We start from the raw sequence: 72,089 nt of genomic DNA on the forward strand, positions 1-72,089 counted from the left end.
AAATGACCCATTAACCAATTAATATTGTAGGCGGGAATCACAAGCAAGACTCTACCACCATCCCTGCTTATCACCATCCCTACCACGTGCACCTTAAGCGGGAATCACAGTTGGGACAACCACCATCCTTGCTTACCACCATTCCTACAGTTCCCACTACAGGTGGGAATCGCAGGTGAGACTACCACCATCCCTACTGCATGCATTGTAGGTGGGAATCACAGGCGGAACTCTACCACCATCCCTACAGTCTCTTTGTCCTCTCTCTCAATTATTACCAATCATTTATCACAAATCAACCCAAATTTTTTTCTCACATGAAAACCCAATTTTTTAGGTACAACGGATAAATATGCATGCCATAATGCAACAAAAATCATGATACCAAACACAACATAATACACACAAGCACAATTTATCTCATTAAACAAACTATCCTAAAATCCAACCCGACCCCCATACTCAGACTCCAAGTCTTGCATAACCAGCCAACTGCAAAAAAGTTAATAGTGTAACAATATAATTAAATCTCAATAAATTCTTTAAGAAATTACTTACAATGCTAAAATATAATTTTTGAAGGAGCACGAAGGTGCTGGAGGTGGCAGCACAGCAACGTAACAGCGCAAATTCAGACAAGTCTGTGGGTCTTAAAATACCTAATCTTGAACTGAGACAAACGAAGACTTGGAATGGCTAGGGAAGGGCTTAGAGGTGTTGTTGAAGCTAATGGTGGTGGTGGTGGTTGGTTGTGGGTGGTGGTTGAAAGACAAAACACCCAAATCAGAAATGGGAATGGAGGGGCTTCAAGGGTGGCGGATCAGGGCTGAGGTTGGGTAGTTTGGGTGGCTAGAGGGCCGACGACAGTGTGATAAAAAGTTGGTGGCCAATGGTGGCGTGACGTTAGAGCACGAGCTCAAGGGAGTAGCATCTTGGAGATGTTCATGGGGCATAATGGTGGTGAGGGAGGAGCTGAAAACGAGTGGGGAAGTTTGCCGGCCAGAGGGGAAGAGATTGGAATGGGTGGTGTTGCTCACAGACTGTGCACGGCTGGGCAATGGGCGGTCAAACAAATGGATGGGGAGAAGGAAGGGGAGTTTTCACGCGCTGGAGGAGAAAGAAGCAAAGGAAAAGAAGAAGAAAATATGAAAGAAAGAAACAGAGGAAAAAGAAGAAAGAAAAAGGGGAAAAAGAAAAGGTGAGGGAGAGAAATGAGGTTCAATCCTTACAACCTTGGTCACAAAATTGATCTAACGAAAAGAATTTCAAAACAATGACTTAAATTAAAAACATAGTAACTAAATAAAATGAAATAGTAAATCCAACAATAAAATAATTTAAAATGAAGAACATTTTAAATAATATAACAATAATTATTAACAAGGAAGACACATTGAAATAAATTTCACAAATTAAAATATCATAAAATAATATAACAAAACTCTTATAAATTTTAAAACAAGAGGACCAATAATAAAATAAATTAAATAATTATTTACTTAAAATACACGAAAACAACGGGGTATCACAACTTGACTTTAACAAACCTTTTGAGATTGAATGTGATGATTTAAGAATAGGGATTTGAGCCGTTTTGATGTAGGATAGGCAGCCCATTGCCTTCTTCAGCGAGAAGCTAAGTGGGGTGTTCCTAAAGTACCCTATTTATGACAAAGAGCTTTATGCTCTTGTTCGTGCTTTAGAGACTTGGCAACACTACCTATGGCCTAGGGAATTTGTGATTCACACCGATCATGAATCATTAAAGCATCTCAAAGGACAAGGTAAGTTGAAAAGGAGGCATACTTGATGGATGAAATACATTAAGACCTTTCAATATGTCATCCATTACAAGCAAGGTAAGGAAAATATTGTTGCTGATGCTTTATCATGGAGGTATGTCCTTCTTACTTCTATGAGTGCCAAAATGCTTGGATTCAAATATGTGAAAGACATGTATGTTGATGATGCTGATTTTTTTTATGTGTATATGGGATGTGATAAGATGAGATTTAATAAGTTTTACAAGTATGATGGTTATTTGTTTAAAGAAAGTAAATTGTGTGCATAGTTGTTTTATACGTGAGTTATTGGTACGTGAGGCACATGGTGGGAGATTAACGGGACACTTTAGTATCAAGAAAACATTAGATATTTTGCATGAACATTTGTTTTGGCCTAAAATGAGAAGAGACGTCAATCACATTTGTCGCAGGTGCATTACATGTAGAAAGGTCAAATTTATGTTTTTGCCACATGGGTTGACCCTTACCCGTTCCTAATGAGCCATGGATAGACATATCTATGGACTTTGTTTTGGAGCTGCTTAGGACAAAAAGGGATAGAGATTCTATTTTCGTGGTTGTAGATAGATTTAGCAACATAGCACATTTCATTCCATGTCATAAAACTGATGATGCCACAAACATTGCTGACTTGTTTTTCACGGAGATAGTGCGACTTAAGGGTGTCCCTAGGAGTATTGTTTACGATAGTGATTTTAAATTCCTTAACTACTTTAGGAAGTTTTTGTGGGGAAAATTGGGTACTAAGCTTTTATTTTTCACTACTTGTCATCCATAGATTGACGGCTAGACTGAAGTAGTTAATAGAACTTTAATTCAGCTTTTATGCACTATTGTTCAAAAGAATTTAAAAACTTGGGATGATTGTTTGCTATTTATGGAGATGAATATAATAGGACCATGCATACTACTTTTCATATTCTCCTTTTAAAATTGTTTATGGATTACCTAGGAGTATTGGGTGTGGGTTCACATGCACAAAGAAAGATTTTCAACCCATAAAAGAACTAAGTTGCATCCTCGAGAAGATGGACCATTCCAATTTCTTTAGAAAATTAATGATAATGCATATAAAGTGGATCTTCTAGGTGAGTATAATGTGTCTGCTACTTTCAATACTTTTGATGTAAGTGAAGATTTGAGGTCAAATCCTTTTAAGGAGAGGAGGAAAGATGGGCACCAAGGTGGACCTAGTCTTAAAGATACTTTATAAGTTCCATTAAGGCCAATTACAAGGTCAAGAGCCAAGAAGATTAAGGATTTGCACAATCCACTTGGAACGAAGCTAGCAAGACTCCAACATTCAAGATGGATTTAAAGGAAGAAGAACTGTTGTTGATTCATTTGATACAAGTTATGGAAGAGGGTAACAAAATAACTTAAAGGTTATGGGCACTTGAAGGCTTTGAACTTGTTTAACTCATTAAAAGGGCTTTTCATTAGTTATAGAAATTAGTTTAGAATAATTGGGATTGAGGATGCGTAGCTCACATATGTCTTATGTTTTATTAACTAAAGTTTCGAGAGAGCTTTTTATTGTATGCACTTAAGGGGGGTGCCAACCACATGGTTATTTTGGGAAGAATTAATTTTTCAGTTAGGGTTTCTATTGGGAAGGCCATGTAATATTCTACCAAGGGCTTTTTCGGAAGAAATACTTTGGGCACCTAGGGTTTCTTTTATTTTGGGCATATTTAAGCTTGCAGCCGTGCAACACTTTTTCTGGTTAGACAAATGATGATTATTTCATTATGAGTTGAGTTTATCTCATCTTCTTCTTAAATGAACTTTTGAATTTGTCAAAGGTAAATCACAATCTTTGTGGCATTACTCCTTGTAATCTGGTTCTTGAAACGAGTCTAGATTTTTATATAATTTAGGTTCTTGAAACGAGTTCCTTAATGGGTCTAAGTTTTTCCATTAACTTGATTTTGACTTTCTTGGGTGAATCTTCAAATTGATTGTGGGTTTAAGGGATTCCATTCATGCGGGATTTTGTTTTAATGTTTGTATGTCCCAAGTGATGATCTTTATGAGGATGTTGAGGACTTGGCCCAAAGAGACAAGGCAAAGACCTAGTGTCTTTTATGATTTTCCACTTAAGTTTTCAATACAGCTTGAGTTTTGTAGCATATGACTTTAAACTGTTGTGATTAATACTTTTGTTGTTCTCTCTACAAATTTCAACAAATTGCATTTTATTTATAGGGTTAAATATTAAAATAGTTCCTATGGTTTTAAGACAAATTAGTCCTCAAGTATTAACTTGAATTTGACTTCTTCTAGTTTCAAACTTTAATCAAATTAATCATTCCGTTACTATTCCGTTAGTCAAATATTAGAAGTGCCAGATCAACACCAAAAAATATTTGATAAATATCGATCATCGCATTAAAAAAAACACAAAAATAATATAAAAAAACATTTAAAATTAAGAAAAGATCTAAATAAATTTCAATTTTCAACTTTGATTAAGATCTGATGTATATGGGTCAAATATTTATTATTATTGACCTGGTACTTTTAGGCCGAATTAGTGACCAAAGTATTAATTTGATCAAAGTTTTTTTTTTTTTGATGGAAATATGCTTCATTGCATTCATTCATAAACGAAGTTACAACTGTGACTTATCAATATAGGAGAACCAGACTATAAGTCAACTAACGCAACTGCTCAGGAGCTTCCCCACCAACAAATTTCTTTGTGACGGACATTGTCTAAACTTCTACACCTTTTCTCCTAACAACAGTCAAAAGAGAAAGCGTTCTGTCAAAACCAGAGCTGAAACAACCTTCCTTCCGAAGAAGAGAGGTACACACACGCTCCATCCTCCCAAGGAGGAAGAGTACAACCACACTCTCTCCTCCCAATGAGGAAGAGTACTAACACCTACCTTCCTCCAAAAGAGGAGTAGGACAAACACCCACATTCCTCCAAAAGAGGAGTGGGACAGTAGCCTATTTTTATTATTTTTAAACAACTAAAACAGATTAACTACAAAATAAAAAAAGCCTGGAAAAACAAATGGGCCCAACCTGAACTAAAGGCCCTGCCCGAGCTAAAGGTCCAGCCCGTAGGAACATGGGGGCCCAACTCGATTAGGGTTTCATCTCAACACAAAGCCGCTGCCACCCATCTTCGTCCCTACAAGCCTCTGCATCCTTCCCCCGCCCGGCTCCTGATCAGCCCTTCATCCCTATAGGTTTCAACAGAAAGTTCTTTGGCCGCTCCGTGGAGGATGCGGCGTACTCCCTGCACAATGATTACATCCCCGTCTCCGTCACCAGCCCACAACCACCAAAACACTTCAGCTAGACTAAACGGACACAGAGACAAAACCAAAACCAAAATAGAGACGAAACCGAGGCTTATTCCAGACACCCAATCAAAAAAACCAGATCTAACCAGATCTAAACAACCAAAACGAAATTAAAGAAGAACTTAGAAAACCCTCTAACACTGCAACACCCAGTTTCCGCCACCAACCAAAGGAGTAACCACCATTAGTTGCATCCAGACTCCACCCCAACCCCTTTAAAACCTCCATGCAGCTCGGCTTACAACCCGAAAACAACCCTCTGTTTTCCATGGTAAAACAGAGATCCTTTACCCCGCGGGAAGCACTCCAAGCCAACATGCAAAAACATCATCTCCAGGAGCAAGTACCCAAATCAACTCACACCGTAACCCTCTGAGAAAAACCCCACAGAAGACTATACCAAAACAGTTAGGAATCTCGCCCAAAAACAAAACCAAGAACCTCCACCCCCAAAATGAAAACCTCTCCACCCAGCTGGGTGTAAAAAAAAAGTTAAGGTCTCGGGACACAGCCTCTCGTGGAGGCCTCCGGACATCGATCTTATTTTAAGAAGAAAAGCAATGAAAAGCAGAAAGAAGAAAGGGTTGGGGAAGGGAGGGAGGAGCTTCTTTAACCTAGAGAGAAGATAGAGATTCTCTCACTAGAATACCTCGTTGTATTAATTTGATCAAAGTTGAAAGTAGAGTAAAGACTTCAAAATTAAAATTTAGAGACTAATATGTATTAGAGCTAGGCAAACCACAAGGACTATTTTAGTATTTAGCCCTTATTTATATGATGTAATTTTTTAATAAAAAACTTTATGTGTAGTAACTTTTATGTACTTTTTTAGCACTCCACTAATGTGATTGGCTATGTCATTTTTTAATATAAATTAACTACTTTGGCTAATCATATTAGTGGAATACGCAATAAATAGGCAGCAAAAATAATTGTATGAAGTAGAATTTTTTTTTAATATCTTGCTCTTAAATAATGATTTTTAACCGTTATTAGTGGCATTTGATATCTCATATTTTCTAATCATTATTAATCCTAGAGGGACCACATGTTACATGTATATATACTAAAAATACAAATATATATATTAAAATTAAATTTTACTCCCTTTCATTATTTACTAAATTTGTAATTTTAATATAGTAAACATGAAGGGATGAGATAACATTGCAAAATTTAATTTTATTTAATAGTGTTGCCATTACCCCAGATCTTTTCGAAGATTATATTGCCTTACAAAATCGACCAAACATACAAAAATTGATAGTTTGTGTTTAGTCATGCTTCAAGTGGAGCACTATTCTCACAAGCCAAATTTTTACTCGTCTTATAGCCCACATTAAACTATTGAAAATGTACATGATTTACATCATTCAGGAGGTTACTAGCTTGTATACTAGAGTCTCTCAAATTGTTCTATACATTTAAATCAAGGTCTAAGATGGCTACTTTAGGAAATTGTAAATAGAGGAAATGCATTTTTATTTTCACCTCCACTTGAAAACTAAGGTAGCAAGACTGATCCTTTTATTAAGAGTCATTAGAGAGTTAATTAAATCATAGGAAGTTAATTATTATAACTTAAGACTGGTGTGGATCAGTTAGTTAATGATTTATTTAATTGAAGAGTAGTTACCAAGTTCTCTAGTACCGTTGATCTTAACCCATCGGTCATGTGCTTTAACCAATTTACCAATGACCTTTTTGCTCACTACAACAAATTTTACTTTTAGGGACGAAATTTGTTTGGGATGAAATTTAAATTTCATCTCAAAACATGGAAAACTTTATAAATCCGTTCGAACAGATACATATTCTTTCAAATTGGATATTTTGGGATGAATTAAATCGTCTCCAAAAGTCTAAATCGTTTGAATTGATCAAATTTTGTTTGAACATATCATTAAGCCTATTCGAATGCAATATAATATGTTTGGATGAAACATAAATGTTCAAACGGTGATTACCTTGTTCAAATGAGATTATTTAATTGTAATAATATATTATTAAACAAGTCCAAATATTAAAGTAATACATATTTTTTCTATTAATTTGTTATCATTTCCAAAATAAATAAAAATGTGTATATATTATATATTATGATTTACAATGAATTAAAATATTTACGAATTCATAAATTAATTTTATATAATTAATTTAAAAATATTTTATTTAAATAAATATTACTTTAAAGATTGTGTCATTTTTTTTATTATTGTGAACGTTAAGTATAATCAAAAGAGAACATAATTAACAATAAAGAGGCTAGCAAACCCTAAAAATAAAAACTACACATTAATTACATCCCAAAATGAGTTAGTTCTATACAAGATACAAAAAGTAAAATAATAACTAACAATATCTATTTGATAAGTAAATTAAAATCTTCCTGTAAGGTATATAGTGTCTATCCAAGTCTTTAAGCTTCTCCATGATGGGCCAATGAACTCCTGCTTCATAATTTGGCAGTGCTCCGCCAATAGAGCTCGTACCTCATCAAAAGTTTCCCCATTAGGTTGTCTCTCAATACCAGCAACAACAGTAGAAGTTGGATTAGCAGACAGATGCAAATCCTATACTGCAGGAGTCTTCGGCAAGGGACCCTTGCACTTGCTGAATATGATCTTGTTAACAGGCCCAATTTGTAGCGACATTCGCTCACTTGAAGTCACTATAACTGCCGATTGGAGTAGGATGTTAAATATCAGCAGTGCAAATGGTAGACTACCTCCACTTGAATAGCGTGACTCTGCTCAAATGCAGAGGAAGAAATACAATACTAGATCAATCAGCTCCCCTTGTGCTATCCGTAACAAAAATCTAGCTCGTTCGACCCCGAAATCAATCTTGTGTTTTTTCTGATCAATGTTATACCCGACAATCAGATTAAGCATTCTGAAAAATGCTATACAGTCGACCTATCGGATCACTTTGTTGCCATCATATGGAGGAGCCAAAGGGTCTCGCACTAGCTCACGAGCTTGATCTTCTATGAGACTATCATCAGGTACCTCATCGCCACCCTCACTATCATTTGAGTCAGCATCCAACTCGTTGGTCTCTACATCCAACATTGGTGATGATGATACAGCTAGTGTGTTCGCATTAGATGGTGCAATCGTTGCTATCAGTGTAGCTGCTACAAGATATGAGCCGGGCTCTCCCCGCAAATCAAGAAACTCAGCAATAACGCGGGGAGAGAAGATAATACTCACTCTCTAGACTAATAAGTTGTAGCACAGAGCCTCACCAAACTGCTCTCCCATGGCACAGTAAAACTCACCAACCATCTCAGGATATGCTGTGCCCTACTACCGATAGATTGGTGTCTATCCACAATCGGTGATGATGTTGTGTATGCTCCATCCCTCTCAAGTAAGATTGTGGAAGTCATCCAAAATGATCTCCTGCTTAACTAATATAGGCCACGCGGCCTGCTGAGTAGGAGTTGCTTCTCTACTTTGGCCTGTCTAGGGTCGGGAACGTTTTCTTCCGCTTCTGCTTGCCATTAGTATATTGTTGATCCACAAAATAATTATGTAATTATATTATTATTGAAATATACTATATTGAAATGAATTGAAATAATTCATCCGAACAGAACATATTCTGTTCGAACTAGTTATCCTGTTCATTCGAACAGGCAATAGCCACATTCGAAGACTTATTCGAATGAAATATATTCTATTCAAACAAAAATAATGTTGTTTGGCAACTGCTTATTTGAATGGATTGGAATCCGTTTGAATAAGCTCTGTAAGACAACATCATTCGTTCGAATGACCTTAAAATCAATCAAACGGATACTGATTTGTTCGAACCGAAATTGAACCAAACAGCCATGGCTGAGTCGACTCAGTCTTAAATTTAAAAACCAATGATTCATGATAATCATTGGTTTTAATTGGTAGAAATGATTTAGGAGTGAAGCCCCATCATTTCTACCGATTATTTTTGCATCATTTGGCCCCAAAACAGCAAAATTGGGTCAAATTGATTCAAAATCCGAACCCTCAAAACCTAACTTTATTTATAAAAAAAAAAAAAAAACTATAAAAGGGACAAGATGAGGACCATATCTCTTGTTCTTGGAGATTTGAGGACTTGGTCGGAGTTGGTGGTGGTGTTGGTGGCTGCGAACGGTGGAGGAGACTCGATATGTTCGAATGAGGAGCACGATGTGACTAAAGAAGAAACTGTATCGCGACTTACATAATGTCACTTCGTTCAAACTGAAAGGGCATTCGTTCGAACTAAATATATAATATTACTAATATATATAAGTACAACATGTAAAAAAATATGTTTTATATTACTAATACTAATATATAATATTAATATTAGTAGTAATAAAAAATTTCTTAACTAGTATATATAATATATATTAGATAACTATATATAGTATATAGTATAGAGTATAATATATATCCTATATATATTATAAGTAACTAGCATATATATAATATAGTCTATATATATTATACATTAGATGAGTATATATAGTATATAGTAAAATATACTTAACTAGTATATATAATATACTTATAAGTGTATTCTATAGTGATACTTGTCACACCCCGTTTTTATGTGTATTTTCACTGAATGAATATTTTAATTTAATTAATATAATATTTCTTTTATTTTAAATTATCGGATTTTAATTGGATTTTAATTGCTGTTTAATTTATTTTAGCTTGTCTTTGGATTTAAAATTAAATAGTTTGTTTTTACTAGTTAATTATTATATTTTAGCTTTACGTTGTGTTTAAAATATTTTCTTAGTTTTATTGCTTTTAAACTTATTTTCGTTGGATCAGTTGTTTATTTTCGTTGGATCAGTTGTTGGACTCCAGAGGTGAGGATTGAACCTCATTTCTTTTCTTTTCTTTTTCTTTTTCCCTTTTTCCTTTTCTTTTCTTCTTTTCTTTCTTTTCTTCTTTTTTTTCTTCTTCTTTTTCTTCCCGTTTTCCCCCTCTCCCCGTGCGCAGCTCCTCTCTTTTCTCCTTCCCGTCGCCTCCACTTTGACCGCCCATTTCTCCACCGTCCGGCTACCATTTAGTGCACCGCCACCACCATTCTCTTCCCTTTCCACCAGAGATCATCCCTACCAATTTTTAGAGCCATCGGACCAGCCGTTAGCCTTCGAGAGCCACCGGAAGTCGCTGCACCTACTCTGTTTTTGCCCCTATCGCTGGTTGCTTTCGCAGCCCAAAACTGCCGCTCGCCTGTGGCGTGGCCTACACCACCCACCCAGTTTTCTTCCCCTCTCACCGGTGAACATCCCCACCAAGTTTCACCTCCATCTGAGCCACCGTTAGCCGCCACGAGCTCCTCCAAGCCATACGGTTTTTCACCGTTTCCGGCGCCGTCGCACCACCTCCGGCCACTATCTTTTCACAGCTTCTTCCCCTACCTCTTGTCGACCTAAACCGCCCATTTCCGGCCTCGATCCGTTGCCAGAGTAGCTCCCACGAGCTCAACTCCGTTCAGCCCCTTTTTGGCCTTCGACCGCTATTTCCACCACCACCCACGGCCAAAACTCATTTTCCTTAGTTTCATAAATATCTCAAGGGAATGACATTCCCTATCAATCCCAAGCCTTGGTTTGTCCCCGTTCAAAAGTGGGTATTTTACAACCCACGGCCACAGTGAATTTTCACTATTACGTTGCTTTCCTTCCGCCGTTTGCAACGCCGAGTATTTTCTAAAAATACCATATAGTGCTGTAAGTATTTTCCAAACTCTACTTTTAGATTTAAATATATTTTTCTCATTTAATAAATATTTATCTGTTGGTTGGCTGATTCCGGACTAAGTCCAAGGAGTTCGGGGGTCGGATGGGTTGTGGACGGACTGCTTGGTTTTGTTGATTTATGGATGGTTGATTATTTTGTGCATTAATATCGCATTTACAGGGTGCATGCACATGCATTTTTATTTAATTGAGAAAAGCCTGTTTTATTGGCGTAAGTGGATTTTCGGGTGCGTGTGTATCACGACCCCAAGCCGGGATTGGGTATTATCTTGGTGGAGCTCCTCTGGTCACTCGGGAGCGGAATAAACTGAGTGACGTCCCCTGAGTTATCGCTGGGCGACGACGGGAGCGGGAGCTAGGGGATGCTTGGCTACGAACGCGCCGGGCGCGGAACCGGGCATCGCTCTACGCACCGACTCCGTGGCCCTTTGCTGGCGAGGGCTAGAGGATACTTGGCTATGAACGCGCGGGGTGCGGAACTGGGCATCGCTTGTTAGGTGTCACATGCGTGGTCGTAACCTGCGGTGTGGCACTGAAGCCAGGGTGTGCAGATAACCCCTAGGGGAGGTCATGGTGCATACAGATTAATTGGATAATGGTTTGAGATGGATATGGGCCAAATGTGACTTTTGGCGCGATATTTGGAAAGGATATGTTTTTGGGCCAAATGGGATTTTTGGCGTGCGTGGTAAAAATATGATTTTATGGTTTTGCACATTGGCATCACTTCATGCATATTGTTTGAGTTCTATATGTTTTTATCTAGTGGTGTTTGGATTTTACTTACCTGCGGCACCATTTTTGGTTCCGTAGATTTTGGTGCAGAGATCGAGGATCAGTAGAAGGAGGCTGAGCCCGAGGACGCGGCTCTGCCGAGGTGCTGAAGTTTATGCTTTGTATTTAGTTTAAAATTATGTTTGTGTCCTGTAATATTTATTTATGTATGTTTTGAATAGTTTTGTATTAAACAAGAAAAATTCTAGTACTTAGTTATTGACTTGCTTTTCGCTGCGTATTTCTCGTGCACATTCGTCGCTTTTTCACATACTTGGCACACGTCGATAGGATGATGACCCGTGATGTCATCATTCGGACGTCTCGATTTTTCCGTGATCGTGCGTGGGGATTTGGGGTCGTCACAGGTGGTATCAGAGCAGTTCGACTCTGGGTAAAACCATATGTCCCATAGGTGGAGTACTAGAAAGTTTTAAATGCTTGAGTTAAAATTATTTTATCTATTTAATTTGAATTGTTTTTCTTTAACTTGATTCGATTTTATTTGATTTGAATTTATTTTATTTAATTCCATTTGATTTGGTTTGGTTTGATTTGATGTTATTTGAATTGAAAGTATGTGTTTTAGTTATTCCAATATATGTTATTTTATTTATTTTGTTTTAAATTGTTTTGTTTTGTTTTGTCCGAAGTTAAAAAAGTGGGGTTGAGGATTATGCTATGGCAGGAGGACGATACTATCGAAAATGTCGTTGGTAGGAATAAATACTTAGTGTAGTAGGGTTGAATTTTATAGAGGTGGGTTACTTTTATAATATTGTGGCTAGAAGGGAATGACATGGGTTAGGCGATCTCTTGGGAGTAGGAATGTAAGTTGCAACTAAGGAGGGGAGTTAGATTTAAGTCACTTAAGATGGTTGAGGTCTTAGGTTTTGTAGAATTTATGTAATGAGGCTATAGAATAGGAGAGTGTAGGTTCAACGAACTTTAAGGATTGGTTTAAGATAATTTTATCTAAGGTTTGAGGCCTTATAGATTTTAGGAAATAAGATTTTGGTAATTAAGGTTTTAGGTTCGACAAGCTTTGGGGGAAATAATTAAATTTCAAGTTTTAAATTTCACTAATTCGGATGAACAATTTGGTGGCAATTGGGGTTTTAAAATTTACAAGTTTTAAGGTGAATGTTTTGGATTAAAGCCATCAATCTCGAGGATTTCAGAAAATGATTTATTATCCATTAATGTATTAGATTTTAAAAGCTTTGGGAGCCGATTGTTCTATTATGGGGTGTAAGCTCATTGATCTTAGAAATTCTAGAAATTATTCTTATTTGATTTAAGGATTTAGAATTGCAGAGTTGAAGGACCAATTTATAATAAGAGTTGAGTTCTTAGTTTTACAGACTTGGGGTGCTAGCTTGATCCACTCTGGAGAGTGATTAGTTTGCAACCATTAAAATGGGGTTGATCAGAGTTTTGTTAATAATATGAAATTTTTCTGGGGTACATTTATTTGAGAATGGAAGGTAATGATTTAGCTCATATACTTCTTTGAAGATTGTAGATATTGACTTAGTTCAGAAAATGACTATTGTTAACTCGAGGTTGTAGTAATCGATTTTAGGAAATGATTTTTGTCGGTTCGGAAGAAATAGATCCATTGAGGTTTTGGAAGCAATAGTTTAATTGTTGGTATTGAATTCGATTAAGTTGAGACCTTATGTTCTAGAGACTTTTGGGAACGGATTATTAGCAGGTTTAAGGTCATTTTCAGTACAAAGCTTTAAGCGATAACTATTTGCTGATATTAAGGGTATAAGTTAAGCAGATATAGGAATGATTCATGTTGATTTGTGGATATAAGTCCAGATGATGGAAATAGTAGTAATGGATTACTTGTACGTTGGAATGACTATTGGTTTCGGCTAAGGACATATGAGATTGACACGTGATAGTGGTGAATCGATTGGAGCGTTCAGTCGAAGCGTGTTACTCAATGGAATGTGGGTTGGCAATAATTGTTATAGCTCGAGGTTATAGTGACAAGTTTTAGGATTGATTCATACCGAGTTGAGGATAATAGATGATGCAGGTTTTGGGAAATAAAATTTTGTTTATTTTGAGGATAAGGTACGGATGTTGGAAATGGAAGTGATGGATCACTTATACGTTAGAATGATTATTGATCTTAGCTAAGGGTACATGAGATCCATTTATAGTGGTGGTGAGGGTGTATGGATTTCGGAGAATACAAATCCTAGTCTCTTTTTGGCTTGAGAGAAGTGGCTTTGGTGAGTACTGAAGTGGATTAGATGTGATAGTATTAAATTCAATAGATTTTAACTTCGAGTTCTTAGTGAGTTGATCGGAGTGTACAGTTGAAGTGGGTTACCAATTGGAATGATGGTTGGCATTTATTGTTGAGACTATCTTCAAGAATTAATTGTGACTTGAGGTCACACAGGAATTTAAATTTTGAGGCTATACTTTCCTTTGGAGTTTGAGTGTCCAGTTGGGAGAATTATATACATTTTATTTAACTTGAAGAGAGATTGTTGAGTCGCCATGTGTAGTGGATAATAAAATCTTGAAAGTGGAAGTTTGAGAATCAACGGTGATTAGCCTAAACAGGTACGTAAGGTAATAAGCAGTAGAAGTCAGGAGGGTAGTGTCATAGTTTTGATGGATTGGAGGTTTGAATAGCATGGCCTATCTTGAGATTTAATTTTGTATGCAATTGAAGGAAATAGTCGTGCTAATATTAGGGTTATGAGAATAGAAGTAGGTAAGTGAGTTTATAAGAAGGGTTTATTAAGGTTATCGTGAATTTAATCGTGGTTCGTAGTGAATTTAGTTATCTCTAAATTAGACGATATTCAGAATTTAGGTGATGATCTTGAAAGTGTAAGTTGTTAGGTAGGAGTTATAGGTGCTTTATTAGTTGGTCGGGATGGATTCGAGCCCTATGTTCTTTATCTTAGATGAGACTGGCGTATTTTGAGATAATGATACTTGTTTTTAATTTGGAAGGTTGCAACTAATTGATATCGTCTTCTTTGTTGATGATCATGGGTGTCGTTGCGGAATTTTGATTTAGTTAAGGTAGCTAGAGATAATTGAGGAAATAGGAGTGATAGTTCATGATTAGGTGTGCTGATTTTGAGTAATTAGTGATGACTTAAAATTTAGAGAAGGTGCTTGTAATTGGAGAGTAATATTTTGTTTGGGCGAATTATGTTTATTGATGGTTTATTTTGGAAGTGACTATTAGGTTACCAAGCTATAGTATACAATGAAAGTTTCGATGATATAGCATGAAGGTTGATTGATGTTAATACAATTCATTCTAAGAAGTAATAATTTTTAGAATTTTCTTGGGTGTGGTTTTGAAGTTCTTGACGATATGGCGATTCCGGTTTACGTGGCTGCTTTACGAGCTCTAGACGTGATGCGTCACTGGGAGACTAGTATGAATATGATGGAATTGCTTTAGGAGTATAATTGGAGAGATCTTTAATCATACTTGTGTGGAAATGGCTGATGGTATGATTTTCTCAAGTATACTCTGAGTTGCGTAGTGTATCCTACTTGGCGTTGATATTGATCTCACAAATTTCGAGGACGAAATTTATTTTAAGGGGGGGAGGATGTCACACCCCATTTTTATGTGTATTTTCACTGAAGGAATATTTTAATTTAATTAATATAATATTTCTTTTATTTTAAATTATCATATTTTAATTGGATTTTAATTACTGTTGAATTTAAATTGCTGTTTAATTTATTTTAGCTTGTCTTTGGATTTAAAATTAAATAGTTTGTTTTTACTAGTTAATTATTATATTTTAGCTTTACGTTGTATTTAAAATATTTTCTTAGTTTTATTACTTTTAAACTTATTTTCGTTGGATCAGTTGTTGGACTCTAGATGTGAGGATTGGATCTCATTTCTTTTCTTTTCTTTTTCTTTTTCCCTTTTTCCTTTTCTTTTCTTATTTCTTTCTTTTCTTCTTTTTTTTATTCTTCTTTTTCTTCCCGTTTTCCCCCTCTCCCCGTGCGCAGCTCCTCTCTTTTCTCCTTCCCATCGCCTCCACTTTGACCGCCCATTTCTCCGCCTTCCGGCCACTGTTTAGTACACCGCCACCACCATTTTCTTCCCCTTCCACCAGAGATCATCCCTACCAATTTTTAGAGCCATCGGACTAGCCGTTAGCCTTTGAGAGCCACCGGAAGTCGCTGCACCTGCTCTGTTTTTGCCCCTATAGCCGGTTGCTTTCGCAGCCCAGAACCGCCGCTCGCCGGTGGCGTGGCCTACACCACCCACCCAGTTTTCTTCCCCTCTCACCGGTGAACATCCCCACCAAGTTTCACCTCCATCCGAGCCACCGTTAGCCGCCACAGACGGTTTTTCACCGTTTCCGACGCCATCGACCACCTCTGGCCACCATCATTTCACAGCTTCTTCCCCTAACTCTTGCCGACCTAAACCACAAATTTCCGGCCTCGATCCGTTGCCGGAGCAGCTCCCACGAGCTCAACTCCGTTCAGCCCCTTTTTGGCCTTCGACTGCCATTTCCACCACCACCTACGGCCAAAACTCATTTCCCTTAGATTCATAAATATCTCAAGGCCATTCCCTATCAACTCCAAGCCTTGGTTTGTCCCCATTCAAAAGTGGGTATTTTACAACCCACAGCCACAGTGAATTTGCACTGTTACTTTGCTTTCCTTCCGCCGTTTGCAACGCCGAGTGTTTTCTAAAAGTACCATATAGCACTGTAAGTATTTTCCAAACTCTACTTTTAGATTTAAATATATTTTGCTCATTCAATAAATATTTATCTGTTGGTTGGCTGATTCCGGAATGAGTCCGAGGAGTTCAAGGGTCGGATGGGTTGTGGACGGACTGCTTGGTTTTGTTGATTTATGGATGGTTGATTATTTTGTGCATTAATATCGCATTTACATGGTGCATGCACATGTATTTTTATTTAATTGAGAAAAGCCTGTTTTATTGGAGTAAGTGGATTTTCGGGTGCGTGTGTACCACAACCCCAAGCCGGGATGGGGTATTATCTCGGTGGAGCTCCTCTGGTCACTCGAGAGCGGAATAAACTGAGTGACGTTCCCTGAGTTGTCGCTGGGCGACAACGGGAGCGGGGGCTAGGGGATGCTTGGTTACGAACGCGCCAGGCGCCGAACCGGGCATCGCTCTACGCACCGACTCCGTGGCCCTTCATTGGCGAGGGCTAGAGGATGCTTGGCTACGAACCCGCGGGGCGCGGAACTAGGCATCGCTCGTTAGGTGTCACATGCGTGGTCGTAATCTGTGGTGTGGCACTGGAGCCAGGGTGTGCGGATGACCCCTAGGGGAGGTCATGGTGCATACGGATTAATTGGATAATGGTTTGAGATGGATATGGGCCAAATGTGACTTTTGGCGTGATATTTGGAAAGGATATGTTTTTGGACCAAATGGGATTTTTGGCATGCGTGGTAAAAATATGATTTTATGGTTTTGCACATTGGCATCACTTCATGCATATTGTTTGAGTTCTATATGTTTTTATCTGGTGGTGTTTAGATTTTACTTACCTGCGACACCATTTTTGATTCCGTAGATTTTGGTGCAGAGATCGAGGATGAGGAGGAGGAGGCTGAGCCCGAGGACGCGGCTTTGCCGGGGTGCTGAAGTTTATGCTTTGTATTTAGTTTAAAATTATGTTTGTGTCCTGTAATATTTATTTATGTATGTTTTGAATAGTTTTGTATTAAACAAGAAAAATTCTGGTACTTAGTTATTGACTTGCTTTTCGCTGTGTATTTCTCGTGCACATTAGTCGCTTTTTCACACACTTGGCACACGTCGATAGGATGATGACCCGTGATGTCATCATCCGGACGTCTCGATTTTCCCGTGATCGTGCGTGGGGATTTGGGGGCATCACAATACTTATTATTATACTTATAAGGATACTAATAAGTATAACGCTATTACTGATACTAAAGAAAATATTATACTATTAGTGAGAATTAGTATTATAGATTTATAAGTAACTTAGTATTATATAGTGTATATAGTTTTAATATATACTAATAAAAATATTTTAAGTATTATATTCACTTATATAATGCTATAATTTCTCTGTTCGAACTAATTTCAAATCCGTTCGAATAGAGATAAAGTCTATTTGAATTGATTTTTATTTTTATTTTTGTTTGGAGGGAAACTTTGCACCAAATAATCAGAATATGATGGGGAATATTCTATTTTTTTGTTCGAACGCGAAATAACATCTGTTCAAGCAAAAAATATTTTGTGTCAAAATTTCATGATTTTTTGGTTTTCGCATTCGAACTACTAAAAATAGAGGATGATACTATTGATTTTTACGAAATTGTAGAAGATATCATAGTGTTAAAGTATGTGAGAGGATATATGGTCTGGTTGTTTAAATGTAATTGTGGGATATCTCAAATCCTAGGTTGCGAATGCTTAACGATGAATATTTTGTAAGTATTAATACATCTCGTAAATGGTATGAGGATGATCCTTTCATTCTTGCTTACTAAGCAAATCAAGGTTTTTATTTAGATGATCTGGAGTACAGAAATCCATGACAAGTAGTTGAAAATTTTGCACTAAGAAATGTATATGATTACATTCTAGAGGCTAACAAACCACATGAAGAAGTTGATAGTCCAGACCATGAAGAAGCATATGAAGAAAATGAATTAGGCATCAATCTATTTGTTGATCTAAGCCAATATGACATGGTGCCATTGCTCAAAGAAGATGTTCAATCCGAAGTAATTGAAGTTGAACTGTTGAAAGAATATGAATTAACTAAAGTGTCTACTAAGGATGAGAGCGACTGGTCCAGCAAAACTGATACTGAATGATTTTCCAACAGATATTTGTGTAGGTATAATTCTTATAAAAATTCATAATGTACCTTGTTTGAATAATAATTCATTATAATTTCAAACAGGTATGCCTCCTAAACGCAACAGAACACGTGAGTCATTCCTACCCCTTACTAACTCCCTGTGTGGTTCACCTGCCAACAATAGTGGGCCAACATCATTAGAACCAGAACAAGGTACTTTATCACTATATATCTATAAAATAAAATTATTAATTAGAATATATGCTTTAATTATTATATATATAGCTATTGTAAACCAGTGCTGAGTTAGAAGCATTACGAGGGGTGTCTACATAGAGAAAGTAGGGAAAGTGGATAAAATTAAAGTTGATATATCTGATGATCATACTAGTGGCTCTAGGGATTCGGCAGCTTGGCTTGCTTCTTATGTTGGTACCCTTACTCGCACGTATGCATCAATCGTTACATCCTCCTGGGCAAAAATTCCTCAAGATGTGAAATACTACATCTACAATCACTGCATGGTAATAAGCTACTTTGTATAACATGTTAATTTAAATAACTTTTGTATTTATACTAATTGTTTATAATTTTTTGAAGGACAAGTTTGAACTAAATTTGGCTGGCAAGAGGGTCGACTAACGGTTGAGGAACTGATTTCAAATGCATTCTGGAGGTACAAAAGTCAATGCCATGGACACTATCAGAAATTCAGTATTGCGATAGAGGCATGCCAAAGTCCATTCCAAGCAATGCCATCAAATGAACGGTAGAAAGTTTGTGATATGTTTGAAGATCCTGCTTATCAGGTAATTTTGCTACTATTTTTTTAATAATATATGATAGATGTATTAAACATATAGTTATAATATTTTTCTTTAGCAACGGAGTACAGTGAACAAAGCAAATAGATTAAATTTAACGATACACCATCATGCGGGTTTTCGATCTTTTCATCACTTGTCTAAACAAATGGTAAGTTATTCTAGTCCCCGTTAAATATTAACATATACACTTTTTTAATTTAAGTTTTGATATAGATTTTCATTTTACAGTAAGAAGAAAGTCCTACTGACAATGCTCTAATCCAATTGTATGCTAAACCACATAAAAATCGTGATGGTGTTTGGAGCAATCCTGAGGCAAAGGCAAATTATATAAGTTTAAGTTTCTTTAATTCCATTGTTTAAAAATATTTTTGTTTCCTATACTAACTTTAATGTTTTTTTTTTTTTTTTGTGTAGGACAAGATGATATCTCTTAAAGAAATTGCTGTGAATCCATCTGATGAATCATTTGTCAACGATACTCAAATCCTTTCTCAAGTTCTTGGATCACATTCTAGATATTTGAGGGGCTTAGGACATTGCATGAAGCCATCCTCAACATCATCTTCCTCTTTTGAAACCAGATTGAATGACGATAAGACTAAGAGATTAGAGGAAGCTACACTTGAGATATAACGATTGAGGTCAAAGGAAAAAGAGTTACTGACCCGATTAGATCAAGAAGTAGATTTAGAGGTGAGATTAGAAGAGAGGCTACAATTAAATAACCAAAAACTTTTTGAACAGTTCCAATCAATAATGTCCCAAAGCTCTATGCCACCACCACCACCACAATCATAATTCATTTATTTTTTTTTAATTGCCTTTAGTTATGATGTTCATAAACATTTGAACAATTGATGTATATGATTACAATTTGTGTAATATTAGTATGTTCTTTTTAATTAAATTTTGATATGTTTGGCCAATACCATTCGAAAGGTAAATAATCTCATTCAAATGGTGAACTACCATTTATGCATCCATTCGAGTAAAAGTAGACCCATTCGAACAAAAACAACCAATTCGAACGGTATCGGAGAAATACATTCCGTACGTCCGTTCAAACAATAAAATATTTTTTCAAACAACGTTTTTATACAAAACCCCATTCGAACATAAATTTTTCAAAAATAAAATGTCTGTTCGAATAGGAAGAATTTATGTTCGAATAAAAGTCACTTGGAAAAGGTGTTGGTTTGAACAAACAGGATCAAATATGGTTATTAGTTCGAATAAAACTTTCATATTGTTCGAACAAAAGTGTCGGTTCAAATAGAAATTTTTTCATTCAAGATTCTGAGATGACTTTTTTTTGTCTTTAAAAAAATTTGTTCGAACAGTTTCGACTGGTTCCGTCCAATTTTTTCCCTAAAACTATTTTTTGGAGACGTCTCCAAATATTTTCTAAGATGGTCTTTCGGAGACAAAATAGGGACAAAATTTTTTGGTCTCCAAAAATTTTTAGGGTCAAAATTTGGATTTTTTGGGACAAAATTTTGTCTCTAAAAACTAATTATCTTGTAGTGGCTCTCCAAGCCACATTTTTATGAATGTTTCTACTTGGGGATCGAAGATGACATTGTTTTGAGTCTGGTTTTGATTTAATGCATAGTGCTTCTACGGCTTTCGGGCGCAAGTTCCTATTTTATGTTCTTAAATCAATATCCCAGATGTGCTGCAATTGCGGGCCTTTTCTATGGCATAAGAAACTATTTATGAAGAGAAGTGCTACTGTTACAAAAGATCACACAAAAGTAAATATTAAATCATAAATTGACTTGACCTTATATGATATATTAGATTTACTTTACAGTAAAATTAACTTTACAATCTAATGTACCACATCAAATTATGTCAGATTATAGGTTTATTTTGTGGGATCTCTTCATGGCTAAAATATTTCACGTTTCTAAGTCTTGATGTGTTTTAGTTCATAAGAAAATTTTCTTCAGTAACATTGGGCGCATTTTGTTTGGGCTTCACAGCTAATGCCCACCCATGTGTACATTTTTTTAGAAAAATTGCTTCTTTTCCATTAGTGCTGGCCACCGTGTGCAATATCTACTCTTCCATCCTGGGAATTAAACTTATTAAATGTTCACTTCATTATTGCAAGTAAATGGTTAGGGTTCATGTCCAACTATCAGTTAAATTTCAAATTTTTATTTTGATGGAAAGTCGATTCATAAGGAAATCAATAGATACGGCGCCTACCTATATTTCACTTTTTAACGGTGGTCTACTATTTTTCAAAAGTAGTGTGTGAGGGCTACACACCTAAGATTACTTAAGACTGTATCCAGCATTACCATATTAAAATCATAAGATCTAAGTGCTTAGTTTCCTAGTTTTGATCGTTCCAGCTAGTTGTATAAGATTGATTAATTGTAGTGTTTTTTTTTTAATGAATTTTCTGTTTGAGTTGATAATCAAAGCTGTTGTTTCCGCATTTCTCCACCATAAGTGAATGTATTAATAAAATTGGAATGTTGTCCTCTTTTTTTAAAAGAAAAAAAAAATGTATTTTTGACATGTATGAAGATTTTAAAAAAAATGAAAAGAAGAAAGAAAAAGAAAATCAATCTATCATATACTTTTATATAGACAAAAATCTGTGTTCCTCAGCCTATTAGTAACGCCCTGGTCCCAAATGGGTCAAAGAGGTACAACCAGACAGTTGTAGACTCCAAATTTTCAACGACACATAGAAGTCACTATTTCAAATTAAGCATTCCAATATGATTAATCTAAACACCATAAAATCTAAAAATAAACATCAACCTTCCAAAATACCAAGTCGACTAAGCAAAACAAAACTCTTAAATAAAATTCTCCAATAACCAAAGTATCCTCTTTGTACTTAATCTACTATGATCACATAGCCTTATACATGCTTTCTACTCTTGATGATCCTCAGCTGAAACATCCAAAACATTGAAAATATTGTAGAGATAAGGAGTGAGTTGTCAACAACTCAGTCAGTAGAGAACATATACTAGTATGTAAACATGAGCCTTTTAAGAGAGTTTAGATTAATGTAGAAACAAATCCTTTCAGTTTCAATATGCAGATCCCAACCACATGTTATCAGAATATCGAAGCGACTTTTTAAACTACTCATATTGAACCAATTGTTCATATTCAAAGACCCTTTGGCATAACATGAGTGAACATCTTCATCTTATCAGATCATTTCATATTATATCGTATCATATCATATCATAACACCATATCATATCATATACCATGTTTAACCCCCGTGGTAGGGTTGTGCTACCCTTGGTAGCCAAACCAAACAATATCAAGATGTGAAACTTTCACTTATTCATTCTCGGAGCTTGGAGTGTGTGTATAGGAAAGAACGCATAGAAAAATCACTTTGTTTTCAAAGTGGGTGCACTCATATCAGAGATGTTGGTACCAACTATATAACAGAATCAGAGTCATCTTATCAGAACTAGAAATAGAATAAGATACATAATCAAAAAGTCATGCCAAAGATTTTTTAGATGCCATATCATATCAAATTGAGTACTAAACCTTTTCATATCATTTTCACATAATCAAAATGGATTCATACTTTCTTCGTATATGTATGGAATTCACAAATTTCATATTCGCTCTTTTGTGCATTTCGTAAACAATATGTCAAAATATTGCTCATGTCTATACTAGTCATGTCAGAAAATATTTTCTCTTTTATATAGGTTTCATGAGTAATGCGGAACACGTAACTGAGATTGTTTTCACATTTCCTTTCGAAACATATTGTGCACATTTTTCATAAAATCAACATCAGTTCATTTTCTTTTTATGAAAAATCTAGCATAAGAATCCCACTTACCTGAACTTTTTAACTTCTCTGAATTTTCTCACAACAGTGCCATAGAGTATCAAACATCACTTCTAGAATAGTCACGTAACTTTAGTAAATTTCCAATTGAACGTACAGGTACTTTGTAATCAAAATCTAGGATATTAAAAATCTATATTTTCCAAATGGCTAGAATCTTCAAAACCCTAAAATATCTTCACTCTAAAAATAATTGTGGGAAACCCTAAAATATCGTCACTCTATAAATAATTGATTCTCATGTACTTTCTCCAACCAATTACCGATTAAATCCTAATACCATATTAACCCCAAAATTTGACCTTCTAATATTTTCCATTCAAATCCATGTCCTTTGACCCTTGAAAAATATTCATACTTAAATATTCACCTGTGGCCTATAAACATGTGAAGCTCATAAAAACCAAAACGTGCAGTGGTCGTGAAACCAAAGGATGAATGTTTGACTCCTACCCGCTGTGTGTGGCCAGCCATAATCATCTAATATTTTGTGCTAGACCTGAAATCAAAAATAGAGAGACGACTGTGTGAGAGGAAGGTGAATTGCTGTGAGAGATAAAATAGGAAAGAGAGAGATAGAAAGAGTAACGTGAGAGAGAGAAAGAGTGAGTTGTGAGTTGCAACTGTGATTACCAAGAGGGTGATGGCCATGGCTTTGGGTGGAATACCAGCCGTGTTCTTCCAGCGAGAAAGCACTATGGGTGGGGAACCATGGAGTTGTGTATCATGGCTAGCGAGGCTTGGTGTCGGATGGAGGACCTTATGCCATGTGATCTCCAATGTGGTTGTGGTGTAACTGATGGCTAATGGCCTAGTGGGCGTCAGCAATTGTGAAATCTTGGCAATGTCGTGTGGCTATTTCCGGCGGTCGAGAAATGGAGGGTGGTAGTGGCTTTGTGGCTCATAGTGGGAACAAAAACTCTATTTTGGGTGTGTAAGAACATAGGTGTTAATTCATGGGTTTACAGTAGTGCAGTTGGCTACGATTTGGTGGTCATTGCTATGCAGGCAAAAGCCTGGCAGTTTCAGGCGAAGGAAGTGGCGGCAGTGGCGTTGTTCTTTTGCTCTTGGACCATGGGCTTTGGGGGCTGGGGGTGGTTGCATTAGATGGAGGTTGGTAGTTTGGGGAGGAAATAGTAGCAGTGTGGTGGCTGCAAAACAAATCAAAGAAGTCATACCAGTAATCACATCACTCCTGTCTTCCGCCTCTCCAGGCATCAATGCAAAGAATCAAGCAGGTGCAGTAGGACATTGATTACTACCTCGCAGTGTCCCTCCAAACCTAGGTGGTGGTGGTGGTAAAGGGGTTTTGTTGCTATCCAAATCTAACGGGCAGTCCTTAAGATAGTGGCCTGATTTGCCACAACGGAAACATAGGCTTGCCTCCTTCCTGCATCGTCCAGTGTGCACTCGGTCGCATGTTCTACAATGATATCGTTGTTGGTTACCCTAAATTGCTCTCTTACCTGAGCTACTACCTTCGTTCCTCATTTTACATGATCCCTGGTCCATGCTAGAATGATACCCAGATGGAGTAGTCCTCTTCCTTTGCTCATGTAGTGCAACGCTTTTTTGAAGGCTTCACTCAAACACTGTAGCTTTATTCACCATCTCTGAAAAATTTTGGATTTGGAAACCCACCACTCGCTCATAAATCTTTTCATTCAGTCCCTGCTCAAACTTACGACACTTCTTCTCCTCATACGAGATTATCCCCGGTGGCCAAACCAGGCAGTATCATATTGTGAAACTTTTCCTTTTTCAATCTTAGAGCCCCAAGTGTGCACACAGGAAAGAACACATAAAAGACCACTTTATTTCCAAAGTAGTTGCACACATATCATATCATGTTGGTACCAAACATATCATGTGAACTAGTATCATCATATCAGAACCATATTCAGAATTAGAATGATAACAGATAAGTATGCCAAAAGTTTTTCATATTCATATCATATTAAACCATGTGCTGAACACATTCATATCATTTTCTCTACTAGGGTTACGTTTGTTTTTCATTTTCATGGGGGCGTGGCCACGTCTCATGGTCTTGCTGTGTAACCCTCTGGTGGCTGCCGGAGGGGTGGGTGCACTAAGGGTTTGGGAGAGGGGGCACGGGATGGATCTGGTGATGTTGGAGTAGGAATAGGAGTGGTAGCTACAGGGGGTGGTGGATGCACTTTTGCTGAAGCACTTCAACGGCCTCTCCTGAATGCTAAATTTCGTCTGCCATTGAGAAAACCATAATTGATTGATGGGGCTTTGGGCTTCATTTTCTCAGACATGGAGATGGCTAGAGCAGCTGAAGAATTGAAGTTTGCTTTGGTGTTAAAGTTTGTGACTAAGAGACCTTCCATTGACATGTTGCGACTGTAGATTATCAAAACTTGGGGCTTTTCAGAAGTACCTATGATTAGCTTTATGGATGGGGACCATGTCCTATTACATTTGGCTAATGAGAAGGATTATCTTCATGCTTGGGTGAGAGAAGGAAGGATGGTTGCAGGCTATCAATTCTGGTTGTTCAATTGGCCAGTGGAATTTGATGTAAATAAGGAACCCTCCATTGCGCCACAATGGCTTTGTTTGCCTAGGTTGCCTCTTCATTTATATTGTCTGGATTGTTTTCAGATACTGGCTTCCCGGTTTGGTAGATTTCTTGGCTCTGATAATGCGACGTTATACTGAACTCGGGCTACTGATGCTAGAATTTGTGTGGAAGTGGACCTCCAAGATGAACCTGTGGAGGGTTTCCCATTGATTGTAGGGCAAAAACAAATTTGGAAGAAAGTTATATATGAGAAAAGGGGATTCTGTTGTGTGAAATGCTTTCAACAAGGACATACAACGGTAGTTTGTTGTTCCGGAGACAAAGCAGGGGTTAACCCAAAAAAGAAAAAAGAAGGAATGAGAGGAATAGGAAAGGATCGTGAGGAGCATGTTTGGAAAGAAGTGGGGCAGAAGATGAACGTGGTGGGTCCATCTGGTGTTACAAAACCAAGTTTTGAGGATGGGAGGATTAAGAATTTGATGTCAAATGAGGGGGAAGTGCATGTGGTGGAGGCAAAAAATGAGGTGGGGTAGCAGAATTTAGAGGAGGAAGAGAAGAAATATGGGGCTGGGAAAATAGAGAAGGAGGTGCGGAATGAGGGAGAGGTGAGCGATGGGGGTGTGAGTTGATAGTGAGCGAGGGGCTAGCATGTGCATAGAGGAGGGCGAGTTAGTGATGCTTGATAGTGAGTTGGTGGGGGACGCTCCTTGTGAGGAGAGGGTGATCGACTCCTAGGCCTCCCACGTTGATACCATTGAGGGGATCATTGCCGAAGAAGAGTTGGTTTGAACTAACGCTCATGAGGTTCAGAGGACAATCTCGTCACAACCTATAGATGCAATGGTAGCCGAAAGTGATGAAGAGGTTTGTGAGGTAGTTTGGCGTGATGCAGATCCGTGAAGCATCTGTGGAAAATCGTGGTTGTCTGGTGCAAAGCATGGGATAGAGGTTTCTAATCAGCTGAATGAGGGTCAACAAAGTCCTAAACAGGGGGTTGTGGCATCGGGTTATTCATCAGAGCAAGAGTATGATGCAGCCTCTTTGTTAAGGGGTAAAGAAAAAGTGTATGAATCGGACATGGAACAATAGTTGAAGTCTAAGAAGTTGATAGTAGAAAAGGCAATGCGGAAGTCCCAGAGGGTGCACACCCGGTCTTAGAGATTAGATTTATGAGTGACACAATTTTTTCTGGAATATAAGAGGGTTGGGCAGGTCATGCAGTAGACTAAAAAAATTAGTGCAAAAGTTCAGAGTTGGTTTATGTGCTATAGCAGAGCCATTCTTAGCAGAGGAGCGCATGTCTTCTTTGGGGAATTGTTTGGGATTTTTCCATTCGGTATCAAATGATGGTTAGGGGGGAAAGTGTGGGTTTTCTGGAAGGATGAGAATGCTTTTGAGGTGGTTTCAATTATGACTCAGATGATATCAGGTTGGTTTCATTCAGATGGCCAAAGAATTATGGTGACGTTTATTTATGTGAAGTGGTCCTATGTGGAGAGAAGAGAGTTGTGGAGCAGTCTGGAACATTGTCAAGGCTTAGATGGTTCATGGGTGGTGCTAGGGGATTTTAATATTATTTGAATGGATGAGGAAAGGATTGGTGGGAGCCAATGGCCTTTAGCATCTATGTAGGATTTTAATGAATGCATACATCAATGTGGGCTATTTGATTTATCGAGTATAGGACCACAACTGTCGTGGTACAATGGCCATGATGGGATATCACATAGCTGAACGAAGCTTGATAGAGTCCTTGTTAATATGGCAGTCTCTGATTGTTTTAACTCGGCCTATTTTCGATATCTGAGTCGGAAATCTTCTGATCATCGGCCAATGGTGGTTTATTTGCATAGACCATTGTCATTATATGGTCCACCCCTGTTTTGTTTCCAGAATATGTGGTGTTTGCATGACAATTTTTTGTCGTGTGTTAGAGAGGCTTGGTGTAGGAATGACTTGGCATTGGGACTTTGGAAGCTTGCCATTAGATTGAAGCGAACAAGGATTGCTCTTCGTGTGTGGAACCTAGATGTTTTTGGGAGAGTGGGTGCTAATCTGCATGCGCTTGAGGAGCGCCTGGAAATTCTAGAAAGCCAATTGCAATCAGGCTACACGGAGGAAATTGAAGACAATTTCTTGGCTACTAAACTGGAAATACAGGTATGGGAGTTGACCGGTGCAAAACTGCAAGTGCACAGTATCGTAGTTTTATAGTAAAGTAATAAGTAGAGTATCGTCCTCAGGGATTGGTACCTTACTCTTGCCAAATACCAAAATTTTACTAATCTCAATTTTATCTAGAGGAATCGCTAAGGTTTTTGTAGTTGCAAATAAACTTAGATCAACTCAAAGAGAAATAAGCAAAGAAAATAAAACTGACTTTCAAAGATCAAATTCAATGGGGAAGAAACCTTCTAGGAAATCGATTTCACCATAATTCTTCACTATGCTTTTCTCATCCAGCTAATTTAACTTAAACCTCTTTTGTCTATTGCACCTAGTGCCGCCCACTAACTGAGAGATTCCCTGTAATAACCAAGTCCTACTACATTGACTTTTATGTCATTTCATTAATTCTTTTAAGTAAAATATTCTGTTATGTATTTTAAAATAAACATTTTAATTATTTCATTTTAAGATGAATATGTTTTTATTTTAAATAACGGAAAGGTATAATTATATGATTTTACAACCTAACCCTTAGTTTCACTCTCTTATTTATTTCAAGTAGAAAGCCCCTTTAATCCTAGCCTTTGATGTGAGAGGTAAGGAAAATATCTCCCCACACTCAATTTCAACCGTTCTTTTTGGCTTGTGAAGAAAAAGTCACTTAAGTCTCTCATCTTCCCTCACTCCTGTAGGTTTCCAAAGCAAGAAGAGAAAACTTAATCTTCTCTCCAAGACGCCCTAGCCAATGCCCCACCTTCCTCTCTTCTTCTCCTCCCTTATCAACTTCAAGAAACTAAGTTCCTCTCATCTCCTTCAAGCTTTGTGACTCCATAGTAAGGGGAGAAGAAAAAACATTTTCCTTTCACCTTCTCCAAGCCACACGGGTTCAACATATTCCTACCCATTTCCGATTTTTGTTCAAAGCTTAAATCCAAAGCTTGTTTTCATCTTCCAAAGGGTGAAATATTGAAGGTAATAAGCTTTTTATTCCCTTCCTAGCATGATTTTCATCACTAGACTCACCTATTGATTTCTCGGTTTTAGGGGTAACATAGTGTTATCACTTTGTTCTTCATCTACACGGCTATACTACCAATTGGTCCTTCACTTTGCATCTTGAAAGGAGTTAAGGGCTTAAGGTAAAAACCCTAACTTGACTCCATTTGATTAGGATATTGTTTTGAGGCTAACCGAATCATGTAGAAATCTTGTGTTCTAGATTTTGTTCTTTATGACTTCATGTTGTAATTTTTCATATATATGCTCTGTTTTGGCTTAACCGTGTATATTTATGGGAGCTATTTTGTGTTATGCTTTATTATATCTCAAAATGAAGCGGGGCCTTTGCAAAATAGCTTCTTTTAAATCTTGGATGACTCTTGAAATGATTTGGGTACGCTAGAAATGCCGTGTATGAGGTATTGTTCTGTTTTGGGTATTCCAAGTAATAAGGTTCCTTCAAAAAGGAAACTTATAGTGGTGTCAATCGATTTATAATCACACTTTTAAAGGTGTTAAATGGTTAAACTATAAACCTTAGTGTTTAAAGCTTTTTAAGTTTACTTAATGGGTTATTCTTGCTATTCTCTATGTTATGCTTAATTAAATAGTGTATGTTGACTAGGCTCTTTATTATACTTATGTCACTAGATTTATAAATTGGGTTGGTATTAAGCGGTGGTGATTAAAGGTGCAAAAGGTACTATAGTATACAAGCTATCCAACAAGCATAAAATTTCATATGTCCCCTATGTTAGATGCCATAGGCAGTCTTTGGTTTTTGCCCTTTCTCAATTTATTTCCACCCAACCTAAAAGCCCATTTGTTTGCAAGTTAGCCTTTTTCTAATAAGGGACACAACTAGCATTTTAAAGGGGCATGTTCCTAAAATGAAAAAATCTAGTTGCAAGCACAACTGCGCACTAATATGTGCACTAATCTAATGTGATTGGTCAAAAAGTAGATTTTATTAAAAATAGTACTAATTTAAATTTTGAAAATGAAGGAATTAGTATTGGTATGCATATTAGTATGAGACTTTTCTTGTACGTAGCAAAACTCTCCTAAAATTATACAGCCTATCCGAGATGTCAAAATTGTCCCAAGCATCTTTGTGAGCAATTTCCAGATTTGAGCTTTTATTTCCATTAATTCCAAAGTAAACTTAAATCAAATAAACTTTATTAAACCTTTAAGTTCTCAACTACCTTTCCATGTAAAATACCCAACTGGCCCTTTCATGGATAGCTAGCATGCTTTAGTATTAATTATATTACTCATGTAAGCTAAGGTGAGAAGTAGTCATTGGGTTAAGGCTAACTATAAAAAGGGATGTTAAGTTATAATGTCATGGTTTTCTTGTTTAGAAGGGAAGGCTAAAGACTATTAAATGAGTATTAACACGCTTATACTATTTATTGGAATAGGACCTATTGTGAAGTTCGAAGTATTGAGGTGCATTGAGGTAAGTAGTTATGACCATGCTTCTTACACCAAGTTCTCTTTATAAAAGAATGTCTCTCTCTCTCTCTCTTTGTCAATATTCTTCTAAAAGAAAATAGTAAATGTATATATTATGTATAAGCCTTTCTTATTAGCCCCTGCTAGGCACCCTATTGATTATAATTGTGTGTAAGTGTATAATGTAATGCATGCAAGTTAAATTCTAGATCATGCGATTTTTATACATGCTTTCTTAAATAATTAACACCTTTCCTTATACGTAGTATGACATGAAATGCCTTTTAAAAGAAACACATATGCATTGGACTAAGAAAGGATAATGAAAACGTTTCTGATTGTAAAGAAAGGAAAGAGATGAAATGAATGTTTTAATGTATAAAAATACATAATGGCCACATGAATGAAAGGGTGCCAAATGAATGGGCAGATTGCAATGTCAGGTAAGTAGTACTGGTAGTGCATCTGGTGCTGTCTCCTGACTAGGGGATTCCCAACCCACAGCTATGGGCGGAATTAGGTCTAAAAGACCGCTAACCCCAACAAACGAGGCATAATAGTGTGTACCAGTCACAGGAAAGTGAAACATGAAAGCATAGTTATTTCTTAAGATGTTTACGCATGAAAGTATTACTTATTTCTTAAATGTTTACGCATAAAAGTATAGTTATTTCTTAAGATGTTTATGCATGAAGGTATAGCTTATTTCTTAAAATGTTTACGCATGAAAGCATAGTTATTTCTTAAAATGTTTATGCATGAAATAATGGCTTATTCTTTAAACTGTTTATGCATGAAAGCATTGTAAAAATTAGTAATGATTTTGTATGCATGTTTCAAAAAGAAAAAGAATAGATGATTATTACGTTAATGACATGGTGTACTGCTTACTGAGTATTCGACTTACTTTGTGTTTATGTTTTAAACGTCCAGGTAATGATGAAAAGGCTGGGGAGCAGGGCATTACAGCAGAGGGAGAGGCAGACACTTAGTGTCTTCCTTGTTAGTTCGACCTTACATGGATGATGGGTTATGCTTATGGATGAATGTTTAAATAGAATGTCTATCAGATGTTGCCCTTTATTAAATTAGAATTTTAGAGTACATGTGTGATATGTTCAGGCTTATCACATATTACTAGAAAAGAAAAGAAATAAGAGAGAGAGAGAGAGAGAGAGAGAGAGAGAGAGAATAGGTTAAGTAATGATTCCACCCTTCCTAGGGCGGGGCTGTTACACATGTTTAAGACTAAGAGGTTTCAGCCATGACCATGGATGAAGGGTTAGCATGTTGTGACTAAAGTCTTGAAGGTATGAAATTAATTTTCTTGCATGCTAGTGTTGATGTGATTCAGCCTTTACATGATGTATGTGTAGTTGTGGATGTTCACTTCTTGTTTAGTTAATCGAATGCCTTAGAATTTATGATTTAGAACATGGTTGCATGCTCTAATATTTTCAATCGTAGCACCAAATGTACATGGATGTGCATGATTATTTACTATGTGGTCATGATTAAGTTTCGACATTTGCATGTGTCCTATGAAAGCATAAAGTTTCATAGTCCATGTCACATGTATTAGATTTTCGGTGAAACTTTTCAAAACGAAAAGGTCTTTTAAAGTTTTATCATGACCTCAAAGGCTAGGACAGGGAAATGCCCTAGTGGAACTCTTCTGTCCACTTAGGAGTGCCTAAAATGGAGTCGTAGCCCCTGCGTCGACAAAGTATAGTCAGCAGACCTTGAATGGTTCCCAAAATAAGAGGATACCGGAGTGATGTTGCACCTAAAGCTAGTAGGTGACCTATGGTAGAGGTGAAAAGTAAACTGCCATAAGAAAAATGATTAAAAGTAAGACGTAGTCACCTTGGTCAAAGTGGGTCAATGATTGATTCGGTAACTAGCGAGAAACACACGATGCATAAGGGAGCCTTGAGGTATCCATTAATATGTTAAAGTAAATGACTAAGGCCTTGAGCTCCAAGTCATATTATGCTATGTTATATAAACAAGAACTCAAGCCCACATGTATGTTTCAATGAACAAGAACAAAATGATGAAAAGATGTTTTATGAAAAGAAAATGGTTATAAAGTTCTGATGCACGTGGTATCTTCAAAAGTCAAATGCATAAATTTCATGTCCATGCATTCATTTTGAGTTTGCTTACATATGCTTACGATACCTATTACATGTTATTTATTTACTTACTAAAATTTCTTGAAATCTCACTATGGTAGTTTCCACTACCATTCTCCCGACCCAGAATGGTAGAAGTTGTGACAAGAACCCTATAGGATAATCATGGGGAAAGGCAAGAGATCAGCTCTCCAGATGCCTAAGGAGACTCCAAAGAGACGCAAGGTCTCTCTGGAGCTATTTATTTATGAGAGTTTGGAAGCCATTGACCAATTCATCACTGAGGTGTTGTAGCTTTTTGAGCAATTATGGTGGTTTTTGAATCAAGACAAGGCCAAGTAGGATCGGCCACACTAAAGGACTTATGTTATGGGACCCTTTTGAGGATGGATAACTTGTTTTGATGAAACTTAATGTGATTGTCCCATGTTTTGTGAGTTTCTTTTAAAAAAAGTAAGTCTTTTGATGACTATTATGAAAAGAAAATTTTTATTTTGAAATTTATGTGCTTTGGTACCATAATATCTGTCTGTTTTAAATTGACCTAAATAGAATTTTCACTGCGATATATTTCATACTCTTAGATTAATAAGTGCATTACATCTTAACTGTCATGTACGATGGGTTATGTAGCCTTGTGTTAGATGTCCCAACTCTTTGGTCATTCAATCCCAAGCAAGGACTAGGGGCATCACACTCACCATTGTAGTCCCACTAAATGCTTTCGCTCTTCAAAACTATAGACTTCAATAAATTTTAGGGGTGGCAAATCGTGTTAATGAGCCGTGTTCACATCGTATCAAGTCATGTACTTATATGATATAGGTCAACCCGAATATGACCCATTAAGCTTAACGGGTTAGATTTCCAAATCTTAACAAGGCCAATTAAAATAATGGGTCAACACGAAAGGACCTGTTTTGACCAATTATGAATTAATTAAAAATATATCGACATGACACGACCCATTTTAATTCGTTTATGTAAATTGGTTGAATTAACCCAAATAATCTATTTGACCTGATTAATATAATTTTACGTAAAAGTTAAAATTATAATATCTCCCAAAAGTATAAACTAACAACATAAGTTCAAAATTACAATCCAAATAATAAAAATACCAAAATTACAATCTAGAGGAAGTGTGAGAGGCAGTCGATCGTGACTCGCGAGAACCAACTCAACTAAAAATTGAGAGAGTGAGGGCCTGAGAGAGAGTTAGGAAATATGTAATAGGGTTACTATATTTTTATTTTTAGGTTAAAAATGATATAATTGTAATTTTGAGTAAAACATTTAACAGGCCTAAAAGGGTCACTAACGAGTTAAGCGGGTTGATCCGTACTTAGTGACCTATTAATGAATCGTGTCTTAAAAGATCAATCCACTCTGACCTTAACCCATTAACATAAAACTTAAATCTACTAACCTCACATCGTATTCATGTTGGGTTAATAGGTTTTGTCACATGTTGACACCCTTCGACTTCATTGCAGACATAAGTGATAAGGGTGTGTATGAGTAGGACAACGCAACATAGCCCGTAGAGTGAGAAGGGGGTATGCTCCCATTTTGACCAATAGTTGTTTGTTTTCTTGTTTCCAGCCATTAGTTTATTTCCTCTTATTATGTATTGATTTCAACCCTACGGGGATGCAGTTCTTTGTAAATTGATTCAAAACTCTTGGTTTTCAATGATTTTAACAATTATGGAGTTGTGATACTGTGACTTATGGATGGCACTTGATGTTGAATATGGAGTTTCTAGATTTCCCATTGTCTGTCTTTTCTTTTTCCTCTAATCGCTTTATTCCACTCGTGCTTGATCGGTTAATTCTTTTCCATGCACCTCACTACACTTGTACGTCTCATCTCTTTCCTTTTTCCACGATACCACTTGTTGATGTCAAGTTTCGAGACCCGAGTAGTTCCACGGTGCCCTAAGCTTTCAGCACCTGCAAGTGTAGAGAGAAGAGTGGGCTCAAAAGGGGATCATGAATCCTCCGATGCTAAAATCAGTTAGGTGCTCTTTGGAAAAGACAAGTATGTATAAGTGAATTAGAAAATAGACCTTTTTCAAGGGAGATCATGGGGTGTCAGATCGTACCCATGTTACCATGGCAAAGTGTCAGGTCGAGATCGTGCCATCCCCTGAGTGCGTCATCGTGTGTCCGTGCCCCCAGACATGCATTAAATGTGGCGTGGGGCCCCCGTAACCGAGCACACCTAGCCACTTGGGCCCTACGCCAGTCACCTATCAATGCACTACTTTGGTAGGCTTCGGTTCTCTACTGAACCCTTAAGGATCCTGCTACTCGCTAGGGCCTTTTCAACCAACCTAGGCTTTAGCTTGAGTGCCCTTAAGAAGGGCGGGTGCGTTTCAAGGGTTGGCAAAAGTCCCTCCCACCTCGAGCCACCTTACCTTTTGTCTGGTGTTATAGGATGCCCTAGTGTGGGCCACTAGGCTCAAGCCCTTTTCCCCTTACATTACCCCTTGAATTTTCACCATAGCGTGTGATGGGAATTCAAAACTTCTCATTTCCTGTTCAAATGCTTAGACATGTGTTTCTCATGAACTGCTACTTTGGATTGAGGGGAAGGAGGCGGGTCCTTCTAACTCCCTACTCCTTGGCAATTGGGTCACCACACGGCTTCCTCCTATCTCCCTTACTACTGATTGCTCCATGATCTCATGTGTCTCCCTCTCCTGCCTCTTCCCCTTTCGAGCTAGCCCATCGACTGGGCTTACTGTGCCACTTGCTATTGGGGTCCTCGGTCAAGCCCTCACACACTAAGGGGTCTATCCTCTCCTTATTGCTCCTCGATTGACCAAATGGACTCCTTTACTTGGTCTTGATCACATGTAGCCCAATATGGCAGCTTGGGTGATTGGAGGGTAGTGTTTAGTGGTGGGAATAATGGTGGTGTATGGGCTATGGTGATCTCGAGTATGGTGGTAATGGGGCATGACAAGGTCTCTCTTGGGTGCTAGGTGCCACTTGAGTTGTTTAGGGTTGGAAGATGGGTGAATGAGGCTAGGGTTGGATGTATGTTTTGGCTAAGGGTAGTGATGGAATTCGGCTAGGGCTTAGGTGGATGGTGATCTCCTAAATTATTGGGATTGGAATTTGAATTTTGATTAGGAATAGGTTGCCCGAATATAGGGATAATGGATAAGGATTAGATTTGATTTGGTTAGGGATGAGATTTGATTGAGTCAATTAAGGGATAATGACCAATCAAATAATATATGGAAGGATATGGTAGGGTTAACATGTGAAGTAGGGTTCGATCAAGCCAAATAGGCTATGGCCGAATGGCTCTATATGGAAAGTAGGGTTTTGAGTGATGGGTCAGCTATGGAAAGTGGTGTGGGCGTGTAAGGTAAGTTGTGGGGCTAGGGTTGGCCAATTAGGGTGTTTGGTAAATGGGAATTTTCAACAAACTTCAAGGAAAAGTTATGAACTTGCAAGAAAATACATGAACACAAGAATAACTTGAAGAACTTAAGCACAAGGCCAAAAATCCCGATGAAGGTTTCGGCTCCACACAATGCCACTCCAATCAACAACACTCCACAACAATAACAAAGATAAACTCCAAAGAATAAAAGATATCCAATCAACTTTGATTCATGAATTGCACAAAGATTGAAAGGAAACCACAAATGATAAATAAAGATAAATAGAATCACACATATTCATGAATTACAAGGTGTGATCCTTCTCCTTGGGGATTCATGAATTGCACCCCAAGAAGCCTAAGTGCTAAGCACTAAATTGATAATCCTAGGCACAATGGCTAGCCACAAGGCAAATGTCAAATGTTCAAAAGATGCCAAATGAAATGTCTAAGGATCCTATTTATAGAGCTTACAAATTGGAAACTCCCAAAGGGTCCCTAACAAATTATTAAATTAAATAAATAAAGCAAATAAATAAAATAAACATAATGGATAAAAAGACCTTATGATGGTCGTGGCATGCAAGGCCCATGGTGGGCAAGGATGGTCCATGGGCCACAGCTAGGCTAGTCCTAGTCCGGTCTGATGGTTGGCTGCATGAGTTGGTCTGGTGGTGGGCACGATATGAGGCTGTGCTTGGCTTGTTGATGGTGGGCAGGGCATGGTGCCATGCCTAGGCCTGATGGTAGGCATAGGGTTTGATATGCTTAATTTCTATATAGGTTTTGTCATACTTTTATTCTTAATTTTATACTAGATTGTGTTTAATTTTCTTATTTATTAGAGTTTTTATTTATTTTTTTTATTTTTGTTTAGGAATAAATAAATTGAATAAGTCATGGAAATTGAATGAGTCATCAAGAGAATAGGAAACGTTCATTTCTCGAAATTCTAAAAATACTCTTCGGTATTTAGGGGATAAAATTTTCTAGACAACTTCAATAAGGGTAATTTTGGTGTCTATAGAAAGCCAAGAGAAAACTCTACAACTTTCATGTTTAAGCCAAAGCCAAAATGGAACATCTTCAGGGAGGAACAGTGCTTCAAGTAGGAGGTCAAAAATTTGTAGAATTAGAATTCATCAACGATAGAGATTCTCGATCTACATAAATTTTCCTTCTTAAATCTTTAATCTTCTCTTTGTATAATTCTCATTCTGAATTACAAAATTATTATGGTTTATTATGATTAGATTATGAACTAATTTCTATTGCTAAGGCTACAATGTAGCATCTCCATGACAATCCCAAATCTTATTTTGTTGTGATCATAATTTTATCATTCCTTTTAAGTATACATCATTGAGTTTAATGCCTTAAATTATTTGGCCGATAGTTGAATGCTTTGTTGTGCATGTTAATTAGAAATGATGCATGTAGTTTAGCTTCGTATGATGTATGCCATGAATTGAATGAAAGACAGGAATGTGCAAACGTGATTTGTGCGACTTTTATGTGAAATATTATTAATCTTAATGTGCTCAAATGTTTTTAAATTTGCATAAATATATAGCAAGTTATCGTATGTTGAGTAATTCTAATTCTACTCAAGAGAGGGTCTCAGATAAGTTAGAATATTTTGTCGTCAAATCAGAAGATATTTGATTAATGGTATGGTTCGGAATTGGGATTGGATTGGTTAGGTGAGCCAGATGCCTTAGTGTTTTTTTCTTGGGTAAAATCTTCTTCTTTTCAAGTGTTTGGTCAATTCTTCAGTTGTTGATTTAATTTAATTCGTTACTGATCGATTTTCTAATTCAAAATTCACTACTTTTCTTGATTTTCAAATAACTTAGAATTAGAACAATTTCAATAGTTAATAGGTAAATAGTCCTCGTGGGTTCGATATCTTTCTCATCATTATATTACTAGGTATAATTTCATGCACTTGCAAAATTTCACAACAGGATGATGTCGTGCTGCTGCTGTGTGGCCTAGTCAGGTGGCTTAGGCTCTAGTCCTGTATGGTCCCAGCTGGTGGCCTGGGTGATGGGCATGCATGGCCCAAGCTGATGGTCTGAGCATTAGGGCTGCAAGGCACAAGCAAGTGGCTTGGGCACTGGTCCTGTATGGTCCCGGCTGGTAGCCTGGGTGATGGGCATGCATGGCCCAAGTTGATGATCAAGGCACTGGGGCTGCAAGGAATGAGCTAGAGCCGTGCACTAGATGGCATGCCACTGGCCTTGCCTACAAGGCATGGGCTGGAGTTGTGCACTGGATGGTGTTCCTATAGAGGCATACCATTAACCTCTCTGAGTGGTGCTAGGGCGCGCTGGGCAAGGTGCGCATGTGTGCACGCACAAGGGAATACGCAGGCCTGCATGCAAGGCATGTGCCCTCCAGCCTGCGCGCATAGACTACGCACGGCTAGTAGCCTCCATGGGCGGCTGCTGCGTGTCCGAGCATTGTCCAAGGCATGCATGTAGGCTAGCCATGTGACTATGTTGGCCCTCCAACAGCTGTGTCTAGGTGTGGTCCCGAGCAATCCTTCTAGGGGTTATGACACCCATTAAGGGACATGCATCTCCTTGGTTCTTCCGTCTCCTCTGCCTACTGACAGATGGGTACAACCCGACCGTTCCTCTGCCTATATCCCTAAATGCACATTGGCCCATGTGTACCATGCACCTGACAGAGCTGCCGCCACTCGCGTTGGTTGGGATCCGTGAGCCATTTTGTATACGTCACCATCATCAGCATCGCTCCATTTCCCGTGCCCTTCTCATAGGTCCTCGGCTATATAGGCCTTCCTCTCATTTCTCCTTCCCCATTTTTGTAACTCCCTTTCTGCATTCCCTCCCCTATGCTTCCTCCTTCCTGCCATTTTTTCCTCAACTGTAATGCTTCATTCCTCCCCCTGCTCCCTTTCATTGCCTCCTTTCTCTGTTTCCTAGGTTGTGCCCTTCACCCCTTCCTTTCTGACACCTTCCCCTACTCCAATGGCCCCAAAAGCTTTCACTAAAACCCTTGCCTCTTATTTAGATGGCAAGCACTGGATCTCGTGGGTCACTAGCGAGGACCTTCAAGCCTTCTAAACCAGGTATAGTATTCCCCTAGGCTGTTCTGGAGGTTTCTTACTAGCGGCAAGCACTTGGTGACCCCTGACGGAACTGGGTCTTGCTACCCTCTAATGTTTGCTAACGGTGTTCACCTCCCATTTTGCTGCCCTATCTGCGAGGTTCCAGCTCAACTCAACCCCAACATCTGGCGACTTCTAGTGTCCATCTGCATCATTTCCCAAATGGCCTTCACTACAGTGGTTGAGGAATACCCTGACTTGACAATTCAAGAGTTTTTGTCAGTATATTGCCTCAATCATTGCCTGGGGAGCCTTTGTGGCTTCCAAGCCCAGGTCGCTAGCCAAAGGATTGCCACTCTTAAGTCGCATCATTCAATCGTCAAGGACTATACCTAGAAGTTCTTCTTCATATCGAGCTTAAGTTGGGAGTTCCCCGAGGAGGAGTTGGCTCAACAGGAGTTTCCCATCTAGGTCTTCTCAAATTGGGCACTGTCTCCTAAGGGGTGGAAGCAGACAGTGGATCCTTCTAGGGTGAAGGCAAGCAGGCAAAGGTGCATCACGACCCTCCCCGAGTGACCCCCATTAGTGCGGGCTCTTAGGACCAAGCCTTCCATGGGCACAAGCCACCAGAGCCTGTGCACACCAAAACTCCCACTCTCCCCACATGGGGAAGTACGACGTCATACATGAGCAAGTCTGGTTTAACTGCAAGGCCTTCCTCTTCAATGCACCCCCCAACATCCTCCGTGGAGCAGCTAGTCACCAAGCTTCCTCCTCGATAGGCCCCCACACTTTCTCCATCAAGCTGCCAATCAACGAGTCTTCCTCTTTGACAGGCCCCCATACTACTGTTGTCGAGTTGGCAGTCACCCTAGTGGAAGAAGAGGACAATACTGTCATTGAGGCTGCATCCTTTAGCTCCTTTGCATAACCTCCTCCTCCTTGCGGGGCTGGCAGGATGGAGACTTTCATGTCCATCAAGGACACTTAGAGGGTGGAAGTCGCTCGCAAAGGCATGGAGATGGATCGAGAGATGCAAGTATCTCCTAAGGCATCCTTGACTCCTACCGAATAAGAGGTAGAAGAAGAAAAAGAAGAAGAAGAAGAAGAGAAAGAGGAACAGGAACAGGAACAGGAATAGGGAGAAGGAGAAGAAGAAGAAGAAGGGGAAGACGAAGAAGAGATAGGTTCTTGGGGGTGTGAGGAATGCGAGGCCACCTTTGTTGATTCCTCCATTGCTCCCAGGGCAGATCACCAAGTGGAAGGGCAGGGAAGACTTCTCACACCTCTCGCTCTACCGACATGGGCTCGGACAGTGAAGATTCCCAAGGCACCCATCGGGTCGTGGTACTTAGTGACGACGACGATTCCCAGATGTCGAAGTCGGATGCTTGTCGTGTTCCCCATAGGGGATTGTTACCACAAAGTCCATCGCAGAGCCACCCAAGCCCTTTTGGAGGGGTATCTAATGAGGAAGAAGTTAGGGTGCCGAGACCTTTCCTGTCATTGGGCCCTGCTGGCCTTTCCTTATCAGCCAAGGTCAAGGGAGGCCAAGGCTCCAACTCAAACCTTAATAAGGCTCGCATTGTGGCTACAGAATAAACAATCTAGAGGCTGCGAGTCCTTTTTCTCTCGCTAGTCTTTGAATTCCATTGATTTTGGCAAGCTGCGGATCAATTGGTAGTGATGGTAGGTGAAGAGCTTGGGGAGCCATTTGAGGCTAACTGATCACCTGCAATATTGGTCTACTACGGGCATTAGAAGTTGAGGTAGGCGGTCTGGTGAATTGAGGAGCTCGATTCTGAACGCCAAGGGTTTATCGAGGAAGTGGAGGACATGTAGAGGCGCATCCAAAGCGAGGAACGAGCGCAAGAAAGAAGAGCTGAGGAGGCAACTCCTCTCGACTCAGGATGATGCTTACAAGTTGGCTTCTTATAGCAAGTAGCTCGAGCCAACACGGGCAGCTACCGAGTTGAGCTTGGTCAGTCAAGAAGCCGAGATGGCCCGGACCCAAGTGACGTTGAAGAAGCCAAGATGAGACCACATCAAGGCTTGTGGATAGTGCTCGAGGCTGTTGTCCATGAGTTTCAAAACCATCATAGAAGCGCAGCACCTACATGTGGGGGGGGGGGGGAGGGTTGGTGCTGCGGGCCCAGGAGCAAGTCAGTCGCCTAAAACTGGAGGTGTCCAAGAAGAATGAAAGTCTCTAGGCCCAGAACCTCACGATCACGGGACTGAGATTGAACCTTGATAGTGTCAATCAGAATACTGCTGGGATCAGGGCCAAGATAATGAATGCCAACTCCATTCGGAACACAACTTGGTCATGCGACTATCGAGAGGGCCTCAAAAGGCTACAAGAACACTTGTTGATGCACCCTGAGTTGGATCTGTGCACCCTAGACTTGTGTTCTCTTAAGCTAGATCCCTAGGCTTGGGTTTATTGTAAGAAGTTTAGGCAACCGGGGTACCCCCTTCCCAGTGGGCAGTTCTACCCTGCCTCCCTAATGATGGGCTCGAGGCCTTCCTACCCCTTCTCTTCCCTTTTGTGTTATTCCCTCCACCTATGCATTTTACTTCTCATTCTCTTTATTTCTTGTACTTTGGAAGCGGGATGGATCCCCTCGTCTATCCCGGATGAGTAGTAGGGAGGTTAGTAGGTCTCACACAAGTCTAGGGACTCATCACGGCCTTACCCCACACCGAGTCTAAGAACTTGTCTTTGTTGAACAGGGGGTCAGCAAGTCCAAGAGACTTGGCCTTACCCTATAGTAAGTCAAGGGACTCGAGTTTTATACGAGTCTCGGGACTCGAATTCGATGCTAGTCTAAGGAGTCAGCTTTTTTAGACAGGTGGTTGGCAAGTCCCAGAGACTTGGCCTGACCCCCAAAATGAGTCAAGGGACTCAACCTCGATTTGAATTTAGGGACTAGGCTTTGTTGGACAAGAGGTCGGCAAGTCCCAGAGACTTAGCCTTACCCCCACAATGAGTCAAGGGACTCGAATTTGATGTAAGTCTAGGAACTCAGTTTTGTTGGACGGGAGCTCAATAAGGCCTTACCCGGCAATGAGTCAAGGGATTCAACTTCAATGCTAGTTTAGGGACCTAGCTTTGTTAGGCTGGGGCTTGACAAGGCCTTACCCTTAGCGAGTCTAAGGACTCGGCTTTGTTGGATGGAGCGTCGGCAAGGTCTTACCCTGCAACAAGTCAAGGGACGCGACTTCAATGCGAGTATAGGAACTCGACTTTGTTGGATAGGGGGTCGGTAGAGCCTTACCCCTCAGCGAGTCAAGGGACTCGACTTTGATACGAGTCTAAGGACTTGGCTTTGTTGGATGAAGGATCGACAAGGCCTTACCCCATAGTAAGTCAAAGGACTCGACTTCGATGAGAGTCTATGGACTCGACTTTGTTGGATAAGGGGTCGGCAAGGTCTTACCCCACAGCTAGTGAAGGGGCTCAACTTCGATGCGAGTTTAGGAACTCGGCTTTGTTTCTAAGTTTGGGTGATAAAGGGTTTAAAGAAACGGTTCACACATTTTCATTCCTAAATTTGGATTTTCATACATGTGATTTCTCTCTGTCCTTACACAAAATATGTCTTTAAATGTTTGGCATTCCATGGGTGGGAGCTCAAGTCCTTCGCTGCTCTTAAGAGGATAGGAATGGGGCCAGTTACTAGCAGTTACCACATATGGGTCTTCCCATCATGGTTTGAGCTTTCCTTTTTCTAGGGTAGTGACCCTTGTTTGTTTCAGTACCAGGTCGCCTACTCTAAAGGACCATGGCCTGACTTGTTTGTTGAAATACTGTTCCACCTTTCTCTTACTGCTTACCATTCGTATGGCCTCCTTTTCCCTCCTTTCTTCCAGGAAATCCAGTTCCTCTACTAGTCTTTCATTGTTGGAGCTCGGATCAAAGTGTTGCACCCAAAACGTAGGCATCCTGACTTATATTGGGATTACTGCTTCGCTCCTTTAAGTGAGGGTAAATTTCGTCTCTCCGAGAAGTAGTCAATTGCTACTTTGTGAAGTAGTCAATTGCTACCATCACGAACTTGGTTCCTCCTCTGGTCGTTGGGAATGGGCTAATTAGGTTTAGACCCCATTGGGCAGAGGGCCAAAGGGTAGCGGTTGACATTAATTCCTCCAGGGGGCTATGCGGTGTTGGCCCGTGTTCTTGTCCTCATGTTTCGTGGCCCGGGTTCCTTCGTGGGCTCAACTCCCTCTCCCTTTCTACTGCCGAACTGGAATGTGTCCGAGGCTCGCCTCGCAGTCGCGCTAAGGTTTCGCCCTTCCTCTTTGCCTTGGATGTCCCTTTCTTTCCTCCCTTGCATCCGCGACTCCCCTTCTATCCAATCGTCCTAAGGTTAGCCTACTCCATCTCGGATCGCCGTGGGGTAGTCAGGGCTTTGAGGGTATCCTCTGTGTTAATGAACCTGTCCACCCAGCCCATGAATTCCCTCAACATGGCCGGAGTCCGTCGGGCTATCTCCATCATAAATGGGTTCATGGGCCAAATGACTCCTAGGAGGGCTGCCCAGAGTGATCTTTTCATCTTGATCGTCGGTGGACATTCGCTCTCGATTGAAGCGGACGAGACACGATTTCAAACTTTCATTGTCATTTTGTTTCACCGATAGGAGGTACGCGACTAACTATCTCCTTTTCCAACTCGCCATGAACTGCATCATGAAAATTTTGGCTAGCTCGTCAAAGTTTCCTACGGTCCAAGGTGGTAAGGACCCGAGTCAGGTCCGAGTGGCTCCCTCCAGGGTTAAAGGGAAGGCTCAGCAGACAACCTCCCCGAGGAAGCAGTGTAAGGTCATGTGGGCCTTAAATGTGTCCAGGTGCTCTAGGGGGTCATTGGTCCCATCATACAGCTCCATCTGAGGGACTTTAAACTTCAGTGGGACAGATACCACCATGACTCTTGTATTGTATGGCAAGTTAGTATTGATGAGTAGTTGGTCCACTATGGACGGCGTGCCAACTTTCCTAGCTATCTTTGCTTACTTATCCCCCAGCTCTTGAAGCTCGAGGGATATCTTGCACCTCTCCTCATCCGCCACGGTGCCGATCAGGTCACGCTATGAGTCGACGTGCTCATTGTCGCTAGGTTCTCCCCCCTACTAGCTCTTCATTGGTCCTTCATAGCGTCGTGTTCTCCTGACAGAGCATGCTTGTCTCCTCTATGATATCCTTGCCTTCATCACCGCGTAGCCTGAGATCGTGTTGTTGCTGGCATGCGAAGTACATGCTTCTTTAGAAAAGAAAATCCCATAGATGGCACCACTATTGATGTCATGTTTCGCGACCCAAGCAATTCCACGATGGCCCAAGCTTTCGGCACCTGCAAATGGGCTCGAGAGGAGTCTATGAATCCTCCAATGTTGAAATCAGTTAGGTGGTCTTCGGACAAGACAAGAATGTAGAAGTGAAACCCAACCTGACTCAGCTGTCGAGGGAGATCGTGAGGTGTGAGGTCATAATCTGGGTCAAAACTGCCGCACCCCTACTACTGCGGTGAAGTGTCAAGCCGAGATTATGTCATCTCACAAGTTTGTTGTCACGTGTCAGTGCCCCTCCTGACATGCATTAAATGTGGCGTGTCTTTAGCCTGGGGCGCCCGCAACTAAGCACGCCTGGCTGGCTGGGCCCTGTAGTAGTCAGCTATCAGAGCACTCCTTTGGCAAGCTTTGGTTCCCTACTGAACTTTTGAGAAGCCCATTGCTCGCAAGGGGCTTTTCGACCAACCCGAGATAGGGCCCAGGGGCCCTTCAGAAGGGCGGGCGTGTTACAAGGGAGTGGCACAAGTCCCTCCCACCTCGAGCCACCTTACCTTTTCATCTAGTGGGCCTTGGCCTTAGGCCGCCTTGCCCCCTTTGTCGAGTGGGCCACGGGTGCCACGACATGCTTGGATATGGGGTTATTGGATGCCCTAGTCCGGGCCACTAAGCTCAGACCAGTTTCCCCTTACACCACTAGTAAGTACGTTGAGCATCCATGGGATAAATAAATCACTATAATACACATGGCACCACCCTTTTTTCCTTATCAATTAAAAATTTATTGTCTACCATGAAACATTATTCTTCGTCCTTGTATTTTTTATTTCTATTGACATAATTTGCTGACATAATATCTTTTACCACTTAACAAACGGAACTGAAAATTATAAAATTTAAAATAATTGAGTATCAACGGCAACATCTACGTTATTGATGCACTATTAGAATTAATATGTTACTAAATTAATATAATATTCTTACAATCGTGATTGATGCTAACATTACGCAAATGTTACTAGTGGGTGATTTGGTATTTCTACCCTTTAATGTTATTAACCCTCAAAGTAAAAATTGACCGAAGAAGAAAGTAGAAAGTTAGGTGGATACAGGCACCTCCATATATTCAAATCATCGACCTTTGACCAGAAAAAATCATTGGACACAACTGGAAACAGCTATCTATGCAGTTTCGAATAGGGAAAGTTAAAAGGACCGGAAGCTCTCTTGAGAGAGAAGAGTGGGGAAAGATACACAAGACTTGAGAAAGCTTGAAGAAGAATGAAACATACCATTCTTCTCTGTTTTGTTCACTCAAAAAAGTTCCCCAATTATGAACACAGAGAAAGCATAACAAGAAAATCTTGCATTTCTGTAATAGTAATTAGTACATCTTCTCAAGGAGGAACAGAACAAAAAACTCTTTTGGAAAAATATAAAAATTGAAGAAAACAAAAAAGGCTAAATTCTACAAAACAGCTTCAATCAAAGCCACAAGGCCCCGGCATCTTTCAATATAGGAACCAATTCTCCAGATATATGAGTAGCCATAACTCGATCCAATCCTCCAAACAAACTCCCACCAATAAACACTGCCGGAAACTGCAGTACTTTACCATCTTTTCCTGTATTGCTGAGGGTCTCCAATTCCTTCACAACCCCAATTTCATCCTTCTCATCAACCTCGTAAACGGCAGGATTCACGCCGAGGCCTAAAAGCAAGCGCTTCACGACATGGCTCATGCAGCATCCGCGCCTTGCAAAGACTATGACTGCGTTCTCTGATACCATGTTGAGCATATCTTCTCCTTCCCTCAGAACCACTTTGGGCGGCGACACGAGGGGGTTGCCGTCGACTTTGAGGGAAAATGATTGCTGGGCTTTTGTATGGATTGGTGGCCATGACTTGTAAGGAATTGCTTGCTGCATAGCGACGAGAGAGAGAGAGAGAGAGTGTGTGTTATGATGGTGTGGGTAAGGACTATGGAGGTTAAGGCCGGAAGAGTAGTGAATATAAATAGTGGGGGGGATGACTTGTAAGAGTCGTACGTCAATGGCAGGTGGGCCTTTGGTTACGCGCTGTAACATGTCATTTTGGCTGTGGCTGACGTTTTCTTTTGGGCCACTCTTTAATGCGCTCAAGATATTTAAGTTTAAAATATAGATTCATTCTATATTATCTATTTTCCTGTCAGTCCATTTCTTCTTTAAAATCACTAAATAATGACAACATGATAACATAAAAAAAGACATATTCCATTTCCATGAATCTATTTCTTTTTGGATGAATTCTCTCACTCGCAAGCCAACGAGAAAGATAAGTCATTCATGTTATTAATACAATACGAAATTTTTTATTTATAATTCGGTATATTTTTACAAGTCTAATAGAATATTTATATAATATAATTTGATTTAAAATATATATTTTAAATTTAAATTTTATAATTTAAATCTTATTATTTAAGTCATATAAATTATGTACTCTATAATACATTTGAGAATAAAATAACTCATATAATATTATTTAATTGGTAAGATTTATAATTCTCTTACATATCAATTTTTATATTGTTAGTAATATAGAAGTTGCGTCTTCTATACTGGTTTATAAATATAATTTTTCTTTTTACATTGGATTTATTTTTAATTCTGCAATTGAGAATTTATGTCATTAAGCTCCAAAAGTAAAAAATATGTTATTTTATTAAATAAAAAATTCATGCATTTTAAAAACTAAAAACTAGTATTTTGAAATAAAAAAGGTAAAGTTCACTGTAAAAAAACATAATTTTTTATCATATAAATAATGTATTTATATTTTTTTATAAAAATTACATAATAATTACGTACTTCATAAATATAAATAGTAAATATTATCTTTCTTTTTTGAGTGGCGTTACTTATACATCATTAGCGCAATAGTATTTTAAGTAATATTGCTTACGTGGCATATATGTATTGGTCCAATTGGACGTAAAGATTTGATTTTTCTCCATTCTAATTTTCTTTAATAATTAATGCATGATTGTCACATTGATGATGATTTGCGAGTGTTATTACAAATATGGAAAAATCTATTCGTCATCCTCACACTTCATATATCATATTTATTTTAATTTTTTTTTTATTTTTTCTATAATAAATATGTAGTGTGTGGATGATAAATAAAATAATTTAATTATTTTAATAAGAATAAAATAAAATAAATAATAAAAAAATAAAAAATAATATTTTAATATATAAAATATATGGTATAGGATGATGGGTAGTATTTTCATAATTTTTAATTTGAAGTGCTTAACTGGATGGTGACGTGTGCCCAAGGTTTGCCCAAAAAAAGTTAGACCAGGTCCATCCGAATGTGAATGCATGTATGTATGATGGCTCTTTCTTTGTTGAAATTTTCTTAAGATGGGGGAATGATCATCTAGATGCAGCACGGGTGTGACGTAAATTTCAGTCATGAAATCATCATCACTAATTTGGTGTGATGTCACGACTCACGAAGGGCCCCGCCACGTGGCAGGATAAGTCCGACCATCCGCATGACCTCCTCAATCACGTCACCAGGCCAAAAATCTGCGGACCCAACCATAAGATAACAAGAGTAATAGTGACGCACCAATCATCTATCCCCACAGTCCGCATATATACACCGTCCATCTCGTATTGCCTTCAAGTCTAGCTAATGGATTTTTTCATTTTCGGAGACCAAAATTATTACGAATTTGAATTATTTGGGCTGTGTACGAGCGTTTAGATCATCTTACTTTACACTATTGACAGTATATTATTTAAAAATTATTTTATTATTATTTAAAAATTATTTTATAAATATTTAAAATATTCTTAACATCCAAATTTACCCGTAAAATTCTTATCAAAATTTTAAGATATAGAGTTGGAGGTGTATTTATAGAGTGAATTTTGAGACGTATATTTTTAAAAATTTGTGAACAATAATTAAATGATTTGTTTATAATATCGAGAGTTTTTAAATTAAAATATTTATGAGATTTTAGAAAGTGAGAAAAAAAAATTAAATAATAATATTATAAAATTATAATATTATTTTTATTTTAAAATTTAAAAAAATTATATTTTTTTAAAAGTTTAAAAAAATTATAATGATTAGATAATTATTAGATAAAAATTTAAAAATTTAATATTTAAAAGTATTTATATATTAATAATATTTAGATATCAAGATAAAATGAGATGAATTGGATTGATAAAGACACTATTTATGGGGAGACCCATTATATTTATAAGAATATTTAAAGTACCAATTTTTTTATATAAGAATTCTACGCCAACATGAATGTATTGGATGCGTCAATAAATTAAAAAAATGTGTAGATTGTCTATAAGACTATAAAGAACATAACAATAGAAAAATTTTAAAAATAGATGGAAGGGTACATCTACTATTAGTATAAAACTGTCTCTTTCTGATTATTTGTTCTTATGTCGTTTACTCGGGAATAAAATAAAAAACTGTTAGGTATTGATAGGTAAAATGGCCCCTGCAAGCATCATCATTAAGCATGCATCTTTTTTTTTTTTTTTAATCCAATCAAGTAGATCATATATTGATGTAAAAAAATGCAAAGACAGATAAGAAAAGTGTCAACATTACATAGACTGGTCTAACTGTATAGTCGACATAACCTGCATTGGACCATCTTCTATCCAGATCTTCTCATACTCATAGTCTAAAGCTAACTTTGCTAACTGGTGAGCAGCATAGTTGGCTTCTCTGTGAACAAAATCAACATGCCATTGAGGCCAAGTTCTTAACATACTTTGAGCATCATTAACAAGAACCCCATAATCTGCACTAATCTCCTCATCAGAAGTCACTGTCTGAACAATGATCTTAGCATCACCTTCAAAAACCACCCTTCCCAAACCCAACTCAACAAAGACTTCCATTGCCCTCCTTAAGGCCAGGCCTTCTGCCAGCACAGGCTTTACAATAGGCTTGTGGCTTGCACACACACAAACCATTATACTTCCTTGCTCATCTCGTATAATAATACCATAGCCTGCTCTATTGAGTTTAGTACTCACTGAAGCATCCCAGTTTGCCTTCAATGTTCTGATTTCTGGTTTTTTCCACCCTATGTCTCCTCTGTCACTAATATTATTAGAAGGTAATGCATCTGTGTTTGTTAATGAGCATAAAAACAGATCTCTATCTGCAGTAGCTGCTGTCACCACCTGTTGAGGGCTTTCTAGATCTTTTCCATGCACAAAATAATTTCTCCTTAGCCAGATCCTTCACATAATAAAATAGGCCAGCTGAAGTGAATCCACATCCAGCTTAGAACACAAGGAGAACCACAAAGTCCTGAAGTCAGGAAAAGAATTAGGCCACTTGTGTGTAGGACAGCTTGACATGGCCCAAACATCACTGGCTGCAGGGCATCCCCATATTACATGTAGTGGAGACTCAATTTCTCTCTTGCATATAGAGCACAAGTCAACAGCAACTATCTTTTTGCTTGCCAGGTTTTGCAAAGTGGGAAGTACATTGTGGGCAGCTTTCCATACAAACAGCTTAATCTTCATAGGGACATTTAGAGACCATAAATGTTTCCAATCTATCAAACCAGTTACAATACTCGAGCACTCCCCCTTCATTTGTCTGACCAGTGATTGTTGTAAGTAGTATGCACTTCTCACAGTGAAAATCCCATTTGCAGTATACCCCCACATCAGCTTGTCCTGAGTCCCAGTTTTGCTTAGGGGAATCTGACAGATCTTCTCCACATCTTCCTCATGAAATAACTGGTCCAGCACTTCCTTCTTCCATCTGCATTCCCCTTCATCAATCAACTCAGAAACAGTTGAATCCCTGCTAGAACCAAGAATAGGAAGGTTGGGTTGTAACAGCACAGCATGCTTAATCCACTTATCATTCCAAATACTGATACTAGAACCCGATCCCACTCTCCATAAACTTCCTGCCTTGATCAATTCAATAGATGACCATAGACTCTGCCACACCAGGGATGAATTAGTCCCCTTCTTTGCATTCAGGATAGAACCCCTCTTAAAATACTTCTGTTTTAGGAGTTGAGCAACCAGGGAATTTGGATTGTTGAGAACTCTCTATACTTGCTTAGCCAACATGGCTTTATTAAAAGATTCCAGTTCTCTAAAACCCAAACCCCCATCCTTCTTAGAAACTCCCATGCTTGCCCAAGACTTCCATTGGACTTTCTTTTTGGTATTACTACCTCCCCACCAAAATTTTCCCATCATCGAATTGATTTCCTGCAGTAGTTTCTTAGGCAACTTAAAAACACTCATAGTATAGGTTGGGATTGCTTAAATTACTGCTTTTAGTAATACTTCCTTTCCAGCTTGTGATAGGAATGTATTCTGCCAACTTGAGATTCTGGTCCATATTCTTTCTTTAATAGATCTGATAGATTGGTATTTTGACCTCCCAACTGTAGTTGGTAGTCCTAAATACCTCCCATAGTTGTTATCTGCTGATACACCTACTGCATTAACAATCTCCTGCTTTTTTTCTGTACTGGTATTTGATCTGAAAAAAACAGCTGTTTTTTCTCGGTTCAAGCACTGTCCAGATGCATTCTCATACACTTGAAGCAATCCTTGGAGCTTTTGCCACTCCTCAATAGTTGCTCTACAAAAGAGCACACTATCATCAGCAAAGAAGAGATGACTGATCCTCATCCCTCCCCTAGCAGCTACAACTCCTTTAATTTCCCCCTTATGCTCAGCCTGAGTGATCAAGGCACTTAAACCTTCAGCACATAATATAAATAGGTAAGGAGATAGTGGATCTCCTTGCCTAATCCCACGTTCAGGTTGAAAAGAGGCCCCAATTTCTCCATTTATCAAAACTGAGTAGCTGACAGTAGTGATACATCCCATTATTAGCTGCATCCATCTCTCTCCAAATCCCATTTTTTCCATAATAGCCTCCAGAAACTTCCATTCCACACGGTCATAGGCCTTAGACATATCCAACTTGATAGCCATCGAGCCTGTTCTGCCCTTCTGCTTTGTTTTCATTGAATGTAAGAGTTCATAGGCAGTTATCACATTATCAGTGATAAGCCTATTAGGGATAAAAGCACTTTGGTTGCTTGAAATGATAAGATCCAGAACATGCTTCAACCTGTTAGCCAAAACTTTGGAAACCAGTTTATAGACAACATTACAAAGACTAATAGGTCTAAATTGGTTTACAAAAGAAGGGTCTTTTACTTTGGGAATCAAAGCAATAACAGTAGAATTAATCCCCCTATCCATCCTACCCCCATTAAGGAAGTGTAAAACAGATGCACTAACCTCATTCCCAACAATATGCCAATAGGATTGATAGAACTGTGCATTAAAACCATCTGGTCCAGGGGCCTTCAGAGGGGACATTTGTTGTAGAGCTACCTCTACTTCTTCTCGAGTGAAAGGTGTCTGGAGTCTGTAATTCATATCATCTGTCACCCTTTTGGTTATGCACTGCAGACTGCAGCTCAGTTCTTCATCAGAGGGCCTTGTTGTGCTAAAAATGTCTTTAAAATACTGAGTAAATGCCTCAGCCATTTCTGAATGACTCTCCCATTTTCTACCTTGCATGTCATGGATAGCTCTAATCTGGTTCTTCTTATGCCTCTGAGTTGCACAAAGGTGAAAAAACATGGTATTTTTATCACCAGCCTGATACCAGTTCACTTTAGCTCTTTGCCTCCATTTAATGTCTTCTTGTTCTAACAAAAACTCTAGTTCTTTCTGTAAATTTTAAACAGCATCTATATTCAAAGGGCCTTCCACATTGATGGCTTGCAAAATTTCATATTGCAGATTTTACAAGTTCGCTCGAGCGGAGGCTTTTGGCCGCTCGAGTGAATTCAGGCAGATTCAAACGCTCGACTGCCGCTCGACAGGGAGCTCGAGCAGGTTGCTGAAAAACGAAGATCGCTCGAGCGGAGACATTGGCCGCTCGAGCGAAATCAGGCAGAGTCGAACGCTCGATGTGCGCTCGATAGGACGCTCGAGCGAAATCAGGCAGAGTCGAACGCTCGACGCGCGCTCGACACCCCGCTCGAGCGAACATCGTATTTTGACAGATTTTAGGTTTTCCGCCGTGGGACCATATAAAAGGCCATTCTTCACTCTAGAGCCACGGTTTTTGACTGGAGAACACTCTTTGGGAGAGAAAAACATAGCTAGAGGGATTCAAATCATTTGTTTTGGAGACAGAATTCCAATTTATTGCACGTACGTTGGATTCATACACGAGCACGGATGGGAGAAAGGCGTTGAATCGTTCCCTTGAGCTTTTGACGACCAGTTGAGGCTGCAAGGAGGATTTTTCAGTGTTTATTTTCTTCTTCCCATCTTCTCAGAATAATTATGGTGAATTCGTTTATGTTGAATTCCAATTCTAGCATGAGCTAAATTTTCTAATTTCTAGGAAAACGATGTAACCTAATTCCGAACTATGCTTGTTTGTCCATGCTAATTTAATGAAATTCTCTCTTTGTTTATCTGATTTATTCTGAATTTATTGCTTCTAATTAACTGGCCATTGATTAGATGATTATTAATCTTGTGATTTGCTATCGAAAGAGGGAATCATAGGGTAGATCTTGGATATTTCAGCATAGGTAAGTATAGAGATCGAAAGACTTGTATGAACCTGTGTAGTAATTAAATCATTGGTCTTATTGCGTTCTTGATTATTTAATTTGCATACTCTTGTGTGAATTGATAAACTAGAATCACTTCCAATTGACTATCGAAAGAGGCTTTTGGATGAATTAGAGATTTGCTAATAGACAAAAGAGGTTTAAGTTAAATTAGCTGGATGAGAAAAGCGTAGTGACGAATTATGGTGAAATCGATTTCCTAGAAGTTTTCTTCCCTATTGAATTTGATCTTCAAACATCAGTTTTACTTTCTTTGCTTATTTCTCTTGAGTTGATCTAGTTTTAATTGCTACTACAAAAACCTTAGTGATTCCTCTAGATAAAATTGAGATTAGCATAATTTTGGTATTTGGCAAGAGTAAGATACCAATCCCTGAGGACGATACTCTTCTTATTACTTTACTATAAAACTACGATACTGTGCACTTGCAGTTTTGCACCGGTCACACATCTTGCAATTTCCTTAGTTCTTCTGTTTTGTCCAGAATTTCCTTTTCACAGTCCACCTTCTTTCCCTTATTCCACCTCGTGAGCACTTGAGCACAAGCCTTGAGTTTTTCCTTAATTTGTCCCCACCCATCCTGCCCACATGTCACCCTTCTCCATTCTTTTCTAACAACATCCTCCCCTTCCACATCCTTAGTCCATTTAGCCTCAAACATAAACTTATAACTTTTAACCATAGTTGGGAAACCAGTTCTATAACAGGTCAACAAAATTGGTCTATGATCTGATCTTCTGGTAGCTAAAGTTTCCACAGCTAACCTCTTAAACATGTTTATCCATGGAGGATTAGCTATGACACGATCTAATCTTTCCTTTGTATAATAAAGGCCTTGCTGTCTATTTCTCCAGGTAAACAAACTCCCTTTCCAGCCCAAATCATGTAGATTATTACAATGCACAGCATGCCTAAATTCCTCCATCTGTTTTTTAGGTCTTTGTCTGCCACCCCATTTTTCATTTGAAGCCAATATCTCATTAAAATCGCCCATGACACACCAAGCTTGGTTAAAACTTGGTCTAATCATAGAGAGTAGATTCCATGTACTGCTTCTTTTACTAGTTTCTGGATGACCATAAAAACCAGTGCAAAACCACTGCTGTTGATCCTCCTCCTCAGTAACTAACATATGGATGTGATGCTGTGAGTAATTCACCAACTCAACAGCATATTCTTTCTTCCACAACATAGCTAACCCTCCCTTCTTTCGCAAAGGCTCCACAGCAAAACAACAATCAAACCCAAGTTTCCTTTTAATTGAGTCAAATTTTGATGTTCTTAGTTTTGTCTCTATGAGAAAAACTAAGTTGGGTTTCTTTTCTCTGACCAGCAAGCAGAGATCATGAACTGCACGGGGGTTCCCAAGCCCCCGACAGTTCCAACTTAGGTGTTTCATAAGGATTGGCGGGGCTGTATAACAGCCTCCGCCATGACACCTGTACCCTTAGTTCCATCATCTATTTTTAGAACTCTCCCATGTTTTTTTGGACCCTGACTGTCCTGGAGTGCTAGTTCATCAGTCAACATTCTCTTCTGACTAACATCCACCTTGCTAGATTGAGCCTTAGTCTCATTATTAGTTAGAAGACCTTGCTGTCTAGCTTGCCTTTTCCATCCTCTAGTCTTGCCCACTTTAACCTCACCAGGTGACCCTGATTTGTGGTTAGATACATCCACACTATTACGCTTCTCAACAGGACAAAAAGAAGGCCCATTAATAGCAACTCCTTGTGTTGGGCTCAGCAATATGGGCTTTGGTGTAGGGCCCAACTGGATAGCAGACTCAGCATTCCTGCTTAAAACTGGCACCTCATCCTCAACTATTTTTTGAAAAATTGTTGGCTCCAAAATAGCAGCCTTTTGATTCGTAACCACCTTATCTTTCTGTTTCCCAGAGTCTCCCCCATCCCTGCTTCTTATCTCCTGGCTACCCTCTTCATAATTTAAACTCTCATCCTTATCCTGCATTGGCTTATCCATAACAACTACTCCTCCTAAATTGCCTCTCCCAACCTCCGAAAAAATCTGCATCCTATCCTACCTCATCGGAGAATGCAACCCCTCCTCCATCTCTCCATCCACCTCCTTCCTCCATCTTTGTTGATCGGAGCTGGACACTCTCTGATGGACATCTTTACTGGAATGATCATTAAACTTTCTTTTGAAAAAAGTCTCAACACGAAGCCAAACACCAAACTGATCATGGCCTGACTCCAGTCTATCAATATTCCCACCTTTGCAGCCTTGACCATCATGCATGATCCTTCCACACTTAAAGCAAAGCTTGGGCAGCTTCTCGTATTTGAGTGGAATCCACGTACTCAAACCATGAATGTTAATGTGTCTACCCCTTGCTATGGGCTTATATAGATTTATCTCCACCTTCATTCTCAAGAATTGTTCCCATCCCGTACCATCATCCTTAACATAAATGACTAACACTTCACCAATGGAGGAACCAATCTGAGTGCCTATCTTTTTATTGATGCAAGCCAATGGTAAATTATAAAGCTGGATCCAGAAAGCCTCAGTATCAAAGACTAGCTGGTTTGGAGATACCAAACCATCAAAAGGTTTTAAAACAAATAGGTTATTATCAAATAACCATGGCTTCCCCATCTTCACCTTCTCCATATCTGCTTCATCCTCAAACATTATGACAAACAAGTTAGAACTTATACTTTGGAATTGAAACGGCTTGTTCACTCTCCATATCTTGGACATGGTATTATGTATTACATCCTTTTTCACCACTCGATCAGAGCACCACTTACCCACCAGACTCCTTTCACCCTTTCTAAGAGAAACTGCTAATGACTCCTCATCCACCACTATACTTTCCTCTTCCTCCTCCGATAATCGAAAGTGTTTCCATTTTTCTTCCAATGCATCCATAGCAACAGTTCCTCAATTCAGAACACTGAATTAGAAAGACCACCCCCCGTACAGTATCAAAACTGTACACTGGGACTCAAACAAAACTTCACCTCTAGTTCCTATTCTCCCACCTGGCCGAGAGAGAGAGAGAGGAGGAAAGAGAGAAGACTGGAGAGTGAATCTTGTAAAACTCCTTTAAAATTGTATACAAAGCCTTTAGTAAAATATTAAGCATGCATCTTAATCTTGTGAAACCACTACTTTGACGATAGTTATTGCCTTTATTTTTAAAATAAAAATTTTATGTACAGTTATTTTTATATATTTTAGTAATATAATTAATTGTATTATTTTTTTAATATAAAATAATTATTTAGATCAATCACATCAATAGAATGTGTAAAGAATATGTAAAAATAATTATAGTAAAACTCTTTTTTAAAACACAAATTTCCTTAAAATGCAGAATGAATATCCCCTAAATTTGATCCTAAGCTTACTCGAAGGTGATTTTTTTTTAATCATTAACGCTAACATCTTTTCTAATTAGATGCTGAATCGAGGAAATATTAAGAATCTGCTAAATATAATACATAAACGCATGCTAATATATAACAATAATGCGTTTCATTAAATAAATTGCAAGGACCTTAGGGTAGATTATAAGGACCATGTGTGTGTGTGTGTGTGTGTGTATAACTCATATGACGTGCAAAAACATTGGGAAATATAACATTGGTTTATTTGTAATTCACTACAACAAATATGAGCTTTTGGAATGAAAAGTTTTTCGGACAAATTTAATTTGGTCCCAAAATATCACTTTTAGAGAAGAAATTCTTGTTTCGTCCTAGAATGTCCTAGTAGTCCGATTATTTTTCAAACAAGAAATGTGATGTTCAAACAGAAGGATCTGTGATGAATATATATTGTCTCCAAAGAGAGTTATGGTTCGAAATGACGATCTACCATTCAAACGAACATAAATTTCTATTCGAGCATATAATAGTAGTTTGAATGGAGATTTTGGCAAAAGATAAGAGGATTTGGGCTTTCACAAGGGATGGGTTATACAGTGTGAGAAGTGGTTATCACCTGGAGAGGGCTCAAAAAATAAGATATGTAGGGGGTGTTTCAGAGGTTGAACTAGGAAAATATGGGGAATTGATGATGGCTCTCTGTAATTAGATAAAAGGGATCGGCACCCCTGTTGTTGCTGAGTCAAATGCTTTGTGGAGGGCCTTCCAGGTGTGTGCTGAATTACATTGGCAAAGGGTCATTTTTGAAGGGGATGCCTTGGGAGTTATACATTCAATTAACAGAAAGGAACAACGTTAGGAATGGCATGGACAGATTATAGAAGATATTAAAAAGTGTTTATACAATAGAAAGGATTGGTCAGTGCAGCATACAAAAAGAGATAACAATAGAGTAGCACATAATTTGGCAAAAATGGGTTTAAATGTAGATGATGAGGTTATATGGATGGAAGGGGCCCCGAGGGAATTCTCCCTATTATATAACAGGAAAAATTGTGTAATGTTTCAAGTTGAGGAAATACAGAATCGTTTTTCTGTTTAAAAAAAAAAAATAGAAGGATCCGTGATGAGTATATATTGTCTCCAAATAGAGTTATGGTTCGAAATGATGATCTACCATTTAAACAAACATAAATTTCTATTCGAACATATAATAGTAGTTTGAATGGAGATTTTGGCAAGAGAATTGCATATATTTTGGACACAAAGTATTGAATTTTGTTGGAACCAAAATTTTGTAGTTTGAACATAAATAATGTTGTTCAAACCAAAACCTGTCATTCGAACGCATAAATTTTGTTCGAACTTACAACATTTTAGTTGTATTAAATATAAAAACATATCATGTGTAAATATTTTACATGATGCCCTTTGTGCAAAACCAGTAACTAGATAATAAAAAAAATCATATTAAAATATATAATAAGTCACAAAATAAAAGTTAATGTCTAGTAATTAATATACAAGTTGAGACTCCTAACAATTTCCTCTATCCCAATAAAATGAGCATCCATCATGTTTAGTCAATCAATGAGAGGCGATGTGAGGCCCATAGGCTCCGCCTAGAATTTGGCAAAACTTGAAATATTCGGACATGCAATACAAAGTTACCTATCTCCGTTCATAATAGATAAAGATGCAATACACTTAAGATGCATATAACAATATACAATATTCACATAGTTTTTTCTTTGAGCAATACTATATACTAGATATAACATATCCCAAAATAATATAAGCATACTTCAAATTTATAGTGTTTGTCCCAAAGGTCTATAACAACATGAGTATTGGAGACAACACTCTTTAAATATAGTATTAAAAAGAACATAACTACTAAGCTTGTGAAGACCCCAAATTCCGTTTGGGATCGGACGACATTTGAAGGGTCGAGACATGCAACACAAGGTTACTTGCCCTCATTCATGACATATAAGACGCAATGTTCCTAAGATGCATATAACATTATGCAATATTCACAGCGGATAAATTTTTTTCTTTAGCAATACTATGCACCAAACTAAAAATATCACAAATGCTTAAAACATACTTCATACATAAAGACTCATTGAGCAACTAAAATTACCACACTAGTCCAAAATGGTTATGGTCCAAAAAGTACTAGAGATGCAACTCCATCGTACAAGTAGTAATTCAAGTTAACTATTATATTAACATTGACATAGCACCGTCACTCAGTCGACTGTGTCTAGTTAGTCAGTTCCTGATTTTCTTTCAGGTCCTGTAACAAGATCTACCATTTAGGAGAATGTTAGTTGGGACTACCACAATGAGATTTGATTACAAATCTCAATAAGTTAATAAAAAACTTCCACACAGGCTAATGACCCATGAATGACAGTAAAAACATGAATGTATAATCAAATTCATAAGTAATTAAAGTATAACTTGACGTACAACATAACATAATTGACATAACGTAAATTGAAACATGAACTGAACTTAACGTGATATGAACTTGATTTGAAACTTGATTTAATATGAACTTATTCTGAAACTTGACTTAACATAAACGTGATCTGAAACATATTCTTTAACTAAATACATACTCTACAGTTGTTATGGCCCCATGTATTCTATGTGTCACAATGCAGTTAAATATATACTCCGCAGTTGTTGTGGCCTCATGTATTCTACATGTCATAATTGTTGTGTCTCATGTAGTATGTGCGTCACAATTGCTATGACCCCATACTTTGTGTGCCACAGTTGTTAGGGACCCCACGAAACTGAATGTAACTTAAGATGAAATGTGACTGGAGTACGAAAAGACAGAAGCCCTGACGTAACATAACGTGACTTGAACATAACTTAAAAGACATGACCAACTTGAGATAGGGATATATCGTAACATGACTTAAACATGTAACACACAATATTTCATAACATGATATCACATGTAACGGAAACATAATTAACATGATATACTTGCAATAGTGAACATGATATGACATACATGTAATAGATGGCATATTTAACATGATGTACTTGCAATTTATAGTAATAAGTAACAGAATATTTTGTGTAAGAGATGAAACTCATGATAAAATAAATTCTGTGTAACAGACAAATATGTGATAACTTGGCATGGCATGACATATATGATAGTACACATACATACACTGTAGTTCCTTTACTTAGTACACATATACAGTAAACTGCTAGTAAGTTAAAAACTAACTTACATTGATCTTCGTGTTACTTATAAAAGCTCAAGTGCGATCACGAAAAACTGTAATTAGTGATTCTAAAAGTTAGAACTAAATCACTAATAATTTGAAATATGGAAAAATACTAACTTAAGAATAAAATTTTCATTTTACCCTCTACATGTGAGAAAATGACCATTTTACCCCTAACTTAAGGGTTTTGCATGCTAACTCCAAAAGTCGCCAAAATTTACATGCCTTATGTAAATTTTATCCTAAACTTAAACATCAATTTAGAAAAATTTAAAACTAATCACAACTATTAAAACTCCATAGGACCGAAATTCTCATATGCTATTTCTATTGATTTTTGTTTCTAACTTGTTTTGATCTGATAAAGATGTGATCTCAAACCAAACTGTCACATGATCTAAAAATATGTCCTAAAACATATATAAACTTCTAATTCAAGATCACATGGTTAAAAATTAACCAAAATATAAATTTAGCCAAGAACATCCACACTTTGGCCTATCCAAATATCTATTTGCATAAAATTTCATATCTTTGAAACTAACATCAAATATTTTCAAAATAATATTATAACATGTATATAAGAGGCTTAGGATCTTTTAATAAAATTATCAAAGCCATTGGAATAGGTTTAAACCACCAAAGATTTAAACTTTCTCAAAATAGAAACTGTTTTTCCTCTTCCAGTTTCTAAGTTTCTAGATCTAAGAAAATAATTCATCAAAACCCTTAATCATGTAACAAATCCTTAACTAATAATCATATACACATGTTAACAATACTCCATAAAAATTTCGGATCAAGATCTATCCATTAGCTTGGTCAAAAACTCCAAAATATAATATATTCTCCAGTTTATCTCCCAGAATGACCTTTCTAGAGTTTAAATAATATTTGACTGACCAAATTATCTTCAAATGGAACAAATAAGATATCCACATAAACAAGACTAAAAAAGGAACAACTTTTATGAAGGAAATTTTATGATAAAACACTTACAAAAACTTTGAAATGGGCGTGCAAAAGAAAGATAATTTCGTGGGGAGTGGCTGGAGATATTTATGTACAAGATATGGAAGAGGATAAGGCTGTAGTGAGAGTTGAGTGTTGGTCTCTCTTACCCAATAATATCCACAAAAATCAGCTCAAGATATTTTTACCTAATAATATCCACAGTTTTGAATAGACGTTTCATGTTAAAATATGAAAAAGTGTTATTGCACCATAAGACCTTAAATAACCCATCGAGTCTAATGGCACAAACCATAGCACATTTTGACACTTCTAACTATCTCCAATAACCCAAAAACACATTTTTGATACCATAGTGAGTAATAACACTAACTATGTGGTTAGACTAAAACCTATACGATTAATACATTTGTGAAAACTTATGGGGTCTTCACGAGATTCTTAAAGCCAATAGAAATTTCTCCATTGAATTTCTAGTGGGCTGTTACAACCTCCCCCCTTAAAAAAATTTCATCCTCGAAATCGACATAAGTAAAAAAAATGTCATGCCATAGAACTGCGAAAGAATACAATCAAAATAGGGAAAAATATACAACATATACATTGAAGAATGATCTAAAACATTCTGAAATGGGCACACATATACTTTATTGATATCCAAACAAAGAAGTATAATATCTGATATAGTTAGTCCCGTACAAGTGAACCACAAAATATCAACTAAGCAGAAGCCAAAACAATTCTACAAGACTGAATTTAGATGTCAAATAACTGGGGTTACTTGGCTCGCATATCAACTTCCTTCTCCCAAGTCGCCTCTTGAATATTATGATTTTGCCAAAGTACTTTGACCAATGGGATCTTACGGTTCCGCAACTCTTTATCTTTACAGTCAATAATTTGCATCGGCTTCTCTTCATAGGTCAAATTGGATTGTAAAGGTATACTATCGGGATCCAATTGGTGTCTGATTCCCAAAACTCTTCTTCAAAGAAGACACGTGGAAAATATTATGAATTCCATGGAAGTTGGCAATTTCAAACGATATGCAACTACTCCCACTTTCTCCAATATCTCATAAGGTCCCACGTATCTCGGACTTAACTTGCTTTTCACTCCAAAACGACTTACTCCTCTCATAGAAGATACCTTCACATAAACCCAATCTCCAACTTTAAAATCTATGCTCCTCCTTCAATTATCAGCTTAGCTCTTCTGTCGACTCTGTGCTGTTTTCATCCTTTCTTTAATCAGGTGAACTTGGTCCTTTATCTCTTGCAAGACTTCTGGTCCAACTACTTTATTTTCCCCTACTTCATTCTAATACAAAGGTGATCTACACTTTTTACTATACAAGGCTTCATATGGTGCCATTTGAATAGTGGCTTGAAAACTATTGTTATAAGCAAATTCTACCAAAGGTAGTTGCTTCTCCCAACTCCCTTCATAATCCAAAACACAGGCTCTTAGCATATCTTCCAAAGTTTGAATCGTCCTTTATGTCTGTCCATCTGTTTGTGGGTGGTACGCACTACTAAACCTCAAACTAGAGCCCATCGACTCTTGTAAACTTTTGTAGAAGCGTGACGTAAAATGAGAGTCTCTATCTGATACGATCGTCTTAGGCACTCTATGCAATCTGACAATCTCTACTATATAAATTCTCATCAATCTTTCTAGAGAATTTGTATTCTTGATGAGTATGAACTGAGCACTTTTCATCAGACGATCAACTATTACCCAGATAGTATTATTTCCGGCTAAGGTCCTTGGAAAGCCTACTATAAAATCCATCGAAATATCCTCCCATTTCCATTTCGGGATTGGCAATGGCTGTAATTTACCGGCTGGCTTTTGGTGTTCTACTTTTACTAATCTACAGACAGAACACTTGTTCACAAACTCTGCTACATCCCTCTTCATTCCTTCCCACCAAAAAAGCTGTTTCAAATCCTGATACATTTTTGTACTACCAGGATGAGCAGTGTAAGGTGTGTTATGAGCTTCCTTTAGTACTTTTTCCTTTAACTCTTCATCTGCTGGAATGACTTTTCGGTCCTTATAATACAGAGTCCCATCCTCTCTGAGGCTAAAGTCCACTGGTCCTTTTGACTTTTTGATCTTGTTTACAACTTCCGCAAGTTTACTGTCTTTCTTTAGACAGTCTTTCAGTCCTTCCCAGTCCAATGGAATGAATTCTTGGATTGTAGTCAACATGATTTCCTGACTACGGTTTCTAATCAACAGTTTTCTCATACTACATAAGAGGGAATTTACTTCTGATGACAGAACAGATGAAGCTTCTTGTCTGCTCTTGCAAATTAAAGCATCAGCTACCACGTTGGCCTTTCCAAGATGATACTTGATGTCGCACTAATAGTCGCTGATTAATTCCAACCATCTTCTTTGCCTCATATCAAGGTTCTTCTGCTCAAACAGATACTTTAGGCTTCACACTTGTCGCCATACAAATAATGTCTCCTAATCTTAAGAGTAAAAACTACTACAACTAATTTCAAATCATGAGTAGGATAATTCTGCTCGTGATCCTTCAGTTGTCATGAAGCATAAGCAACCACTTTCCCTTCTTGCATTAGCACACATCTGAGTCCTGCCTTAGATGCATTGCTAAACACCACAAAAGGTTTAAGAGGTTCTGGCAATATAAGTACCGGTACGGTTGTAAGTCTTTTCTTCAACTCAAGAAAACTTGTTTTGCACTTGTCATTCCAAGTAAATTTCACATTTTTCTTAGTCAGGGAGGTGAGTGCTCCAGACAAACGGGAGAATCCTTCCAAAAATCTCCTATAGTAACTAGCCAGTCCTAAGAAACTTTGGATCTCATGCACACTGGTCGGTCTATGCCAGTTCATTACGGCTTTAATCTTGCTCGGGTCTACTGCTTCTCCTCTACTAGAGATCACATGACCTAGAAATTTTACTTCTTCCAGCTAGAACTCGCACTTACTAAGTTTGGCATAAAATTTCTGATCCTTGAGTATAGTTAAAGCCATACTTAGATGATTTCTGTGTTCCTCCTTACTCTTAGAGTAGATTAAGATGTCATCGATAAATACGACAACAAAATTATCCAAATATGGTCTGAATATTTTGTTCATCATGTCCATGAATGTGGCTGGAGCATTGGTTAACCCAAAAGGCATCATCAAAAACTTGAAGTGGCCATACCTTGTCCTAAAGGCAGCTTTCAGCACATCCTGATCCTTGACCTTTAACTGATGATATCTGGATCTCAGGTCAATCTTTGAAAACACTGCTGCTCCTTGCAATTGATCCAACAAATCATCGATTTTGGGTAATGGGTATCTATTCTTAATTGTCACCTTATTCAACTCTCTATAGTCTATGCACATCCTTATAGATCTATCTTTTTTCTTCACGAATAATACATGTGCTCCCCACGGCGAAGAACTGGGGCGGATAAAACCCTTCTTCAAAAGTTTCTCCAATTGTAGCTTAAGCTCCTTCAATTCGGTAGGGCCATACAATACGGAGCCTTGTGAGTCGGAGTTGTTGTCAGCTCCAACTCTATTTGGAATTCTGCTTCTCTATCTGGTGGTAAACCAGATAACTCATCAACGAAAACTTCAAGAAAGTCTTCAACCACAGGTATCCCTTGGATTCCTATAGTTCCGGCTGTCTCCTCTATAGTTATCAATAGAAACACTGAGGCTCCATCATCGATACACTTCCTAGCTTGCAACGCCGAGATCAAAGGTGGGGTGGCCTTAACTGATGTTCCCGCGTAACTCATCCAATCTTCAGTTGGGGGTTCAAACACAACCTCTTGTTTCCGACAGTCTATCTTAGCGTAGTGTTTGAAAAGCCAGTCCATCCCCAAAATCAGGTCGAATTCCATCTAACCGAATACTAACAAGTTAGCCTTCATTGTCCTTCCTTCTAACTCTAACGGACAATCCTTAACTAAACGGGTACAAGATACTGTATTCCCATCAGGAATTAATACTACAACCTGTTGTGGTAAAAGCTCAGTCTGCAAACTACAAATTCGTGCAAACCTTGCAGACACAAAGGACTGCGACGCACCCAAATTGAATAGTGCACAAGCCGAGAACCTTAACAAATTAACACTTCCTAAAAATAATATACACCAGTATTAATACTAATTCTAACACATTCATAATACCTACAACATCATAAATACTAAAAGGAAAAGAAAAACAAAATGCCAGTCATGACGCTAGCTTCGTCAGTTTTAGGTGCGTCAATATCAAAATCACCTGGTGTTACTGCATACATGCATGTCGGGATGTGGGGCCTTGGCTTGTGATCACCAGCTCCACTGCCTTGCATGGCATTGGGACAATCTCAAATCATATGTCCAGGTTTCCCGCATCGGTAACAGACTCCATATCCCCTATGACATTCTCCAAGATGACACTTACCACACTTAAGACATAGTGAATAAAAGGACGGCTTCTACCCTCCTGACATTATTCCCTTGCCTTTCTCTGGGCTAGAAAAAGACCTCTTTTTCTCAGCACTACCGCTTGCAGCAAACAGCATGGCCATCTTTCGATTGGTAATGTTTTGGATCGCCAAATCCCTCTGCTCAGCCTCTGTTATCGCGACTACATTTACCAACTCTTGGTAATTCTCTATTCTGAGGCAAGCTACTTGGCTTCAGATTCTAGGCAGAAGTCCTGCTTGAAACTTTTGTGCCTGCATCTTTTGAGTTGAAATCAAGTGGGGTGCAAACCTTCCTAATGCCATGAACTTAACGGCATACTGCTCCATAGTCGAACTACCTTGTGTTAAGGACGCGAACTCCTGGGCTTTAAGTTGTTTGACAGAGTCTGGGAAGAATCTGTTGTCAAACTCTTCCTTGAACCTCTCCCGTGACAATACAGCCATACTTCCTAGTTCCCTAACTAGAAGCTACCTACGTGTATCCCACCATATTCCGGCTTCCCCTCGAAATAGGTATCCAGCATATAGGACCTTTTGGTCCTCAAGACATCCACAAATCTTGTATGTTCTCTTGAGATCTATAATCCATTTCTCGGTTCTCAGTGGCCCTTCATTACCAAAAAAATTCAGGTAACGGTAAATCAAAAACTTCTCAAATGGACAAACCCTAACTTCAGGTCTGGGTACGTGCACTTGTTGTTGTTGCTGGTGTCTAAGCACGTCAGTCAGCATACTACAGCTTCAGCTAAACCTCTATCCATCAGGGAATTTTGATTCTACTGACTGACGTCTCTCTCAGGGTTTTGAGGTATTCTACCGCGAGTCATTTGTCCCTTCCTGAAACACACGAGTATACGTATTATAACCACATACTACCTTTCATACCTTTAAGAAATCCAAGCCTAATGTCGACTAAAACTTCAAGCCTAATATTTGGTGTATTTCCTAAGGACATGTGGATTTACTGCCCAAAGACGTATTGCTCTGATACCACCCCGTGACCCCCCCAAATTCTGTTTGGGATCGGATAGACATTTGAAGCGTCGAGACATGCAACACAAGGTTACCTACCCTCGTTCATGACATATAAGATGTAATGTTCCTAACATGCATCTAACATTATGCAATACTCGCAGCGGATAAATTTTTTTCTTTAGTAATACTATGCACCAAACTAAAAATATCCCAAATACTTAAAACATACTTAATACATAAAGACCCATTGAACAACTAAAATCACCACACTAGTCCAAAATGGCTATGATCCAAAAAATACAGGAGATGCAACTCCATCGTACAAGTAGTAATTTAAGTTAACTACTATATTAACATTGACATCGCACCGTCACTCAGTCGACTGTGTCTTCTTAGTCAGCTCTTGATTCTCCTTCAGGTCTTGTAACAAGATCTACCAATAATTTACTAGCAGTTTACTGTGTATGTGTGCTAAGTAAAGGAACTATAGTGTATGTATGTGTGCTATCATATATGCCATGCCAAGTTATCACATATTTGTCTGTTACACAGAATTTATTTTGTCATGAGTTTCATCTCTTACACAAGATATTCTGTCACTTATTACTATATATTGCAAGTACATCATGTTAAATATGTCATCTATTACATGAATGTCATGTCATGTTCAAGTATGTCATGTTAATTATGTTTCTGTTACATGTGATATCATGTTATGACATATTGTATGTTACATGTTTAAGTCATGTTACAATATAACCCTATCTCAAGTTAGTCATGTCTTTCAAGTTATGTTCAAGTCACGTTATGTTACATCAGGGCTTCTGTCCTTTCGTATTCCAGTCACGTTTCATCTTGAGTTACATTCAGTTTCGTGGTGTCCATAACAACTGTGGCACACGAAGTATGGGGTCACAGCAATTGTGACGAATACACTACGTGAAACACAGCAATTGTGACACATAGAATACATGAGGCCACAACAACTATGGAGTATGTATTTAAGCAGTTAAAGAATAAGTTTCAGATCACGTTCATGTTAAGTCAAGTTTCAGAGCAAGTTCATGTTAAGTCAAGTTTCTAATCAAATTCATGTCAAGTTAAGTTCAGTTCACGTTTCAATTTACGTTATGTCAGTTCTGCTATATTGTACGTCAAGTTATGCTTTAATTACTTATGAATTTGATTATGCATTCATGGTTTTACTTTCATCTATGCATCATTAGCCTATGTGGAAGTTTTTTGTTAACTTACTAAGATTTATAATCAAATCTCACTGTGGTAGTCCCAACTATCATTCCCCCCGAATGGTAGATCTTGTTACAGGACCTGAAGGAGAATCAGGAGCTGACCAACTAGACACAGTCAACTGAGTGATGGTGCGATGTCAATGTTAATATAGTAGTTAACTTAAATGACTACTTGTACGATGGAGTTGTATCTCCAGTACTTTTTGGATCATAACCATTTTGGACTAGTGTGCTGATTTTAGTTGTTCAATGGGTCTTTATGTATGAAGTATGTTTTAAGCATTTGGGATATTTTTAGTTTCGTGCATAGTATTGCCAAAGAAAAAAATTTATCTGCTGCGAATATTGCATAATGTTATATGCATGTTAGGAACAATGCATCTTATATGTCATGAACGGTGGCAGGTAACCTTGTGTTGCATGTCTTGACACTTCAAATGTCCGTCTGATCCTAAACGGAATTTGGGGGTGTCACAAAGCTTGGTCAATGAGTCGCTCTCACATTTCGGCTAAGATAGCCATGATCCTATCTAAAAATTGGAGCACTGAAGTGATAAGCTCCCCGTCTTCATGCCGTGGCCTAATCGACCTCCTCCAGTTGATCCTCTACTGACTTTCCACATCCTAACACATGATCTACCATTCCTTAGGGAGTATGGCAGTTGGGACTATCAAATGAAATTGATTATAAATCTTAGCAAGTTAACAACCAACTTAAACTAGCAGTATAGATATGCATACATAACAGTAAAAAACATGAATTGTAACTTGAATATGAATGAGAGTGAGATGACTTGACAAATAGCATAACATGTGCTGACATAACTTGAAAACTAGGGTGGATTGAACTGACATGTACTATAACTTACATGAATTGAAAACGAAACGTGAATTAAAGTGATATGAACTAAATATAAAACTGACCATGAATTGGCTTGAACTGAACATAAAACTGAACACATGAACTTTGCAACGTATTGTTCGACTGTGGAGTTTCCTTGCACTAGAGTGGCAAATTCTTGGGCCTTCTGTTGTAATATCTTGCTCCTTACTCCCTCTTATGGTCATGAGTCTTGTTCTACGAGCCAAACTTCGATGGCATATTTTTAAAGATATCAAGTGATTTCTAAATCAAACCTAGTGTTTTAAAGTGCTCAACTATTTTTAATGTCCTAAAAATATTTATATGGGATATTTCCAATATTATTAGACCAAGCCTGATTTTAAGTAAGACAATTATAATATTTTTGAAGAGCTCTAAAAATAGTATAATTTTTTAAAATCATTTAAATTAAATGATCTTAGTCATTTAAAAATATAATGAGATTTAAATTATGTTAAAAACTCCAAATTTATTTAAATGGTTTCATTATCTTAAAAGTAATAAGCAAAACTTCATCATTTATTTAATTATGAAAGAATTTTATAAACTAAAGTTGAGTTTAAATTAGTATTAATGTGATTATATCCTTAAATATCTATTTTTAAGTTAGTTAACTTTATGTTTAATTCCCCACAGTTGGATTAGATTGGGAACCCTAGGATGAAAGGCCTAGATTAAATGCCCAAGCCCTCCTCCTTTTTCCTCAATAGCCACCCCACTCCCTTCTCTCCTTCTCTCTCCTCGATTTCTTTCCCCCTTTCCACGCAGTCCAGCCCCAAGCCATCGACTGCCACACTGTGCCACCACCGCGCAGTCCAACACCTCACTAGCAACTCTCCCACACGCCGACGGGTACCTCCCCACTATCAGGAAGCCTCATAGCAACCACTCTTTCTCTCCCTCTTGCCCCTTTCCTAAAATGGGTCTCCCACGGTTTCACCACCACCAACGGTCTTTGTGTCACTGTACACTGGTTCTGACCCCATCGAGCACCTCCCCTAACCACCACAATCCCTCCCCAATCTCCTCCTTGCCCAACCAAGCCTCTATCTCTCTCATGCCCTCAAACTCTCTCATGGGTTTCTCCACCCATTTGGCTTAGATCCGCCGCCCTCTAACTACCATGTGGTGGGAACCAAGGTGGAGTTAGCCTTAAAGATCCTTTGCAAGTTTCAGATGGACCAATTACAAGATCAAAAGCCAATAAAATCAAGGAAGCAATGCAAGAATTGGTGCAATCCACTTGGGATAAAGCTAGCAGGAGCCCAACACTCAAGATGGGTTTAAAGGAAGGTGAACCAGTTTTGATCCACTTGATACAAGCTATGGAAGACATGACTTAGAGATAGTGCCTATTGTTATTAAGCTTTCAATTTGTTTAAAATATTTTTATTATTAGTTTAGAATAAGTGGGCTTGAGGATGCTTAGCCCACATATGTCTTATTTCTAATGAACTTTTTGGGAAGGCTTTGTATTTTGGCCAATGGCTTATTTGGAAAGTTATTATTTTATTTGAACTAGTGTTTTAGAAGTTACTGTAGTGCGGTACTATTCACGCTACAGTACCCGCGACAATATTTACTAAGGTTTTTAGGGATTGTTTATTTAAACCACTTGTAGCCTCATTTGAGGAGGTCAGACAATATTGAATTTTCATTATGAGTTGAGTTTACTCTTCTTGTTCTTGATTAAACTTTTGAACTTATCAAAGGTAAATCACAACCTTTGTGGCGTTCCTCCTTGTAATCTGGGTTTTTGAGACGGGTTCTTCAACAGGTCTAAATTTTAATATAGTATAGGTTCTTGAAACGGGTTCTCAACAGGTCTAAATTCTCCATACATTAACTTGATTTTGGCTTTCTTGGGTAAGTTTTCAAATTGATGGTGGGTTCAAAGATTCCAATTCCGTGGATTCACATCATTTGTCACTCAGAGCTCAGTTTCCAATCAGGTCTAATTCTATCTTTTGTTTATTGCATTTTTAATTATAGGGCTTCATTGTTCTAGGGATGCAAAAAATAAAAAAAGTGCAAAAATTCCATCTTATTAAGCTGTCGTGTTCTTCATCATCTAGGGTTTCATTATTCCCTTCTATTTCTTTGTCAAATTTTTACATGTTTGAATTCAATTATTTGATTGTCACGATTGAATATTTCTGTTTGTGATTGAATTGGTGACAAAAGAAAAGAAAATAAAAGAATATAAAAAAAAAGGAAAAAAAATTCGAACAAAAATCCAATTTTTTTTATTGAGTCTTACCATCAAAGGGGGATGAATATATCATTATAGATGGTATCTTGTTTTGTAATTACTCTTTTCCTCGTATCAATTCCTTGAGTCTCTTGTTATTTTATTCCTTCCATATTTCTCTGTTCTTATTTCTCGGACCTAATTACTAGTTAGAATAAAATAAGGTTGTATTATCTTGATTGAGTTCAATTAGTTCTTAAAGAACTTGAGTGAAAAAACTCTTGAGGTAAAATGCAAGAGAGTGTGAGATCATTATCGGGAAAAAACCAATTAAGAGTGATACACGAGTGGAGTGTCATTATACGAGCGTAAACACGTAAGGGAGTGTGTAAGGTTTTTACCACTAACATTCTTTTGTACAGCGAATTACGATGTCTCACACATCACTGAAGGGGATGGCAGAAAATTCATACTTTGTGTTGTAGTCCATGCAACAAAAGTTTGAAAGGTTGAATTTGGCATTGGGAGAAGTGAAGGATAGGATGGATCAACGAGGTACAATAATTAGACACTTGCAAGGTGGGAGAGATAGGAGGAGATGTGAGCCTAGTATTGAGAATGAGTATGAGTATGAAGAGTATGATAAGTCTCTTGTTGCCAAACGTGCTCTCAATATACAAATTAAAATAGATGATATGGAGCAGCAAAGAGAGAATATTTTCCATACTAGATGCCACATCAATAGTAAGGTATGTAGTATGATCATTGATGGGAGAGTTGTACTAATGTTGCTAGCCCTACTTTATTTGAGAACTTGAATTTACCTTCCTTGAAACACCCTAGACCATACAAGTTGCAGTGGATAAATGATTGTGGGGGAGGTTAGGGTGGATAGACAAGTGTTAGTTACTTTTCCCATTGGAAAGTATCAGGATGAGGTGTTTTGTGACATTGTGCCAATGCATGCTGGCCATATCTTGTTAGGGAGGCCGTAGCAGTATGACAGGAGAGTGATACATGATGGATTCAAAAACATGTGTAACTTTGTAAAGTAGGGCAAAACAATCAAGCTTGCTCCTTTAACTCAAAGACAGGGCTATGAGGACCAATTCAAACTGAAAAGTAAGGCTGCTCAAAAAAGAAAGAATGAAAATGAGAGTGATCAAAAAAGAAAGAGTGAAAAAGAGATTGAGCAAAAAAGAAAGAGTGGGAGTGAAAATGAGCAGAAAAGAAAGAGAGTCTGTAGAGAGAAAATGAAAGACAAAAGTGAGTTTCTATGCAAGAGAGAATGAGGTTAAAAGGGCTTTCTTAGCAGATCGCCCTATGACTTTTCTTGTCTATAACAAATCTTATCTTAATCTTGATGAAACTAACCAGTCTCTTCCTAGTTTGGTCGTTTCTTTGTTGTAGGAGTTCGAGGATGTATTCCCAGAGGAGATGCCAAATGAGTTGCCACCCATTAGAGGCATTAAGCATCAGATTGATTTTGTGCTTGGAGCTGCTATTCCAAACCGACCTGCCTATAGGAGTAATTCAAAGAAGACAAAGGAGCTTCAAAGGCAAGTTAAGGATTTGATAAGTAAGGGGTACGTTAGGGAGAGCATGAGCCCATGTACAGTGCTAGTGCTACTAGTGCCAAAGAAGGATGAGACATGGAGGATGTACGTTGATTGCAGGGTGGTCAACAATATTATGGTAAAGTATCGTTATCTCATTTCTAGATTAGATGATATGCTAGATGAATTACATGGCTCATGTATTTTCAGTAAAATTGA

At 38.2% G+C, this 72,089-nt stretch overlaps 3 protein-coding genes and 1 long non-coding RNA gene across 4 annotated transcripts in view; 2 read left to right on the forward strand and 2 right to left on the reverse strand.

Annotated features, from left to right (window-relative positions):
• LOC122306346 overlaps positions 1–7,867 on the forward strand; it is a 16,112-nt gene extending 8,245 nt beyond the window's left edge. The window contains exon 8 of the mRNA XM_043118774.1: positions 7,595–7,867. Within this exon, the coding sequence (XP_042974708.1) occupies positions 7,595–7,867 (273 nt within the window). The remainder of the gene's footprint in view (positions 1–7,594) is intronic.
• Positions 7,868–28,579: 20,712 nt separating this feature from the next.
• LOC122307881 lies at positions 28,580–31,705 on the forward strand. The gene is made up of 4 exons (XR_006241847.1): positions 28,580–28,880; positions 28,953–29,047; positions 30,335–30,372; positions 31,302–31,705. It is a non-coding gene; the product is annotated as an uncharacterized LOC122307881 (long non-coding RNA).
• Positions 31,706–45,621: 13,916 nt separating this feature from the next.
• LOC122306766 (glutaredoxin-C9-like) lies at positions 45,622–46,272 on the reverse strand. Its single transcript, XM_043119279.1, has one exon. It carries the CDS (start codon positions 46,202–46,204, stop codon positions 45,761–45,763), a length of 444 nt encoding a protein of 147 aa, XP_042975213.1. The 5' UTR covers positions 46,205–46,272; the 3' UTR covers positions 45,622–45,760.
• Positions 46,273–53,411: 7,139 nt separating this feature from the next.
• Positions 53,412–54,368, reverse strand: LOC122306347. Its single transcript, XM_043118776.1, has one exon. The coding sequence runs from the start codon at positions 54,366–54,368 to the stop codon at positions 53,412–53,414; it is 957 nt and encodes a 318-aa protein (XP_042974710.1).
• Positions 54,369–72,089: the final 17,721 nt, after the last annotated feature.

The sequence above is a fragment of the Carya illinoinensis genome, chromosome 4 (genome assembly GCF_018687715.1).
Source record: "Carya illinoinensis cultivar Pawnee chromosome 4, C.illinoinensisPawnee_v1, whole genome shotgun sequence".
NCBI lineage: Eukaryota > Viridiplantae > Streptophyta > Magnoliopsida > Fagales > Juglandaceae > Carya > Carya illinoinensis.

Bases quoted from the DNA above. Each gene is read 5' to 3' on its own strand.
- LOC122306766 (XM_043119279.1), bottom strand. From the start codon at position 46,204: ATGCAGCAAGCAATTCCTTACAAGTCATGGCCACCAATCCATACAAAA.
- LOC122306347 (XM_043118776.1), bottom strand. From the start codon at position 54,368: ATGAAACACCTAAGTTGGAACTGTCGGGGGCTTGGGAACCCCCGTGCA.